General features: G+C 38.3%; 4 protein-coding genes and 1 pseudogene across 6 annotated transcripts; 2 read left to right on the forward strand and 3 right to left on the reverse strand.

The window, feature by feature from the left end:
• Window positions 1–9,651: 9,651 nt before the first annotated feature.
• LOC103718869 (GDSL esterase/lipase At4g26790) lies at window positions 9,652–15,203 on the forward strand. Of its 2 annotated transcripts, none has more exons than XM_039130087.1 (3): window positions 9,652–10,069; window positions 13,662–14,154; window positions 14,228–14,339. In XM_039130087.1, exons 1-3 carry the CDS (start codon window positions 9,692–9,694, stop codon window positions 14,233–14,235), a joined length of 879 nt encoding a protein of 292 aa, XP_038986015.1. In that variant the 5' UTR covers window positions 9,652–9,691; the 3' UTR covers window positions 14,236–14,339. The 2 variants fall into 2 exon arrangements, with proteins under 2 accessions (XP_038986015.1, XP_008806091.2); XM_008807869.3 differs by lacking the exon at window positions 14,228–14,339 and adding an exon at window positions 14,847–15,203 and having other exon boundaries at window positions 9,656–10,069.
• Window positions 15,204–18,447: 3,244 nt separating this feature from the next.
• Window positions 18,448–19,125, forward strand: LOC120111004. The gene has a single exon (XM_039127265.1). It carries the CDS (start codon window positions 18,448–18,450, stop codon window positions 19,123–19,125), a length of 678 nt encoding a protein of 225 aa, XP_038983193.1.
• Window positions 19,126–26,740: 7,615 nt separating this feature from the next.
• Window positions 26,741–32,438, reverse strand: LOC103718859 (serine/threonine/tyrosine-protein kinase HT1). Its single transcript, XM_008807857.4, has 3 exons — window positions 31,074–32,438; window positions 28,783–29,238; window positions 26,741–27,231 (listed from the first exon to the last, which is right to left on the reverse strand). Exons 1-3 carry the CDS (start codon window positions 31,533–31,535, stop codon window positions 26,983–26,985), a joined length of 1,167 nt encoding a protein of 388 aa, XP_008806079.2. The 5' UTR covers window positions 31,536–32,438; the 3' UTR covers window positions 26,741–26,982.
• Window positions 32,439–38,661: 6,223 nt separating this feature from the next.
• LOC103718860 (upstream activation factor subunit UAF30) lies at window positions 38,662–47,261 on the reverse strand. 2 transcript variants are annotated; one of them, XM_039130102.1, is made up of 3 exons: window positions 46,983–47,261; window positions 43,692–43,822; window positions 38,662–41,816 (listed from the first exon to the last, which is right to left on the reverse strand). In XM_039130102.1, the coding sequence occupies exons 1-2, from the start codon at window positions 47,148–47,150 to the stop codon at window positions 43,694–43,696; spliced, it is 297 nt and encodes a 98-aa protein (XP_038986030.1). In that variant the 5' UTR covers window positions 47,151–47,261; the 3' UTR covers window positions 38,662–41,816; window positions 43,692–43,693. The 2 variants fall into 2 exon arrangements, with proteins under 2 accessions (XP_038986030.1, XP_008806080.1); XM_008807858.3 differs by having other exon boundaries at window positions 38,662–41,972; window positions 46,983–47,258.
• A 4,298-nt stretch (window positions 47,262–51,559) lies between these two features.
• LOC103718861 lies at window positions 51,560–59,032 on the reverse strand (annotated as a pseudogene).
• Between the last annotated feature and the right edge of the window lie 1,916 nt (window positions 59,033–60,948).

Here is a 60,948-nt window from a genome sequence, read left to right on the forward strand (position 1 = left end):
TAACCACCCCCTCCCAACTTAAAAAGAAAGACTAGCTGGATGCTCATTAATTAGAACATTTCATAGTTTGCTACAACATGAGCTACAAGATGCAAGAGATTGATGCTCAACATGATATCAAACTCCAAGCCTCTAAAATATACACATGTCTACACATCTTGCACCTCAATGCATATTTTATAGCCAATATTGTATTAGACCCTTTGAGCACCGGTCCTTACATGCTTGCAGATTTGATTAGGGCTTCTAAGTAAGAAAAAGACAGGCCACTTTCATCTAGCGGTAATACTAAACTTCTCCAAGTGGGTGATACTGCACTTCTCCGAGTGGGTGCTAAGATCTTTATTCTTTTATCCTCTTTTTGAGAATTAGAATAAGAGGAGACCTAGCCAGAGTTCGATTAGAATATGATCTAATTCTGGATCCCTAGTATCAACATGCAATGGTTATAGCAAATGAGCCAATAATTCTATTCCTAGGCTATCTTTGTTTCTTATTCCAATACTAGTTGGAATAGTTTATCTTTTAGTGTTAATCCATTTTGATTAGATTAAGTCTTAGGCTTAATATATTTGAGTTTGTTTTTTAGTTGGAGTGGGATGATGATAGTTTTGTCTTTATGATGGAAGAGACTGTGGTTTTATAAATTAGAGGAGAGAGTTATGTGAAGAGTTGAGGGAGAGTTTGGTGGAGAGAATTTTTTTTTTGGTATGGAGCCCTTTAATGATGTATGTTTATTAAAGGTGCCAAATTCGGCTTTTTATTTTTTAAAATATTTTTTCTCTTCCAAATTTTTTTTTATTTTTCTCTTGCAATTTTTTGCTCTAGGTCTTAGATCGGTACGATCAATTTACTTCAAATAGCATAACGAAGCCCAGCAAAATTAAGTTATAAAAGCTACTTGGACCCAAGTAATTAAAATCGGCGCTCAATGACTTTGTCGATTAAGTCAATTAGCATCCTTAATTCTTTTTCATATTTAAAAATATGTCTCATCTTACAATCAAAAATTTTGAAATGCACTAAGCAAAACCATGGACGCGATCCTCCTCTACCCCTACAAAGCAAATTATTCTTTCAATTTTTAAAATATACTATCTCTCAAAAAAAAAAACAAAAATGCTATCCCTCCTAAATACACCCTCTCACATAGTTAACTAAATCAGATCCCTTAACATACGATCTTCGATCCTTCTTTAATCTTATGAACTTCCGTCAACTTGACCCTTCCACATAGTTGACTAAATCCGATCCTTCTTAAATCTTCGATCCTTTCCCAAGCAGAAGTCCAATAGGAAAAAGTCACGACTCGCAATCCCTCTGATCCCACGCGGGTGTTGCCCAACCACTCTAAAATTCAACAACAACAGCCCATATTTTACTTTGGTATTCAAGGAGGCGTATTGTGTATTATCAGAATTACGGCAATAAGCATTAATTGCATATCTCATGTGTTGTTGCTGCTTTTATTGCTCTTTGTTGTTGATCATTGTGAGCATGGTGTTGCTGTCCTTTTTTATCAATTTGAGAGGAGCCAAGGGTCATGTTCTTATCCCTTTTTTTTTTTTTCTTTCATAAAAGTTATAATGACTCATTTGATTTATGGAGAAAAATTTTTTCTCGCCAAAATACTTGATTGATAATAAAAAAATGGCACATTCTAAAATAACTTATATTTAGTTAAGCATCTACTTTTCTAAAAAAATTATGTAAAATACTTATTAATTCTTAATAAAGTAAAAGAATTTATCCTATAATATCTAAAAGCTTAAGAATATTTTTTGAAAAAAAACTATTTTAATTTCTAGCCAATAAAAATTAAATTTTTTCATATTCCACATGCACTTTTCTTTCTCATGAGATGTGGAATTTTATTCTTATGGAGAAACTCTAATCAAATATAAAGTATTTTTTTTAATTTTTTCATTAATCATACTTTTTTTTTCTCAACTTTTGGTGAACCAAATGAGTCCTAAAAGTTAAATTCAATATCGATCGTGCCACTTAAGTTGTCCGAGGACGGCCAGGAGTTAGAGATGAATCAATCAGGAGTAATAAATAAAACCAAATGCGGATCTCCCCTCATATTTTATTGTAGCCACAAGGCAGCTATGAAGGTCCCATCCTTAACTCGTTTTTTTTTCTTTTTCTGGGTCACACATGTTCAATGCATAATGTGATCTTTGCTTAACGAGCTTAATTCTAGAGGTTCGGCTACACATGCGGTTAGGATTTTAATCTTGGTAAGAGCTTGGTTTGCATTGATGTTGGACACACAATGACACAAATATGATGTAGAGGAAATATGGACTCTTTATCATCTCAACATATTTTTGGAGCATGAGCTCCTAATCAACTAATATAGAATATTGATATAACATCAACAATATTATAAATCACTTTATGGTTACACCTCTACTAATATTTCAATTTTTGCTATGTTATATGGTTAAAATATAAACCCAATATGTGATAGATTTGGTGGTGCGGACATCAGTACCGGACTGATTGTTTTGCGGAGTCACGGTCGTCGCAGGAGGACGGTCCAACTACTTTCGTTGTGGCTGGATTGATTTATGTTATTTTATTTTAGGTTGGTTGGATTTATTTGCATATCGTCATTTGAGGACGCTTTTCGGATTGTTTTCTTTATAGGGACCTATTTGTTATTTTGTGACCCTATATATATATATATGGGGCATGCATTTATTTAGGGTTAATGAACAATGAATGAAAATTAGCCTCCTTTCTTCTTCCTCCTCCTTCCTTCTCTTCTCCTTTCTCCTCTTCCTCTCCGTCGCTCCTTCCCTACCTCCGTCCTGCATCATTTGGAAGAGCAAAACTACTGCTTATATTCATAACAATAATTTTGATGTAAAATATGGTCTAGTTTGCTATCTTTTATAAACATGTGAACACCAATCAGTTAAATGATTAGACTACAAATGAGAAGCAAAGTTCACTTGTCCCACCCATTTGATACAACAATTCTGATGCTTTTTTAAGAGTTACCTAAGATTTTCAACCCTGATACCACTTGTTAGTGGGAAACGGGGAGTTCGAGTCCAATCAGAAATATACTTCGGAAGTCAATTTCAAGTTAAAAGCTTAAGACGTTAAATTTTGAGTCAAATCATCCATAACATCCCAACTACCTCCTACTAATTATTTTATATTAGATTAAACTTTGGACGTGATTTTCAATATTATTAACATTTGTAATACATATCTGCATGTTAATCAAGATGTGGCGTTCATAAGTTTGCATTGCCATGCAAGTCAAAACACATTGTTAGAAGGAAACTATCTTTTTAACATAAATTCTCTGAAACCACTCTTTGTCATCTCTCTTAACAATGGAAATAAGATCCCCAAGAAAACTCTCATTTCAACAACAGTCTGGCTTCCTGAAGTCTAGCAAAAATTATCCAACCAGCCAACAGTTGGAGATATATCGATTTTTATTGAAACCATGGATGAGAATGTGCTCGAGGCACAACGATGAGTCAAGTTCTATAATATGACGCGATTATGTCCATATCCAAACCCAAATTATATGTGCCAAATCCAAATCCAAATCAAAATATAATCTATGATCCTCCACCCATATTAATAAACTCAAGATAGGTGATCAGCAATTGGTATTGCTGCCGGATATATGTTGGGCTACTTTGGGCGCCATCTTGATCTTTGGTCAAATATGGTAGGATAAGACTCGGAGTAGTTAATGGGTGAGAGGGAAAGGAAAGGAAAGCAACTTCTTTTCATTTTCTACGCCAACAATAACTAATATATTATTTTTTACATCCATGGTAGATTGGTAGGGGAAAGAAAAAAAAATATTGAAAGAGAAAGGGCTGCAGACTTAGTTGCACCTTATATGGCTGAGCACTCTAAAGAAATACTATAGACTCACGAGTACTCCATGCTGCCATTCAATTCAATTTCTTATTTTGCTCCACCCCAAGAGGTGTACTGCCTGCGCTGAAGCCTAATATTATTTAAGTTTAAATATGGTCGAGTATTTACTTAAATCTATTATTATTAACTTTTCAAACCTGATCAAGAGGCAGTTCTCTAGAGGAACATCATCAAAAGCCGTATCCTTCTCACAGTTATAAGCCTATGTGATGTTCAAATTAAACTAGCGAGACTTTTCATATATTTCCGGAAACGGCGTCTGTGACGTGATGTTGTGCTAATATTGTTCAGAGGACAATAATTTACTCTTTTTCCCCATCCCACACCTAACCCGGCCCAATAAAAATAGAATGTGTTTTACCCAATCCACTGTAGATCAGGAGTGGGTACGGTAAAAACGATTCCAAACCCAATCTGAAGAAAAATAGAATGTGTTCAACCTACCTCATTTAACTTTACTCCGGTTTTTTTTTTTTTTTTTTTTTTTTTTTTTTTATTACGAGAGTGGGTGGATCATACCTGATGAGTATGGATACACCCAATAAAATCAAAAAACAAAATACCACGAAGTGCCATGGATAACTTCTGATCACCAGCTCACAAGATACTACCAGAATGACTGGCTACATAAGCAGCCACCCAGTCTGTAGCCTCATGAGCTTCACGGAACACATGCTTGGCCTGAAAGGCCCCTCCATCCTCCACCATTGCCCAGATATCTCGGAGCAAAGGGTGGACGCAACCATTACCCCTTGGGCCCCCTGGATCCAACTGATGACAGTGGCCGAATCTCCCTTCAGGATGATGAACCTAGCCTATAAAACATACTGGACGTGACGAAAGCCCGCCCAAGCGGCCCGCAGTTCCGTCCCTGAAACCGATGTGTTGAAGAGTTGACTGCCTCTGCAGCCACAACTCTGGCAAATTCGCCTTAGGTCGGCCTATTGCAGGAAAGGCTTCAAAGACAAAATGGAAGGAAAAAAGTCCCTCTTAGTAAATTCGTCTTAGACCCCAAATACATTGAACCGCTTCTGATCTATTCGACTCATATATGTTCCATTACCATCCTTAATTATTCAAGAGTCAAAACATGGCAGCCAACCGGGCCCTAATTGTCTCATGTGACATGCTTTTAGTTTCTTATGGCTGAGATTAAAAGCTCACAAACTCAACGGATAACATTGGTCCATCTAAAAAGAAAAATGTGCTGATTCGTTGCACCATAGTGTTCCGATGGTCCCCCAATGCACATGGAACATTGCAAGGTGTGGTTCCCTTCCCTTTTATTTCTGATGTACAACTTTGAGCCGCGCGATGTGGTCTTCTGAGGATGAGATTAGTTGCCATTAATAACTTGTTCATTACAGCGTGAAGGCAGTTGGTGCTTTAATGTGGAGGGTTGGCCATCCCCGTCACCGGTGCAGCGCCAACCTGTGCCTCCTGCATTGGAAAGTCGTAGTGAGGATGCCAAACCTTTCTCACTTAGAGCTCTTTAAAAGATGTCAGAGATTCTTATTTCTCTTTTGAAAAATAATAATAACAATAATAGCAGGAGCACAATTGATCAAAAATATTGAAACAGTGTCCAAAAACATTCGAGCAATTGCCATCTATCATTGAATGTGTGGATATGCGGGTAATTAATATGAGAAAAATTGGGTGTGTGGGTTGTGGTTGTCTAAATGTGTCATCCATCAACCAGAAGAATAATTAGTTGAATATGAAACAGCTCTTTCAAATTGTTACCATATAATACTATCAGTAGAATGAGATAGTTGAGCATGAAAATTTAAATATTGTGTTACTAGCACTCTCTTCGAATTGCGTGAGCAAAGCAATTGTTGTATATGATACGCAATATGTTACCAATGCCTCAAATTCCAGATATTATTTTTGAAAAAATGGGCTATTGACTCGACATATATGATGTGTTGCATTTATCGAATGCATAAGTTGTAACTGCACCTGATTGTTTAGTAATGTCAGTTCATCCTCTTCCTAAATTAATTACTCCTGTAGCGACTAATGATGATAAATACAAAATGATATAAGAGTTTTGTTTTATTAATTATATGATATTGTATTGTGTTACTTTGTATTGCACATTAGACAAATATATCTAGTTCACTTATCCATAAGAAAAAGTCCTAAGTAAAAGGCTTTATGCTTGGACTCCAATGCCTATGGCATTGTATATAAAAATAATTAGCTCAACTACTTTATTTGCAAAGGTGACAATGGAAAACAAGGCCTTTTTTTCTCAATTATGATTTCCAACAACAAGATTAGTGTGTCAATAAACCTTTGACCGAGCGATGAGCACCCTAGAGAAATTCTATGTTCAAACCTTGTTTGGTGTCTCTCTATGCAAGTAATTATAGACAATATGGAGTTGGACATGCAGGTTCAACACTGAAGTGCTCAAAATGTTTGATTCAGTAAATGGTAATTAGACCCCGATAAGAAGCAAATGTTTAAGCAAGAAGTGATAAAGATATGGCATACCTGGTTTTATATTGAGTTCCATGGGCAACTCCTTTTGACTTTATGGTCTTGTTATTTCTTTCGCCATAATAGCAGAAAATAAATAAAGTCATCAATAAAATTTACTTTCTCTATTTTTATTGAGTAAAATATTATTGTAGAAGGTATATGGTAACATCTATATAATGTGAGAGATCCACAGTAGCACCCAATTTACCTATTAATATCAAAGGTCTATAGTTGTACTCATTAGTGTCAAAGGTTTGGAGAAGGACCTAATTTAATTATCTACTAATATGGAAAACACAGTGATACCCAACTTAGAAGACAATATAATAGAGATTTTTGGGAGCAAATCCATCCCCTAAGCAACTCCTTTGACCTATCCACACTTCTAGCCACACCAGTTTTCTCTAGCTAGTTGCTGAACTTAGCCCATCCAAGGGAAGGGCTCAAGATTTTTGTTAATAAAAGAAAAAAAGGGAAAAAGAAGGCAATCATTGCCTCTCCCCATATTGAGATAAGAATTGGATCTTCTAAATTTGTGTCAATCTTAAACATTTTATATCTTTCTTTTGCATATACCTACCAAAAAGATAAAATCATGCCCTTTCTTCATGCCTAAACACTTAGAGAGAGGGAGAGAAAACCAACTTTCTCTTATTTGCACATACCAAAAAGATAAAACCATGCCCTTTCTCCCCGCCTAATCGCCTAAAGAGGGAGAGAGAGAGAGGAAACCAACTTTTTCTTATTTGCTTAGCTCCTGCTAGAGAATAAAAGTGAATGTCTCACTTTCTCTTTTTTGAATAGGCAAAATTTTTGATAAACTAGAAAAGGCAATAGGTTTCCTCTTCCAAAATCTCCTCTTCTCTCCATTCCTCTCGTTATTTCATTGAATTGGGTTGTATCGTTCATGTGAAAGAAGGATTATTCAGCTTCCTTCATGCAAATTAACTATTGGATCATCCACAGCTCTACTCTTAAAGCACTCCAAACTCCATCTTTCATCTGGCAACATAGATCTCAAAGCTTCCGGTGGGTGATCCAATTGTGGATTCATGCAAAGGAGGGTAAATTTTTTGTTCGTGCAAAAGGTATAACCCCGACCTATTCTCTTACAAGAATTTAGAATCTGTTGACGAACTTTTAATGGCCAAACACAAGATTGGTCATAAAAAACTCCATATTTAGTGGCAAAAATAAGAAGTGGCCACAACAAACTATTTTGGCTTATATCTTTAATGATGACATCGAATGCCATTACAAAATATATAACTTTTGTGACTATTTTTATTTAGTCGTAAAAAAATTGTCATCAAATAGAGCTTTTTTTAGGTGAAAAATTAATTTTGGTGCCAAAATTAATTTTGGTCAACTCACAAATGATGATTTTATAGTTCATCACTAAAACATATATTTTTAGTGATGATGTTTGAAAATAGTCACTATAGATATATACCTTTTAATGACAAGATGATAAAGTGGTCATTAAAATTCTTTGTCTTTAATGACGATATAGTATGTTGTCATAATTTTTGGTACTAAAATCAATATTGGTCAATATACTAATAATAATTTTATAATTCATCATTGAAGCATATATCTTTATAGACGATATTTTAAAACAGTCACTATATGTATATACTATTATGATTAGTTTACAGAGTGGTCATCAAAAATATATATATTTAGTGTCGATATATTATGTTGTCACTAAAATCTTATATATATCAATGACGAAATGGCAATATCACCAGCAAAAATATCAAATTTAAATATATTTTAATAGTACATATGTTAATCACTAAAATAAAATATGGATTTTGATTTTCTATCAGTATGTTGTTAAAGCCAAGCCAACCATCATAAGAATTCAAGTAGAGATTTGAAGGATGGTGAGATGTACCTAATACCACATATACCCTATCGAAATTCAATTTAATAAAATTGATTATATATTATATTTTTATTTATTTATTTTTGAAAAGTTAAATATTTATTTTTAACTTGATTTGACCTGATCTATTTAATGAATAACTTACATGAGTCAAGACAATTTAACAATTAGAGAAAAAGAATTTCGATACGAATTCTACTGTTAATATTGCAAGTGATGCACTATAACCTGATAATGGTCATAGATGTAATTATAAAAGGCTTATACGGGGACCGATTTAACTAAGAATTTAGATTATTGATCCAACCTAATTTGTATTAAAAATACATATATAATTAAAATTACTTAAATAAAATATATAATATAAAGTATTAAAAAGCATTCTGTATTACCAACAATTACTTACTAATCACAACATGAATATAAGAATCATGAATTATCTGCTTTTAAAGGACTTTAGAAAAATATTTACAATTATAGAAATATAAATTAATGATATTTTAAATATTCAAGCAAAAGGTTTTCATAATATTATAAATAATAAAATAAATTTTTATATCTTTTTATTTTTTGACAAAAAGAAAAAATATTTTTTATAAAAATAATTAATTATTAAAATATAAAATATTATAATACATTTGAAATGAGTACATTGTATAAAATCTAGTATGGTCATGGCAGCTAGGTAATAGGCAAATATCCAAAAGATCTTAGGTTCTATTTCTTGAATCCTTATTAAATCCTCATTAAAACTCTTGCAAAAGAAGGTTATTAGTGACTCATTAATTCCTTACCTCAATTCAATTCTAATTAAAACTATCTCACTAATACTTACATTTAACAATCATTTGCGCAAAATATTTCTGGCTACTAATATTTTTTAATAATAAAAATAAAAAAAATGTCACAAAAGAAGGTTATTAGTGACTCATTAAAATTGTCTTACTAATATTTACCTTTAACAATCATTCGGTTTTGCCTCATTAAAATTGTCCTATATTAAATTCTCATTAAAACTCTCTAGCTCTCTCCCCCTAACGCCTGGTAATAAGAAAGGGAGACGCAATAAAAAAGAACAACAGCACATTTAACAAGAGAAATAAAGGACCACGTCCGTCCATCTCATGCGTCAATGGCTACAGCTATGCATCGTATGTCTCTTCCCACTATATCACGCTGAATGGTATCTTTCTGGTAATAACAAATATGTAACGCCTGTCCACAATTAAGCCGCTCAACCAACGGCAGACCCACAGTTGGAACAGCGCCTTGAGTACGTGCTGCCTCCGTATTGAACCATCGCCTTCAGCTTTTCCCCTTCCAAGTCCCATCTCTGCTCATTAAAGGGCCCCTCTCCAAGCACCACCCTCTTCCTTCCACTGCCCCATGGCCAACGCAATGTCTCCGCACCTCCTCCTCCTCCTCCTCCTCCTCCTCCTCTCCATCTCTTCCCTCGTCCCTGCCTCTCGTATTCCGGCCGTCATTGTCTTCGGGGACTCCACCGTCGACTCAGGGAACAACAACCAAATCCTCACCGTCCTCAAGAGCAACTTCCAGCCCTACGGCCGGGACTTCATCGGCGGCCGGCCCACCGGTCGCTTCTGCAACGGCCGCCTCCCCACTGACTTAATCTCCGAGGCGCTTGGCCTTCCACCTTCCGTCCCCGCCTACCTCGACCCGGCCTACTCCATCCGCGACTTCGCCCACGGCGTCTGCTTCGCCTCCGCCGGCACCGGCCTCGACAACGCAACCTCCGACGTGCTGGTAAATAGTACATTTCCTTTTCTTCTTCTTCTTCTTCTTCTTCTTCTTCTTTTCGGGTGATCACAGTGCATATCCTTTCTATTACACTACATTAATAGTCGAACCTGGAGCTAAAATGAAATGAAACCATGAGGAATAAGACAAAAGCGGAATGGTATGAAAGAAGTGGGGCAGTCTAGCATCAAAGCAGGCTTGTGAGGGAGTTGGGCAGTTACTTCCTGGGGAAATAAAAGAGAGGTGAGTAGGTGGAGTGTGCACCGATGGAAGAGGAGAGGAGTGAGGACAAGGAATTGGCGAAGCGATGCGCTCGGTTGCTTTGTTGGGATTCTGTGCTTAGAGATGGGTGGGTGCAATACGGCTTTCGTCTGCTCAGAACCAGTCCAGTTTTAGGGTGGCAAGTGCTCTGTTCAGGCCCCCCTGGGCACTGGAAACTCTCGTTTTGAACTGTCCAATTCGAGTGCAATACAAACGGGACTTTATGTTCGTGCAGGGCTATGATCACGCGCGCTTGGTGCGCCTCTGGGCAGTCTTGCGTACGTGCATCGAGATACTGGCGCGAGACTCTCCAAATCCGAGTACTCCTTGGCCTATATAACTTCTGTCCCCGGCCTGAGTTTGTATTGCCACTGCTCTTGCCCATGAATGAGTCGGCTTGGCGCTCATGACCTGAGCTTTTTAGCCTAGTAGTAGTTATACCCCTTCTTTTTATGATAAGAAGGCCAGGGATTCAAGTCCGGTGATGTTATTGCTCAAGATTTCACCCTTAATATGGACAGAAATTCCATCCAACTGAAAACCTTGCGTTTTAAGTCTTAGACTAGCTAGCTCAGGTATTTATTTATATATATTGCGAGACTCCCATGGTGAGATTCTCTCCTAGTCTCAGAAAATAAAAAGGAAAGCCAGGCACTCTCCCTGAAGTGTTACTACTTGTCCAGACACTTTCAAGGAAATAGATTTCATGCGACCTATATAGCATGATTCGACAAAACAATTCTAAGAGTAAAATATCCATTAGTATTCATTTCACCTTTATAAGGACACATGGATGGATCAGTCTATACCTTTTTGTATGCTGTAAAAAGCAATGCTGTAGGTGATGTTAGTAAGTGTTGAGCATAGATTAGTGCACCATAAATGAGACAAGGATGTTATTAAGTTTGCCAACCTAGCATTTGTAACTCCAGACAACTCTTCGTACGCACATAACCGATACCTCAAAAGTATTTTCTGAAAAAATGTCTCCTGTTTGTTATTCTCCTAGGATGTATTTTTTTGCACTTAACATGTGCTTTACTAGAAGCCCTTCTTGTATATATATATATATATACTTTCGACCACCAACATCTAATAGCTTAAGTGGTCACCCATCTCTTCAATTGAGTGGTTTTTCTAGAATCAAATTTAAGTGATGGTGAATTAACCACCATATTCTCTATCTCTCTCTATCTCTCTCTCTCTCTCTCTCTCTCTCTATATATATATATATATATATATATATATATATAACGATAAAGAAACCTAATCAATGCAAGAGATAACTGCAGGGTGAAAAAAGATGGTAGGACTTAAACTTGTTGTATCTACTTTGTCAACTCCAAAGCATATTCACTACCTTCCAAGCGGGTCGTAATAAGTGTGGACTGACTAGTTAGGTGTCTGGCCGAGTTTTGTATCTTTTGACTGTTTTACCGCTTCAGATGGTAGATGGGTCTATCATTGGCTTTGATTGCATTTACAAATAAATCCTGTAGCAATTTATTTTAGGAGAAAAAAAATCCTGCAGCAATTAAGTTGGAATCAGAGTGAGGAGCAAGACAAAAGAAGCTGGAAAGATTCTTGCTCCATGTCATCACCTTAGAAGTCGGATGAAGCTACTGTCATGAACACAGCCATTAGTACCACTTGGACCATAAACATGAACTTTTCTGCAAAAGTAGTCATTTTGATTGAATTTTAGATCCTTTTGCATCCTAAAGCTCAAACAAAACAATAATACTTTCTTGAGCAGCTCGCTAATTGCTTGTAAGGAATTCAGATTTTTTTTTCCTTTTTACCAACCTTCTCTGATATGCGAGAAAAGACAATCACATCTTTCAAAAATAGGGGGAAAAAAGATTATCTAAATAATTCTTGGAAGACGAGATGAGTTTTTTCTTTGTATATCTTTTAATAATTAATACGGCGATATCATGCATACTTGCAAGATAATGAGAGAAAACAAAAAGTGAGCGAAAGTAGGTACGATCTAATAATTGTCACGAGATAATTGCCTATCAGAAAACGATCGGCACGTTGCCTTCTGGGGCGGCCATTAATTCGACAGGAAATGACTTCCTTCCGTGTGGCTGGGCACCATTTTCTCGCAGTTAGGTTGCTTTCTTCGGGTTGCAGGGCTTCAAACGGGTTAGGTTGGCTCAAACCTGATCTCAGACACCAAAAAAGGTTTAGGGTTGTATCTTTGTCGCGAAAGAGGGATCCCACCTACCTTCTCGTGAATCCACCATTGGATCACCAACCGCATAAATCTCAAGTTCTCCAAACTCCATCATTCATCTTCGTGCACAAATCTCAAAGCAGCTAGTGGATGATGTGATGGTGGATTCATACAAAGAAAGATGAGTTCTTCTTTCGCTCGAAAGATACAACCCATGCCCGGGCAACCCATCCCTGAAACATGAAGTCGGTGGATCAAAATTTGTTCAATTTAGACCAACTAATTTTGCAGCTTGGGTTGGATCATTATTTTATGGACCAAACATGAAGTAAACCTGAATAGTTCTTTAAATGGACCTCCATATATTTTGATTGTTTTAGGCCTTACCCGACCCGGGATCCAAGATTTAGATCCAAGTTCTCGTGTACCAATTATGTGCATATCTTCCTAGAAATATGACATATGGTCTAGTTTATGAAAACTCTGTGCCAAGATTTTTGCACCAAAACTCAGCGAATCCTATTCCTTTCCATATCATCTTCCCATCCTTCTCATCACCCTCGCTGGCTTCTCATTTAACCAACTATTTGTCACGCCTTAATTGAAATCCAATATACATATATATATATGAGCATGGCTAAAAAAAGCTGGTTTCAGCCACAAGCAAGTAGTCCAATAACCAAAAAACTAGTAGTAGCAAGGGCAGTGAGCAAGCAACAGGTGGTACAATGGCGGGGACAAAAGGATTGCACACCGACAAGGATAAGCTAACTTCAAAAACCCGTCCTCAGTTCGTATTGCAAGCTATAACTCGTCTGCATCAAACTAAAATCGCTAGTAACCGCCTGTCAGCCATAAGGTGGTGAATTTATTTCCAGGCCTTGTAAAGTTTCAACGTATAAGCCTATCCTAAGTAAACAACGTGCTGGCCCGTTTCCGATCAAAGAACTGGTGAATTATGTCAGGTCAAGGTCGATCCAAAAAGAATTCTGCATGTAAATCTTGAAGACCTAAGGGATCAAATTTAAATAGGAGATGGTGGGATTTAGTCGCTCAACATTCCCTGAACATTAGTCACGTAAATTATGAGACAAGCATTTCAATATTTATCCAAGATGCATGATACCATAATGAACTAACTTGTCATGGATCCAGAATGTGATACCCCTATGGAAAGAGGTGGAGTACTTCAAAGACTACAAGAAGAAGCTGAGAAGGTACGTGGGAAGGGCGAAGGCTAAGTATATCCTGAAGGAGGCAGTGTACATTATTAGCATAGGGACCAATGACTTCCTCGAGAACTACTACTTGCTTGTGACTGGGCGGTTCCTGCAATTCTCCATTGGAGAGTTCGAGGACTTCCTCATCGATCGCGCTGCCGATTTCCTCACCAGAATCTACCGGGTGGGCGCTCGTAAGATATCCTTCGCTAGTCTGAGTGCTATCGGGTGCTTGCCATTGGAGCGGACCACAAATATCCAGCAAGGTGGTGCTTGTGTCGAGAAATACAGCAAGGTGGCCAGGGATTTCAATGCAAAGCTGCAGGCCATGATCGGGAGGCTGGATGCTTCGCTGCCGGGGCTTAAGCTGAGATACTTGGATGCATATGATCCCTTGCTTAATATCATCCAGAACCCATCCTCGTATGGTAAGTTTGGTCTACGGATTCGAAGTTTATTTCCACTTTTTTCACTAAGACGGGGCTTTCTTAACTGCAACAGGCGCATAGTTAGGGCAAGGTCAAGCGTGAACTGGGAGAAAAAAGATAGGTCAATCATGATCGATGACCTGGTTGGGCCCAATCCAATTCAAGTTTGATGGATTGTGGTGAGTCCTTTTCTTTTCTGATCACAGAGAGAGAATGATGGGGAGACCTATTCGGGTGGCACCTATATATATATATGGACCTTTTAGACTATGTCTCGAGTTGGCCATTGTTCTTTGGTGTGCATCTGAATGTGAATCTGAGTCAGGTCAGACCTCCAGGTGGATTCGCGTAAAGGAAGGTGTATCCTTCTTTGGTGCGAAAGATATAACCTTATCCCTCATTTGATTCCATTGCTCCCCTTGTTTTTTTACCAATATAATTAGCTAGGTTGCCATATATCTTTCCAGTTTGATTTGGGTTTGGTATAATTTTTGCATGACCGCTGAGGTGGTAAATGGCTAGTGTTTAAAAAAACACTTAGGTTAATTACGTTTGCATGCATGGGTCGGGCTGGTCTGGAGCTAAAAATACGCGCACTTCATGAAGACTAAAATATTGGATCATCTTTAATCCTCGCCCATTTTTTTTCTGATCATGGAGACGGGACCATGTTAATTGTGTCATGATGCCAGGAATCGAGAATGTGGAAGATGGATGCTGTGCAACCGGGAAGTTCGAAATGGGATATCTATGCAATGAGTGGGAACCGCATACTTGCGAAGATGCAGAGAAGTACGTGTTTTGGGATGCCTTCCACCCCACCGAGAAGGTGAACCGTATTATGGCTAATCTCACACTACGAACTAGTTTGTCCGAGTTTCTGTAAGGGCTATCTCGGTACAAATATATATCATCATACATATGGCCCATAGCAATTCATACATTTGTTCAACGTTGACACTTATTCTTTCCATTATTAGTTGTTTCCAAAACTCCCAAGTATCTGCAATAGATTGTTTTGATCTCTTATTATTATTATTATTATTTTATAGAGAGTGAAAACACTAGAGTCTTATGAAAGAAACACAACTTGCTTCTTCTTTTTCTTCTTCTGAACGTTTTATACTTGCATGCATGATTGCCCAGAAGATTTGCTTCCTGATTGGCTTCCCACGTAATATGAAAAATCTGAAAGAGTGGCACATAGAGTTCTAATGTTTCAAAGTATCCGGATGCTGAGAGGATTCATTGCCATTGATCGAAGCCACCAGTACAGCCTTGAGAGTCTCCCACTGACTTAATTCTGTCATTCAGAAAATTTTTACTGCCGTTCTCAAACCATATATACCAAGCCGCCATTGACTCCGCTGTTGAAACCGACTTCGTCGAGATGGGAATTGCTGCTCTGCTGCGGCTATGAGAGCTCTGATCACAAAGCCGGCACCCCGCCACGGCATCTCTGGGTTATGAGATTATTCTAGGCTAGCTACTTCATATAGACTTGCGACTCCCTAGTGGGCTTGCATAAGCAGGCCTCGGCCCATTAGCTATTTCATCATCTCCACGGCAAATAAATAACAGACCAAGAAGGCCGGTGATACAAGAAATTAAACACCGCCAGAGCCGAGCAATGTATATATATTACCGTATGAGAGAGTTTATTGGAAACAGGGTACATACTTAGTCTCTCGACCCTGCTACAGGAGTGCGGCAGGCCCCCATTGGCCCACATAGCAGGAGTAATTTCGGCCCACATAACGAGTTGGCTTAGCTCGTGGACGGTCAACATGCTTTGTCATGTTAGCCGACAAGAGTAGACCGCATTGCACGCCCAAGATATCTTGCATCACACAAACAATCGCCAGCTATAAATTTGTTGGCGCCCCTCTCCTGAGGACTTATGCTTCGACTAGGTCCACATTCCAATTCTAGATATATATATATTTTTTTGTTAAAAAAAAGGGGGGAAAAACAACATCTTATAACAAATATATCATTCAAAATAGCACAACTTGTGATTTTTTTTATGAATAATTATTCAAATCTTAGAACAAGTCATTCAAATGAAGCACCTCTCTTGGTAGAAGGATGGTTGGATAGGAATGGCAACAGATACGTATGGGTTGGGTAGAGTTAGAGAAGGTAGGTTGTGGTATGTTAAGCCGAGTAAAAATGCAAAAATATTTTTTTATTATACAAATCAAATAAATAAAAAAGAGTATAAAAATAAATCTTTATACTTCGCATAACATTAAACAAAATAAGAATAAAAAATATAAAATATAGCAAACCAAAAGGAGGGGATGATGGACGACCGAGCGAGCAACTCGAGTGAAGGGCGGGTGGGTAGGGGAATTTAGTGAAGATCTATGATAATATGGAAATAGATCAAGTTAGGGATAAGCATTACCATTATCCACTCCTGCTCCAGATTCGGTGTTAGTTTTAAAGTCAAAACCTATCTCTGCTGTTGAGTATAAACAAATCAGATAAAACTCACCCTAGTAGAATCGGTTCAAGATGAGTAATTCCAATCAGGTGGCTTACATTCCCATCCCTGTTGTTGGATGTTTATAGCCTTTAGAATTGTTTTTGGCTTCCCATCAAACAATGATGTTTAATAATATTCTAATAGAAACATAAACTATGGCACCATCAAATATGCTAACACGGAATGATGTTAGGTTTTGTGAAATTGTCACCATTAGTTAGAGACGGAATTTTTGCCTAAAAGTTTGTTCCATCGTTTATGTCAAATAGTCTCTCTCCTCAATCCACGGACGTTAAATAGCCATAGAATAAGATATCAACAAGTAATACATTTATGAAGTACATAACAGTGTTAGTTGTTAAAGATGTTCATCAAAGAGAAAACAAATGCAAGAACAAAGACACAAGGAAAATAATTATTCAATGAGCAACTTATTGTTATTAGAGGTTATTGCTAGCAAAAAAATAAGTAAATAAAATTAGTGTAATATCATTGGATATAACCTAAAAAAAAAAGAAATAAAGAAATCGGATCTGCAATAGAACATACTGATGTGATGGCATATCCATTCAAAACTCAGCTTGTATCTTTTTGCCTTTCATCGCATGCCAATGGCAGATGCTATATTCCATATATCGCAATACATCAACCTCAAACTTCAAATCATGGTCGCTTAACAAGACAAAATTGGCTAAAACCTCGAAATTTCCTTAGCAGATAACAGCTTATCGTCAAGCCAATGGACGAGTTGATGGTAAGAACATGTCAAAGACCAAATCAAAGTCTTCCCCTCACCACTGAGAAGGTCAGGATGGAGCTAAGAAAAGGGCTTCTGGCAAACCATAGCCAAGAGTGAAAACTAAATCCTCGATTCGGTCTACCAAAATGTCACTCTCGCAACAAAAATTCCATATTCTATGGCCTCATGCCCTAAGAATATATGTCAGCCTCTTTAAAATTGTTATAGGGCTCGTTTGGTTCGCAGAAAAAGAAGAAGAGAAAGTGTTGTCAACGGAAAAATAATAAAATGCCTCTTGTTTGGTTGGAGTTTTTAAAGAAGAGAAATGTAAAAGTTGTATTCCCATGATAATATGATTTCCATAATTCATGGGAAAGTCTTTTCCAAAAGAAATATTCTATAAGGCGGTCCATCTTTATTTTTTTCTAAAAAAGCCCTTCAGCATTCAAGAGGCATTAAATACCTAATTTTTATTAAGGGTATAATAAGAATTACACAACTTTTCCAAGAAAGTGGATGGTCAACCAAACATAAGCACTCTGAAAATATGTCACTTTTCCATGTTTAACCAAACATGTCAAAAGTACATTTTCAGGCATCTCTTTCTAGAAATCTTTTTTTAAAAATTATATTTTTAGAAGAAAAAATGCTTTTCGCGAACCAAACGAGCCCCTAAAGTTTATACGTATTACGCACTATATGCATGCGAGACTCCATTGTACGGCCCAACCTTGTAAGGCCACAACCACAGGACCACGGCAGGGGTGGGCCGAAAGGTGTCCGCCATTAGCCCACCGAGCCCATTGGACCTTGGGGACCGCAAGGTATTGGGATCTCCTTGGCTTTCCCCTTTATAAATCTCCTCTTGGAATCATCCCCCACCTTCCCTTCTACCCATCTGAACTGAAGAAAAAGAAGCGAAGGGAGCGTTCCAGCGGCAGCACAGAGCTGACAGTCCAAAATTGGTACCCACCTACCAACCTCTTCCATCTCTTCGCCGTTTCTCCAAACGGCTGGTCGGCGATAGCGAGATAGAGAGAGAAAGGGATAAGATTCTGAGGGGATGAAGAAACTAGGGAGGAGGGTCCACCCGACCCCTGCGGCCGCAGCGGCGGCGGCGCCGTGGGAGCAGCTGGCGGCTCTCCCGGCGGCCATGATGGCTCTGGCGACGGCGCTGACGGCGGAGGAGCAAGAGGTGCTGGCCTATCTCCTATCCGGCGGCGTCGGAGGAGGTGGTGGTAGTGGTGGTGGTGGTGGTGGGAGGGGGAAGTGGAAGGAGGAGCGGCGGGGGCGGCAGCAGCACCCGCCGGAGCTGGGTTGCCGGTGCTTCGGGTGCTACAAGAGCTTCTGGGCGCGGTGGGACGCGTCGCCCAACCGCCACCTCATCCACCGCATCATAGACTCCGTCGAGGAGACACTCGAGTCCAGGGAGCGCACCCGGGGGAAGGGCCGCCGCCGGCGGAGCGGCCGGGGCGGCGGACGGAAGGGTGGGGAAACGACGGAGGAGACGGCGGTGAAGGCGGAGGAGGAAGAGCTTTTCGGGGTGGAGGGGAAGGGTTTCACGGTAGTTGACGGAGGACACGCTGCGGATGATGATGATGATGATGATGATGATGATGGGGAGGAGGAAGACGAGAAGGGAGATGAGGTTAATGGAGCTGGTGGTGGTGGGGAGACTAAGAGCTCGGTGAGGAGGTTTGTGAGTTTTATTGGAGAGAGGGTTTGGGGAGTGTGGAATTAAAGACCCAAACAAAGAAAGAAATAAGTATAGCTGGGACTTGGGAGGAGGGGGCAAAAAAAAATCTAAATGTTCTTGGAGGTCAGTTTTGATCCAATCTCTCCTTCCTTTCTTCTTTTATTTCTTTATGTTTGTTTTTCCTCCTTTTTTTTCAAGGCAAGATAAGCTATCCTTCTGTTCTGTATTATAATTTTCCTTTCTCGCTTGCAATGAGAAATATGAACTTTCTGGCCAAGCAAGGCCTTGTAAAAAGGAGTTAAAAAATGGAAAACTAGTTTATATTCATCTCTGCTCTTCTTCTTCCTCTAATTTTGATTTTATTTATGGAATTTCTTGTCTCACGCAGAGTACAAACAAAAAGATTCAGTATTTTCTAGTATATTCTTAGATGAACAAGAAATGATAACACTTAGAATGTGAACTCTTCCTATATAACTTATTCACAGTGCTCCTCTTTTTATTATTTGGGTTTGAACTTTTTAGGTTGATGGGAAATTGAACATATACTTGTGACTGATGAACCAAAGTAGGGAAACTGTCACAAGTGATATGGACAACAACCATAGCCTCTTCGTTTGCTCATTTTTAATTTGAGAATTAGAAGATGATGGGGGGGGGGGGGGGGGGGGGGGGACTAGTTTGGGAGCCCACAAGCCGTTTGTAGGGCTAAAACCCATCCTTACTCTGTCAGTAGTTGATATCATGTCATGAAATATGTACCCCGTTTTTCCATTATTGAGCTATTGATGCAGGCTTCATTAATTCATTGCTGCCAACTATTTACTCCCCTGTCCCCTTTTAATATTCTTCATGTGGCAAGTGGGATGTGTGTGATATTATTTATTCGTTTTCCATGACATTATCCTTACGGACTATTGTTTTCCCTTGTCCCAAATCCAATGAAGCTAAGCCAATACTTCTTCTATTACTAGATACCACCCTTGCTCTTATTGGCACAAGTTTTGTATGGATTGAAATGCTGCGGTATAGATTGGTCGGCAGAAAGCAGGGTCGACTAAAGCTCTGGTATGGAAGAAGAGCACAACCACTAAAGCCAGAATTTGTTTGCCTTTAGCATCTCCAATTTTTTTTTTTTTAGAGCCTCTTTTTTTATTGGGACTGCTTGTCTATGGCATCTATTCCCCTCTTTTCTTTTCTTTATTTTTTTTACTTCTAGGCAGCGTAGCATTCTCTCCTTTTTTTCTTGACCACTTTGAGTGAAAAAAATCCCCCTCACAGCCTCCGCACTGGTGGAAGAAAAAGGCCAAAAGGGGGTCGTACGAAGGCGTGAACACGGCAGCGCGAAGCACTAGGTCTGGGAGGCATTGGTGGCTTTGGTACTCCCAAAAAGAGAGAGAGAGAGAGAGAGAGAAAGGGGCTCGTCTTGTTCGCCTTTTCCTAATTTCCAGGCTGTTTTGGCATCTTCGAGGCTTGGTTCGAGTTTTTAAATCATTTGGGTCATAATTAGAGTACTAAAATATGCACTTACCCCTCGCCTTATGGATATGGCTACACTCCCTCAAACAAGTTTCCTGCACCGGTTTCCTCAAAAGAAAAAAAATCTAGGTTAATCTTAGTTGCTCATATGATATTGTTCAATTTCAAGTCTCTATTTAATCATAAGCAAAAAACTATCCTTTTGATATTAGATACACTTCTTGGTACTTGGGGGGGAAGTGTATCTATCGGCAGTGATGGCATCTTTGGACTTGAGGCACTGCTTTTCTTGCCAGTTCTCCAAATACTGCAAAGAAAGAGTCATGGACACCTACCTAAACCTGGCTAATTTCAATGTAACCTCATTGTCATGACTGCGAACTTTGAAAGAAAGGTATCTTTAAAAAAAGAAAAGCAGTTCTCTTATAGATTTGGTAGGAAGGTAACATACCAATGGTGCTTTCCTATTAAAAAGCTCTTTACTTATTGCACTTATTTTGATTGGCGAAGTGGCAAACTTCTTTGACAAATCATTCATGCATAACTCAATTGTTCATAGAGCAGCCATAATTCACTTGTTTTATGAATTAGTAGTGAATTATCAATGAAGTTATGCATGAATTATCCAAAGAGCCATGTTAATCACTTCTTTGATGCAATGTCCATCATGTGCTCTTCTTTTATTCTTCTTGGTGTTCATTTGTGTAAAAGCATGTCGATAATTTATATTTATCACTATGTGTGAAGTACCCCTTTTTGTCTTTATCTCTATGCATTCTTTTGTATTTTTTTTCCTCCAAATTTCTCCCTTCTCCCTCAAATTTCAACATGAAAAATAATTTTTTTTACTTCAAAAAAAATAATAAGTGAAGACAGCAGCAGCTCGTGATATAAGCAGAGAAGCAACTACTTTAGGCAGCTCCAACTTCAACTATCCTGGCTAACCCATACTGAATTGTCCAAACCCAGTCTATTAATAACCAGATTGGCTCTTTGTTGAATCAACTTGAATGCATTCCTAGATCTCATCCAATATTTATTGACCCAATCAGAACGGACCCAATAATATATAGACCAAAATGGATAACTACAGGTCGGCTTGGATTAGATTTAGGTCATGCCTCATGCTTCAACCTGACCCAACTCAAAACATTGCACCATTGATGGCATCTTGATACAACTTTCAGAGCCATTGGAGTCTACTTCACACCAGCATTGGAGGTGGGGAGAAGGCAGGAGATTCCTAGGTTGAATGAGTCAGCAGTCAAAAAAAAAAAACAAACACAGGTTGATGAGAACAATATAAACAAAATACATAAGCAAGATAAGACCAGCTAGGCTTAAACGTTTTGAGTTTTGACCGAGTGCTTTTAGACTGTTGGGGGGGAAGGAAAGACAAATTAGAACTCGCCGTTCTTTTCTTTGGTCTGCAATTGACCGTAGAAGTGGGAAGAGAAAGCGAGAACGACCTCGTCTTGACTGGGCTAATTCAAAGAACCCGGAAGTTTCTCATTGGCTTCGAGACCGTGACTCTGTGAGAGAAAAAAAATTTAACCGTACCGTGCTCGGAAGTTGCATTTATTAGTTACTTTGGACTTGAAGAGAGCTAAATATTTTGTGACTGAGGGTTTGAAGACTTCAACTCTTTAAGATGGACCTTTATGATATCAACTACTTGTCTTTATCAACAATTGTACCGTTTTAACGGGCTATTAGCCTATTATGCAGTTAGACGAAAAATTCAAATTGTTTATTTATTGCAAACAGCTCTTTTTTATTTGGAGAAAGAATTTTTTTAAATCAAATATTTTTTTGAATATACATGATATTTGAAAAAATAATTTTTATATTTAGTTGATAGGAAAAAATGATATATTCTGAGCCTCTATTTTTTTAAAAAAATATATAAAATATTTATTTTTAGGAAAGATATTCTTACCTCATTCTATTTAAAAATTTTAAAAACTTTTAAAAAAAATATTCTAACTTCGATAAAAATTAAATTTTTTCATATTCTAATATTTTTTTTTAAAACATATAAAAATATATTTTTATTAAAATATTCTTATTTTTACTAAAAAATATTTTTATGTTTAAAAATTTTAATTAAACATAAGATTTTTTTTCTTTTTTCGTATGAGCATGGCCAGAAAGAAGATATCTCAACGATGGAGGAGTAGTAAAATGTTGGGTCGAGAAAAAAATTTTAGTGTTTTTTTTTATTGGCTTCACTATTTATTTTATTTTTTACGAACCAAAACAGCCCTCCATGTGTCAAACGGCAATAGTTGGAGTACAAGGGCAGCATGGGACAACCAAATAATGGCATCACGTACGATGGTACTCGAGCAGGAAGCAACCCATAAATACCAACTTCAATGGGTGCCTGCAAGGTTTAAATGGCTTGACCAGTTGCCCCAATTGCAAAGAGTTTATTGTTTTCCAATTCTATTCTGTTTTTCTTTCCTTGATCCTAATTCTTAGGTAAGCCTATTTTCTCACCCTTAGATATATTACTCTCTTGTATTTCTTCTTTTATTTAGGTTTGTGAACAGGTTAAATTTGGATCGAATCTATCAGAATCTACATCCATCTCTAATCTAGTTTGGATTTTGGGTTCAGATCATACTTATTGGATTCTTAACAAGATAATTCAACAACTTCAGTGTGTATTGCAAAAGTTTTTTCTTTTATTGGCATTTTTCTCCAATATCTTGCCTTTCATCAACAACTTATATTGGAGCAATCAATTAATGACTAATATATATATATATATATATATATATATATATATATATATATATATATATATATATATATATATATATATATATATATATATATATATATATATAGGAAGTTTCATTCATCAAAAATTAATGAGATAGATTTTTTGCACAAAACTGCGTACTAAATTTAAGGTTATATATCTAAATACGATAAATGATTATAATGTGAATTTTTAAGTCAATATAGATGTGTAAGTTGACATGTATGAGTGAACAATGGATGTGAATCAAAATGATTATCAACATATTTATTTGCAAGTTTAAATATGATGGGATCTAAACCTTATCATATAAGCTTATGGATCTAGTTTTATGGTCCAAACTAGATTATTTTCTAGTGAATTTATTAATTTCTTCCATTAATTGATAATCCTACTCTTAGTCATTCATGTTACTATCAAGAAAACGTGTTTACTATTCTACCAAAGAAAATGTGTTGATCATCTAATCACAACTTTTGTTGGAGTCTTGATTTGAACTTTAGAATGTTTTGTACATGCAACCCAGTGGCTTATAGAGAGGTCAAAGACACACTTAAGATACAATTATTTTAATCACTCTAAATTTAAACATCAAGGATAATTAGGCATAGTTAAAAGGATGTTTCATATCTAAATCCCTGATTTGCTAATACTAATAATGAATTATTTTTTTTAGTAATATTGGTATGCGTTTCAAGCAGCATCGGTTTCTTTTTTCTAATAGATTTAAGCAACAAATTTTGGAGGACTAATATTAACTCCTATACTTTTATATAACAACCAAAAAACATCACTGAGCCAAGGGGAGGTATAATGAGAGTTATGAAGACAACAATAAAGTAAATTGGAGAGTGTTGTTAACCTGTAATTGCAGTTTCAATATTTTCTAGATTAGTGAGACATTAAGACCGAAAATTAATACATTCTGGGTCTCAGGATCTTCATATTTAGATTTATTTTAGTAGATACCAATTCTGATTCAGATATTAATCAAATACAAATCCATATTCACTTAGTTTTATTTTGATATATATATATATATATATATATATATATATATATATATATATATATATATATATATATATATATATATTATAAATATAATAAATATGAATATAATTCAGATAGTTAAATTTTATGACCCCAAATTAAACATGTCACTATATAAACAGATTACACATTAATATAGTTTCTCTTAAAAGATCACGAGAGCTATATAATATTCGAATAAAGATTAAGCAGATGATTATTTATATCCATATTAATTTTTTAATATATATATATATATATATATTACTTAAATATTTATATTTATATTTATATTCAGATAAATTTGAATATTAAAATGGATCCGGTCATCTGGTCCTCTTCCATACTCCTTATTTTTTTTTTTATTATTGCTGGGGATGGTTCAGCTTTAGCTTTGTGAAGACAAAAGAAAGGCTCGTCTTCTTGCAGGGAACCGCGGGCAACCCAAAGAAGAAGCGGAAGAAGAAGAAAGGCTTGCACTCTCAAATTGTTAATTAATCTTTTTGAATAAAAATTTAATTTACGTACTGGATCGAGCCTCACGCAGTCGAGGGGAGCCCACGGTGGGTGCCATCCCCGTCAATTGAGAAAGGTGGGGTTAGATGCTGTGAAAAGTGGATACATCTCTCTTTTTCAGAAGAAAATCTGTAAAGAATTGATACTATATAGATGAGTTTGGATTCTCTTCAGTAACTCCATATCCATGTATATATATATATATATATATATATATATATATATATATATATATATATATATAAGCCTAAAGCGACGATTGAACAGGGTAAAAGCAAGTACTTAGTTGCCTCCATCCATTACACGTCGCTGCTAACTTGAAAAGAAAACCTCATAAAAAAAACACAGTGATTGCCCCGTCCGAACTAGTTTTGTCACCATCCCAAGCAACCAAGGGTGGTTGAGTAGGTGGACCAACCCATGCCAATAGCTCGTCTTTACACTTCCCATCAATGAAACAAGAACGAGGGCTGATGACAATCTCAACTCAAAAAGTCTTTTTGAGGCACCAAACTTCTCCTATTGAGGGTCATCATCCTTCATTCTCAGGTGGCAGGCTATCAAAGAGATGACAAGCTAAAAATTCTATCAGAGATGTAAAAGCTACATTTAAGCAAGATTGTTTAAACAAATAATAGTTAACTGCTTATAATATGCAATGAACTTGTGCAGATCTCATATTCTGACAGCTAGAACATTCATACATGTTGGGGCTTGGCCCAAACAATGAGTTCGCCATTTGTTGGAGTGTTCCATGATATCGAAATGCTTCCAAGCTCATGGTGGCTATGACAAAGTGAGCGATGGAAAGGAAGATAAAAGATCTTCTAAAAGGAGAAAAAGATAAAGAAGAAGAATGCTTTGTGCACCCTGGCTCGTCGTACCTCAGCCGGGTTGGATATCAAAATCCTTAAACCTAGTATGGGCACTAAACCTAGTTTTTTCAGAAGCTGGTTACGCCTAATAATGCTCGAGAAAGAATGATAAGGCGCGATCTGTAGGAAGACAGCCATCTAATTAACATGCTAACTTCAAGACTAAACTCGCAACTTGAATCTATACTATTATGAATCTTTTGAGCTCATGACCAGTTCGACAAACAAGTTAATAAAGATTTTTACCCATATCTGTTAGTTATTAAACCCTTGCACCACCACTTCTTGTTACTCAAACTAGTATCGACATTAAGTAGAGAATTTCTCTGGGAAAAAAACAAACAAACATTAAGGAGAGAATTCAATAGTTGCAGTTTGGAGCATGTTCATAAAGCTGCCAATCAGGTTGGGTATTGGTTGGTGGCAAAGCAAGGAGATGTTGAGTGAGGGTGAACTCATGTCACTGATAGCAATCATCATATACTCTGTGTCTGATAATTCTCGATGAATACCTTCGGGATGGAAGATGTACATTTTGTACAACAAATATAGCTGGGGAAAGGATCTGAGAACTTGTGAGTAAAAGGTAAATGCAGCATGGATTTGAAAGAGGTGGATGTGATATAAAGCTAATATAGCGTATGTGTTAGAAGTGATAATAGGACCTGGCCAGAATTCAGATTATCAGAAAATGTCAAGGAGTAGTACCCAATTAGCCAGAGAAAAAAAAACTTAAGATGGTTTGATATGTTCAGAACAAGCCAGTGGCTAAATATAAATGATTGTACAACTATCAAAAAAAAAAAAAGAATGATTATATGGGATCTTGAATAAAGGTTACCAAGATGAAAAGAGTGGAGGGCAAAAAACACTTGATATATAGGTAGAAGCAGAAAATGTGGTCAAGCTTTTTCTATCTCAAAAACCAGGTTATGGATGGGGAACAAAGATAAACTAGCATTTATAATGACATCAAAAACCTCAATCATATAGTAAGGTCTTTTTTACATCCGCATAAATTAATTTGCCTTTATGAACTAATACAATGTATGTAATTGTCTCGTTCGCAAAAATTAAACGCTATTACTATGTGCCTGGTTATGTCATTATTACAACACTCCACATTCAGTTAGGCCAGGAAAACCAAAAAATATATATATACAAGACATTACCTTTATAAATTACTGATGTCATGTGAGAAAGATGACCATTTTATATGCTACTCCAGGTTCAAGCAGGCACAGGTGTTGATGATCTTGTTGTGATGCAGCCCTTGAAGAGCCCAACAAGAGAATTCCCTATTCTCAGCTCTTGATGCACAAGGATAGGAAGGCCTTCCCTAATGCATTCATCATATTTCTCCAACACTGAAACAATATAACTGAAATCTGGTCGCTTCGCTGGATTCGCAGACCAGCATCTCTTTATGAGATTGTTGAGGACAGGTGAACAAGTAGTCGATAAAGGTGGCCGCATGTTCTGAACAAGAAGATAGAACCGACATGAATATTAGAAGTCCCAAATCTTGCAAAAAAGGGATATAGCACATTGGTTGCAGCCCTGGGATGAGGTTCTTGAGAGAGATTTTCTGAGGTGTTTGATGTAGTAATTGAGAAATCAAATCTATGGAAACAGAAAAGAAAAGGAAAAGAGAGTTGATATAACAATTAAAACTGGAGATAGCTAATCAATTTTTGCTCTGACCTGAAGCTCATGATATAAGCCATTTGAACACAGTACCATCTACTGCAAAAGTTGGTCTATATTTAAAATGATGAAACAACTTGGCAGAAGATAAATTATATGGTGTATTTGTAAAGAACAAAGATTGGATGTTCATGCAATCATGTATTTTTTCTTTTCTATAACAGATAGCATCAATAGACTTGCCCACAAACAACCCGGTTTAAGTGCTGAAATTGCAGTCAGCTATGATTTTGATGCAGCAACATTTTCAGATACCAAATATTCAGACTCCGTCTAAAATCAATAAGCTTTTCCTGTTGATAACAACAAAACACAATAGCAGCAGTATACCTGGTAATTTGCCTTAGTGAAGTAGACAGAACTTTTTCTCAGAAAAAAGTATTAAATAGATGTTCTCATCTTTTATCTAAGAAAATTAAAATAGTTCTTCTAGGCCTTTATTTGTCGAGCCCTGGCCTCAAAATTTTGAAAATCCTCCTAGAGTTACCTTAATCTATACTATGGGCTTGGAAACTTGGGGAAAATACATATACTATAGTTTTACTGATATTGAAATCTAAAAATGGCAGTTGCTCCTTTAGAGAGATTAGTGTGCTGTGGATCCTACCATTGATCTGCCTTGTGGTGTCAAGACGTATTTTTGACCCATATTGCTCATCAGAATTGTTAAAAGGCTATGTAAAGGTCAAAACTAAATGGAGAGAGATTTCTGAATTGAAAGCAGCTGAAGAAAAAAGGAGTTTATATCTTTCACAACCAAACCATTTGAACTAATGGCTAAAACTTGAGTGACAGGTTGTTCTAATTTCCTTATATATAACAAGGAACAAAGAAATCAAGCCAAGCATAAAAACAATGGAAGGTACCAACTTGAACATATTTTAGTAAATATTTTCCATAAGCATAACAATTTTCTCAATAAAAGAAGTACATAAAACTTACATACAGTGGTCAGAACATATTGTACACAAATTCTCTAATTTGTTTTAAAGAGCAGAAGCATGGGTATCGGTCCTAAAATTAGGTTTAAAACTAGCAATCAATAAAGGAACTAATATGACATTTGCATAGAGATAAAGGGAACCATGACATAGACTATGAATGGAAGATAGCATGTGGACAGAAGATGTTGGACTGATTCATTTCTTGTTGTTTTCCTCTCAAGCAATTTTCTATTAATAATTAGTGTATTTGGGGACCAAGCATAAACCTATCAGAACTTATTTTGATGAAAAAGCATTGCATGATATACCTATTTGATGCATAAAACAAGACAAATCCTAACTGCAAGATGCCTTGGCAAATAAAATTAAAAGAACCAACCTTCTCTGAAGCAGCATATGCAGCCTGCACAGGTGTCATTCCTTGAAATGGAACAATAGCGGTCGTCAATTCCCACAAGACGATTCCAAAACTGTACACATCAACCTTTCTAGTGTATGGTTTTTCCTTGACCATTTCTGGAGCCATCCAACGGTAAGTTCCCATATTACCTTTGGATGCTCGGCACTGAGTTTCCAAGCATGAGGTTCCAAAGTCAGCAACCTTAACTCGCATTTCATCATTAAGTAGCAAATTATGAGATTTCAGGTCTCTGTGAATCACACCTTGTGAATGAAGGTATTGCATTCCTCGAGAAATATCAAGGGCTAACCTTAAAATTGTCTCAGTTGACAGAGAATATGGCTGTTTCTTGTGAAGATACATCCTCAGAGTTCCTTGAGACATATATTCTGTAATTATACAGTATACAGGAGGCTTTTTGGAGGCTGCTATAAACTGCAACATTCGAAAAGGGAACAAATTAAATAAGTTAGTATGCAAGTTCAAGTTTGTATTGGAGAGGGGAAAAGAGAAACAGCAAGTACAGGTTTCCACCTATGCAATTTAGTAGCGAAGCATTAATTAAAGGGGAAAAAATGTGATGAAAAGGCTTGAAGACTGGAACATATATTGAATTTTGTAGTCATTGGTATTCTAACAAGCTAAGTTCACACTAGAGGTCATTTTCTGGAAGCACTTGGGTAACTTAACAAACAAAATTGGTGTTGAAAATTTTTCGATGAGCAAAGAAATGCTAGCAAAAGACATGGGCATCTTTTGCTCAAAAGGAGATGTGTCTTTTATAGGGCAACTGAGTTCAGAAGGTAATATTTTATAATATATCTGATGTTTTATAACAGAACACAAACCATCGATAAATCTTAATATTGGGTTTGTCTTGGAAGGAAACTCAAAAGGGTTGGATAAGGAACTCCATATAGGGGATTAACAATCGAGTAGGAGGGAAGAGAAGAAAATGTTGGTTCATGAAGGGACAATAATTGTTGAGTTAATTTTTGAGATTTTATTTCTTGGAAATGTTGCCATGGTTAGTGGATATAGAAAGCCAAGCTTTTGCATGTGTGAAAATGTACTTCATAGAATTAAAAAGGTGAATGAAGTGCAGAGGTAATTTTCTGGTACTACGTGACAATTGCTATTCTTTGGCAACTTAAATGATAAAATCCCAATAATGCCTGCAATTTATATGAATTAAATGATGCAAGGAATTTATGTAAGCCGCATGTGGTAAAATTATGTTGTCTCATCTAAAATGTTGGCTCACCTTCTTTCTGATGATTGTTTTCTTGCCAAACTAGATGTTCTCTGAATCATTGTCTCATCTTAGCCAAGGAATGTGCCCATAAAAATTCTTGTTTGATGAGACAACAAACTTCTACATGTACTTTTTGAAAGTGTATCAGCAATATTGGCTTGCTTCTGAACTGCAACCTTTTCTGTAGGTTAGCTAACCTTGATCCCTTGTGAAGAGGTGCCCCCTATTTCCTCCTTGTACCCATTAGTTTTTTTTTCTCTCATAAAAGTGAGGAAACAGAGAAGTGTTTTGACCATTTGGTGCATCAAAGCAAATTTACCCAATTTGATAGCAGAAATGTGGTTTTAAAGGGTGTAAAATTATGATGCCATGACTTCAATTTATCCTTGTCATGAGGTCTAGGCAGCCTCGAGAAGCTTGGCCATCGTAAGCGTTGGTACAGATTTTAAAAATTTAACAGACTCTGTAAATGGCTGAAGAGTTGAAATTTTGTTTTCCGCTTCTTATAATGTTTCTCTTCTTACTTTTTGTCTTTGCTTTTATTTTTTAATAAGTAAAAAGATTTTCCATTTTTCCTTCTCCAAACTATTAAGATATCCCTATTGTAAGTCAAATTTCTTATTATGGGGTGCTAATCTTAATTAGTCCTTAGTTGTATATGCATTTGTAATATCACACAAATTTCTAACTGGATGAACATTCAACTGTTTAATACTTAATGTTAGGAATGTGCAGGCAAGTCTAAATAAAGCTCATAAACATCTAAATAGCCAATCTTGTTCTTATGAAATAAGAGCAGTACAGTGGAAGCTTAATCTACGTTCTTTATCATTAACGAAAGAGAAGAACAGCTGAATGGATAGTGTGTTTCATTATATTTAACATTCAACATACAGCCCGACCGGAAAAAGGATGCTGAACCATTCAGCTGGAATCAGTATAATGTAAAGAATGAAGCTCTATTGTCAATATTTAATTCAGAAAAAGAAGGAAAGAAGTCACTTGCTAAACTAACCTGCACTATGTTGGGATGATAAAGGCGGGAAAGGAAGGCAACTTCAGAATTGAACTGTTTCTCAAGCATTGCCCTTCTCTCCCCGTCCTGCTCTGGGATCCTCACCATCTTCACCGCGACTGCCCGCTGCTTATAAATTCCTCGGTATATCCGACTATGCGACCCTGAAGCAAACTTATTTCCAATGAAGAGCTGAGAAAGATCTGCCATCCACTCCTCTTGTTCTCCTCCACCACTTCCCTCTGCACTCTCGGTGCCGGGATCCAATAGCATCGACCACGACTCCAAGCTGTCCCATCTTTTCTTCTCCATGACCTCCATCTCGGTAGCCATGTGGTTCATCTTGTGCAGCTGAGAGGAAGAAGGAAAAGAAGAACCAGGCAGGGAAGGAGGATGAGGTAATGAGACTGAATTGTCTCTGTTCTTCTTTCCCAGACTCAAGGCCCGGAAACAAGAAGCCATTTATGAAACAGAAGAATCCAGCGAGGAGAACCGGGTTATCAAGAACTAGCTGAAAAAGAAGCTGAGGCTGAGGCAATTGAAGGATTGCAACTGCATCCTTCTAGGAACATGACGGAGGAGATAAACAAAGTTGATTGAAGGAGGCTTGAAAGACATGGCGTTTTGCTGAACGGGAGAGAAGGGAAATCGAAGTATCTGGAGAAAACTTGCCACAGAGGGGAGGAAGATATAAGGTTCAGTATTCTAAGATTCTGAGACCGTTGTCATAGAAGGAGGATGGAGATGGACCATAGTTCAGAGAAGAATCTAAAGAAAACTCGTGGTGGAGGGGAATCTTTGATGCCCAGAAGCATATAAAGCAATATCCTTTGGGATATCACATACTAAAACGTTGAGAACTCGTTGCTGAGTCTAAATTTCTGGGATCCTATAAAGTTTCAGCCATTCGAGGTTAGTAACGACATGGATGGTGTTGAAGAAGAAGGATATAAGCTTTTAAAGAAGTGGCCGAATAAGATGACCACCCAAAGGCACAAAGTATTAGCAGCAAGGTTTCTGAAAATAATTAGGTGAGGTAGTAAATTAAGAGAAGGATCTAACGAGACCTGCTATGTAGGGAAAGGGACACACCATGTCTCCAAGTAGCTGCTTCTTCTACCTCTATTTAGAATATTTGGTCTTTAGAAGAAGAACCAAAACAGTGAGTGGATTCCATATATTATCCATTCATGTGAAGGTACAGAAGAGTCATAGAGAAAGAGTACAAATTGCATCTGTGCTTCTCTTTATCCTTTCATTTATCTTTTCCTCCTAGTAATGGCTGCTGCATCCTGCTGGGGTGGAGAAATGAAGAATACAAAGGGTGTCAAGGATGTCCCGTGATTGGGTAGTTCAAAAGAGCACCACCTTTTTGCACCACAAAAGAAAAGGACCCACCTTTCCTGGCTCTTTGCTCTTTTCCTCTCTCATATGTCTTCCCTTTTCTTCTCTGCCTTTCTAAAACGAATAGTTCATGGGAAAGAAGGGAGAGGGAATGCCTTGGCTAGAACGCAGCGTAGCAGCAGTCAGCTACGTACTGCCCTTTTCTCTCTTTTATTTGGGACTGCTGCTTTTGCAACCACTTGGTCGCAACTTACAGCTTGACAAAATCAAGCGGCCGCGGCTCATCCATCACAATCTATCAGCTATTAATTAATGATCGAGAGTGCAGCTGAAGAAAGAAATGCAGGTTAAGAAGCGCCCTAATTTGCAAACTGCACGCAGTCAATAAGACAAGTGATGCAAGATCTTTTCTCAGACTACATCAAAGTAATCGGAGGACAGCTGACGATGACCTGAGCGGCCGATACCCCTCGTTTTGGATCCGGCTGTGTACTATCAAGGTTATCAAGGTCGTAGCTACAGGAGGCAGTCAAATCTTTGACATATCGGTTCCGGATGCGGAACTGAGGGCCGCTTGGGCAGACCTTCGTCACGTCCGATGCGTTTTACGAGCTAGTTCCATCGTCCTGGGAGGAGACTCGGTTACGGTTATCAGTTGGATCCAGAAGGATCCAAGGGGTAATAGTTGCATCCACCCTTTGCTCCGAGATATCTAGGCAATGGTGAGAGATGGAGGGACTTTTTAGGCTAAGCATGTTTTCCGTGAAGCTAATGGGGCTGCGGACTGAGTAGCTGCTTATATAGCTAATCGCTCGAATAGCACCCTGTGGACTGGAGATGGAGAATTGCCCCGATATTCCGAGGTATTTTGTTTTTTTTGACTTTACTGTATGTATCCATACTCGTCTGGTATAATCCACCCGCCTTAGCAAAAATAAAAAAATAAAAAAATAAAAAAATAAAAAATAGAAAAAGAAGGACAAGAGGCCTAAATTTTCTCAGTGCAAGCTTTTAGACCTGCTCAAGCATAACTTTTAGAACCTACAGGTAAATGAAGGTTTAATTAATTAAGAACGTGATGTTTTTTTCAATTTGTGACTTTTATGGTGAACCTTTAGATCCATACAAGTTTACTCGTGACTTGCAGTCTTGTAAGTAATTTAGTATTTCATCCAGGGACTCATTTATAATCGTTTCTCACAGTATACTTGGCTTCCATATAAATTAAGATTGGCAACCTTTGCCCACTCGGTGCAAAACTAGCAAACCAGAGACTCAACGTAATTTAGGGTTCGACAAGGGATGTCTACCTTACCGTGATCCCAGCCCCTCTCCTTCCCATCTGGTATTCTCCTTCTCGAATCCAAATCGACCACCAGACACCCCGAATCCCTAAATTTAAGGTTTCTACCACCTCAGCCTGTGTCATGGAACTCCTGGGCATCGCTGGCCTCGGGGTCTCTCCATTATTTTGCAGTCAACCACCATGACTCTGTTAACTTCTACCACCTCAGCCTCCTTGTCCAGACCGCTCGAGGGTTCTCCAGACACCAACCACATTGTCCGCCACCTGCTGCTGCTGGATTGGAGGCCCAATTTGGACCCTGCAGCCTACTTTACCCAGTGCAGCAATTGGAATTATGAGACTAAAAGATGTCCCAAGTTCTACGTTAGTTCATCTCTTCTCACCATAACAACTGTAGAAGAATCAGAACAAGGAAAACAAAAGGACCTGGGAGAAATATCACATACTGTAATCACAGGACAGCGCTCAAAATATCAGATAGACGAAAACCAGGGTGCGAATACGAACCAGTTTGATGCAGCAATTAACCAAACAAAATAAACACAACTTAGCAAAACTTTCATCTCAAGAGGCATTCATATCCAACAACATAAAAATCAGAGGCAAGAATATATGAACAAAATCCGCAAGGAACAAGCCGTAACTCTTGAAAAAAAAACTACAGGAAATTCTAAAATGATGCCAAAGTACACCTAAGAAAGCTTTGAAACAATGATAGTACAACGTCCGGAAACATGATCAACAGATTTTTAAGAATCATAATCACCAGCAGAAACTAATTTGGAAAACCAAAGCATTTGACACCAGTCCTTATAGAAAGAGCACATTTTTGAAGATCAAAAATAAAAAAAGTCTCTGCACACCCTCTTTCTTTTAGATGAACTGTATAATAAGAGAAGAAAATTTATAGTTTTGCCGGCAAAAACGAATCAAAGCTAAAACATCCAAAGCCATTGCAGCATCAGCAGAGAAGAAGGTCTATCCATATGGCAATCAAGGACTAAAGTTTCAATAAAACATAAGTAACGTAAAGTTACAGTAAAAACTACAGAAAAAGATAGAAGATAGAAAGCGATAAAATACTTTAAGGAAAGAATTCCGAGGATACTACCTGTATTTAATTGTTTTTTGTAAGTGGGTTTTAGGTGTTCTGTTGGTTTTAGGTGTATGAGCATAACAATCATCCTCAACAGGACAAATTTATGCTGTTGGAGAAAAACAACGAGGAAGAAACTTCTGGTGCTCATAAAAAATTCTCAACCAGCTTTCAAGGCCGGGAAGTGGCTGAAATTTCTCATCGAGGCTGCAAATCGGCCAAAGTGACAACAATTAGAGGCCACAGCAGATGTACATATAGTGAGATTTCATTTCATGAAATTGACCAACTATGGCTACACTTTAAGAAAAGGATTTGGTAGCTCAAGTAGGCTACCTGGTGCTAATTTCAAGTACCTTTTTGATCTTAAAGTCAGAGGGCATCATTACAATTGGCTTAGAAAAGCCAATCAATTGGTCATTCAAAGGATATGATCAATCCATTTAAAGATCGACCATACATGTAGGTCAGCAGGTGATTAATACATGTGCTCTTTCAATTTTGAAAAACCTAGGCATTTGGCATTTTGAAAAACCTGTCCTTTATTGATAAAACACATGAAGTTCCTGAAATTTGAAAGAGAAGTATATCATTGCATGCCAAAAAGAATTACAACCATAAACTTTAAAAGCCATTGAAGCACCCTATGATGGAGAAGAATATCAGGGTCCAAAAAAGGGGGAAAAAAGAAAGTAAAAACACGAAAGAAGATAGAAAGATGGAAAGATCAGGATAATATATACATGTAAAGATGTGGATGGACTTGTTACCAAAAGGAAAAAAAGGATGTTCCCGAAAGAAAATAAAAAAAAAATGAGGGTGTACCAATATAAGATCATATATTGTAAAACAAGTTGTAGGTTCAACAAAACAGATAGAAGAAAATACAAAGATAAATCCTGGTTGATCAATTGTGCTCTTAGATAGGTATGTAACCTAGGTGGAATCAGTAAATTAAAAGTGCACCTGAACAGATGCAAAGCATGTATTTGCTGGACCAAAAAGAATAGCATGCCCAAATTCCATCATGGAAATACTATTTAAGCATACTGAGTGTACTTGACTGTGGCAATAGGCTATAAATTTCTAACATCAAAGCATATGAAAAATAAAGAGACGACATAAATATCTCATGAACACAAAGTAACAACAAATATCATTACAAAATAAAGCTATGAAGATATCAATCATAAAGAGAGGGAGGATGATGAATTTCCATGTACAATTTTCATAAAAATCTATAAGGTTTATGGAAACTAACATCATAAATGCAATCCTTTCTGCATATCAGAGGAGGAAAATAAGAATTAAGATAAATGGAGGATAACATAAAAATTCAGTAAATGTGATGCAACATGATTCATTATTTCATGACAACCAGAAACGACCCAATATTAATGACTGATAACTACAAAATAAGTACAAACCGTATGATGGAAAATCCTAACAACCCAGTGCACATAAAAGTAAATCCAAAATGAAAATTAGCATAAAAGCATGAGAAAAGTAAAGTTCTTGAATTTATATTCCATCCACATGAAAACCATATCAGATGATGAAAAATGAATATATAGTTCACATTCCGCATGCACAAATATTATTAAGATTTACAATTACATAGGCATTACGTTCATAAGTTTAATGAAAGAATACCTGAGAGTACCCCCCCTGATTTCAACAAATTATAGTTCAGCTCACGGAACCTCACCAAACATGACCACAATGACAAGCACACAGAGATTTCAACTAGTGAACTATGAAAGTAACTAAACAATCAAGGGTCTTATCACACATAGAAAAAGGTAGCAAGATGAAAACCTAAGATCTAACAGTAAATCCATCCATTCTCAAACCTGTTCTTCATAGATCTAGTATGAAGGAAACCTCCCTGAACACCCCCCTCCCCCCCTCCTCCTCCCCTCCCCCAAAAAGCAAGATTACAGAACAATCTATAACCGATGTGATGACCATACAGAACATAGTAAGATCTAAATCCACGGAGAGCGGAGAAAAAAAAATGAAAAGATCAGAAACCATTTTTGTAGATTTGCAAACTCTGGATCGGGAAGCAGGTCATGCAATGGACCACTCCCATAAATGTCTCAAATAAACAAATTACACCGGCCCGCCCACAATGCCAGTTCATCATTTTAGTTAGATACTTTAAAGGTGTACAACCTATGTGTATATATGTATGCATGTATGTGTGGTATTGTGAGTGCCAGAAAACCAAAATAGGATCAAAACATGAGGGATCAAAGCATAAATGCATTTAACCGCACTCAAAAAAAAAAAAGAGAGAGAGAAATGCATTACCTCCGGAATCTCTCTGCTGCTTTACCTCACTTTCTCTCTCTCCCTATTCCAGGGTAAAGGGAGATAGCCAGGATGAGTTCACGTTTCAATTTCCTAAGAGAGTAAACAACAAAGAAGCGGGCAAGGATGACATGGCATGTTTTCATGGTTTCGCCTCTAATTCTACTGCCCTCTGCTGTTCGAATGCCACTGCCATCGCCCATCTGCAAAAGAAGGGCTTTCCGAGTCTGGTGCTGAGAAAGAAGCTGGTGTATGTCGATCACTTGAACAGAATCATAACAGTGGCTTTGCAAAAGTAAAATCCCAATTCTTACTGCCTGCTGCATTTTCTTATTTTAGCTTCATAACGCAGTTAGAGTAATAATACATGGAATGCTCTTAGTTAATCAGAATGATTAGTTTCTTGATCAGTCACCCAAAACTTCTTAGCATAAAAAATAAATTAAAAAAAAATCCAAATCCACCTTAATGCTTCCTTGAGTTTGACCTCAGCCATTTGTGTGATATATATATATATATATATATATATATATATATATATATATATATATATATATATATAAAGAAAGAAAGAAAAGAAAAGGAAAATAGTGAATAGAGAAGCACTGACCGGAGATTCAGATGGAAACCTGGAATAGTTAATGGAAGAAATTATAGAAGAAGCACGTGATCTTTAAAGGAAAAAAAAATCAGCTCACAAGCTTTGGATGCTCAATAAAGAGATAACACATCAATATTCAAGCATGGGGGGCAATCAGGTCAGCAGATAACACTTTGATTTGACTATTAAACAAGAAAATTCTATTTCAATACAAAATAAATATGAAATAAACCCCTTGATCCTCCACCCGTGATTCATGGCACAAGAGAGACCTGTAGGTCCTTCAGCTATCAATGCCACTTGAGTTGTTACCGCTAATAGAGCATCCAATGCACAAGAGAGAGGCCCCAAACACAGCATCTGAAAGGCATGTAGCTACCTTGCTGTCCCATTTTACTTAGCAGACATATGCCTCATTGCAACTCCTCAAATATTGCCTTCCAATGAGGAAACCAATTCTCTACTTGCCCCTCTGAGACCCCCTAACAAATGATATAGAAACAAGAGAAGCTCGGAATCATGTTACACTGAGACCCTAGTGCACCGATTGCTGAAGAGGTTGCTGACCTGCTGGTGTGGATCTTAAAGGTAGCTCTGCACTTCCGACATGACTCCACAAGAAGCCAGCCTCTGATGCTCGCCGTCATTATCATTCATTATCATGGAGCCAACCACCTTGACTCTAATAACTTCTACCTCCTAAGTCTCCATATTCAGACTGCCATGGATTGGCCATACACCAACCTCATCCTCGCACATGTCCTACTGATGCTGGATTGGAACCCTTCAAGTACAGCCCTGCAGCCAACCTCACCCAGTGCAACCACTGGAATTCTGGGACTAAGAGCACTCCTTGGTGCTAGGAAATTTGATTTGCTCTTTTCCTCACCATAGCACAAACTACAAAAGAATTTTAAAAAAGAAAAAAATTGTTAGAAAAATTTGTCATTTGCTATGTAAATTCAAAACAAGACAAAAGAACCTAAGGTCATATATCATAAGCCCTTTCTTGATCCCGAGACACCATTCAAGGAATCAAATAGAATCCTCACAAGTTTGCTCCCACAATCTGAACAAGTAAATGCATGAAGCAGTAAAAGTGTAACAAAGAACAAGAAAACTCTATTCAAATAGAACATGATAAGGAATGAGAACTTTATAAACTAAAACTGAAATGTCAAGCAAAAGATTATGTACTTTGAACTGAAGAGGCATTAATATCCAACAACATATAATTTGAGTTAAGAATACATAAATGGTACATGATAAATGAGGCCTGAAGCATTACGATCTAAGATATATTTTTTTAAATAATATGAAAAAACCAAACATTTGAAAATCTGTCCTTAACATGATAATAAAACACAAAAAAAGGTCTACGCAACCCCTAACTTCTAGATTAACTAAAACAAAAGAAGAAAACCTATCTCTTTGCATGCTAAAGGAACTATAGATATAATCATCCAGAGCCACCAAAGCACCACAAATTGGAGAAGAGTATCAGTCTGCAGGTAATTCAAGGACTAAGGTTCCAAACTTCCAATAAAATAGAAAGTACATGATATTATAGTACAGACTAAGGAAGAAGATAGCAAGATGGAAGATACTAAAATAGGTGAACAAAATAATTAAGATAACATAACATATAAAGATGAAGATGGACCAAAGTAAGATCATATATATGAAAAAGAACCATAGCTCCTAATCCTGAGATACAATTCATTATATCACATAGAACATAGCAGAAGATGTAAATTCTAGTTGCTCACATTAATCGCTAAATTACTCAATTGCTCAATCAGTAAAAGTAAATGTATCTATGAAGGTCAAAAGCATATATGCTGTATCAAACAAAATAAATAGCATGCTCAAATTCTATCATGTAAATACTATGTGAACATAACCCAGGCCCTTTGACCATAGAAATAAGCAATAATTTTCTAATATGAAAACAAATAAAAAATAGAGAGATATGCCATAAATATCTTATGATGACAAAATCACGACAAATATCATAACAAACAAAGCTCTAATGACATCATTAGAAAAAATGGTAGTGATTTCCATCTAAATTTCCCATAACAATCCCCCAGCTTCATGGAAACCAAATATGGCACAAATAAAATCCTTTCTTTGCATCAGAGAACAAATTTTAATGAAGGAAAAAAAGGATGACACAAAAGCTAGTCTCCACGTCATGCAACATGATTGTACTTCACGACAACCACCAATGATCAAATATTATAGTCCATTGACTACAAAACAAGTAACACCACCCAAAAACCTTATGAATCCACATACACATGAAAATAAATAGTGAACGAGAAGAAATTAAACATTAAAGCATGAGGGAAGAAAGTGCTTGAATTCAATATTCCATTAACATAAAAACCAGATCAGGTGACAAAAACTGTACACGTAGTCCACATGCACAAATATTAGCAAATCTTTTAATCAGATAAAAACTAGGTTCATTGATTCCTTAACCCACCCACCCCACTAGAAAAAGAGAAAAAAGGACATTAGATTCATAAACTTAGGGTAAAAATACATTAAATACCTCATAGTTGGAACTATTGTTGGTGCAGATCTTCAATATAGCGCCACTCTTCTGACATGCCACCAAACAGAACAAATAGCATGCTCAAAATCAAGGTTTGCCAGACTAGTACCGAGCCTCATACTGGCCAGCAACCAGTCTAGTCCTATAGGTCCATACCATACCATGTTGAAGTACACCAAGAGGGAGAGGGGGGAGAGGAAGAAGGAGACGGAGGCGGAGAGAGGGAGGGAGAGAGAGAGAGAGAGAGGCCGAGGACCCCTTGATGGGGAACTTCAAGAAGATAGGGAGGAAGAGCGAGAGGGGGTGACGAAGGAGAGGGAAGGAAGGAGAGAGAGAGAGGCCGAGGCTGTCGCGAGGAGCTTCGAGAACTCCAAATCCGACGACGAGGATAGAAAGAGAGGAAGAGAGGGAGAAAGAATGAGAAGAAGACTCATCTGGATTGTCATCGTTGATGAGGACGAGGGCTCCTAGTGGGACAAGGGCTGTGAACAGAGACGAGAGACTCACCGTTTATAACCATTCTAAAGAAGCTGAATCATGCCGGTAACCGATTGGTCCAGTTCGGCTTTGCTCTGAACCGGCTGGTTCGGCACAATTCGGCATACCTTGCTCAAAATACTATCATGTAAAACTAGCCCACTTGATTGAACAAAGCTTCTTGCTAATAAGCAATTGCTTTAGATAGCGATTGATTTAATCATAAGACAGGTGATTGCAAGTCATAGAATGAATTACTCAATGAAGGGTGACATATTTCGCCTTCTCTCCAGAATAATCTAATACAGGTGAGTAAGAAAGTGTCGTAAAGCTCCTTCCTCGAGAACGGCAACATAACCAGGGCATGTTGACTATAGAAATAAGCAATAAGTTTCTAATATGAAAGCATATGAAAAATAGAGATACGACATAAATATCTTATGATGACAACGTCACGACAAATATCATAACAAATAAAGATCCAACGACAACAATCATAAAAAAAGTAGTGAATTCCATCTAACCTTCCCATAACAATCCCCCAACTTCATGGAAACTAGATATGGACTAAATAAGATCCTTTCTTTGTATAAGAGAACAAAGTTTAATAAGAAAAAAAGGATGACATAGAAGGTTGCCTCCACATACTGCAACATGACTGTACTTCATGACTGCAAAACATGATCAAATATTAAAATATTATAGTCTATTGACTATAAAACAAGTGAAAAACACCATCCCAAGTATGGAATAAATAAAATCCTTTCTTCATATAAGAGAACAAAGTTTAATAAGAAAAAAGAGGATGACATAAAAGCTAGCCTCCATGTAATGCAACATGAGCTACTTCGCGACTCCAAACATGATCAAATATTATAGTCCATTGACTACAAAACAAGTGAAAAAACAGCATCTGAAACCCTTGGAATCTATTAATCATGTCCTTCACCACCAACTATTAATCTATCAGAGCCATCACTTGAAGATTAACTTGGTCGATCGTCTTCTGAGAATATCTTGAAACCTTGAAGTGGAAGGACCTGAGAAGCATGACAAGTGTGGGAAGACAGCTTTGAGAGTTGAGAGGCAGAAGCCAGCAACAGAAACACCATCAAATAGTACAAATTCGCATTAGCAACACCATGAGCATTCATCATTATGCTGCCAATAAGTCCATTGTCTGCTTCCATGATATCCTGCAAAAAAAAAGGTTAAACTAGACCACTAAAACATGAACTTGTATAACGAAGGACCTCGACAGGTTATGTTCAGAAAGAAGATGACAGAGGAAAAGAAAAGGCTTATTTAAACTCTTTATTCTATAATGATAAAGTATGATTTTGTTGGTTTCTAATAAATGGCTATTACTCTTAAAATATCAGCTCATGCATAAGTAGATGTAATGGATGTAAATGAGGTCCATGCATAGCAGAAACAGCATGGCTAAAACCAATAAGAAAAGACTCCATAATAACTTGGACCAATAGGGAAGGGTTTTGGCTGCATTATTGTCGATAGGATAACACATTTCATTTAATGAGTTGTCAATGACAAGATGTAAAGAACACCCAGAACACTCTAGGTGGAAGATTTTTGGCTGAGAAAAATTTCCTAACAGGGGAAGTAAGCCGGTCATCTATATATTCCAATGTGGAAAAATACCATTAACTATAGAATAAAGTAATCTTATATACACCATGCACTTTAATAACTGATCCCCCACCCTTCTTAAACACACTCCCACTTTTACTTTTTTTCTCAAATTGCTGGCGGATCATACAGTGATGTTAATGAGAAATACAAACAGCTAGGCAGTGAGTACGCTCAAGTCTCTCTCCAATGATATTTGTTTCCAATCCCATCTTTTGTGGCTTAACCACACACCTAATGCACCATTCTCATGTCAATAATGCTCATCTCATGCAATTAGGCCATCTGTCCAACATATTTTAATATATGAACTTATAAAAGCTTACCTTGTCTCAAAATGTGATTGCGGGAGCAGTCCAGGGACAAAAATCTGCTTCATGCAACAAACTAATTTCTATAAACTAATTCCAAATAGCAAATCTAAAAAATAGAAAAGATGATACTGTAGTATCTCTTGGCCATCGTGTTCTGATTGGAGACATAGACTTGGAATCCATATAATTTGTTCTACCTCTTCATTTTTGAAAGTTCCATCCTCAAAATCTTTTCTATAATTTAAATCATCTAAAAACTATTATCTACTTGAATTGAAGTATTGAATAATATATCATCTGCAATCTCTACAAAGATAGCATGAACATGCATATGTACATCCGTATAAATACACATGCATGCATGTCAGAATGTACCTTTGTTGAGCTTTGGTTTTTGTTTAGCAGATCTAAGATGAGCAAATTCTGTTTTTCATTAGAAAATAATATTAATATTTTGTTTGAATAGACAGCTATTCTGTGTCCGTTAGACAGAGGGGGATAGCATTGCATTGTATAGCTAGGAAAAAAGCAACTGTTAGATTCAATATAACCTTTTCACACCCTTTCCAAAAGACCTTGCTTAGTTGCTTTCTGACTGGTAAGCATTCAACTCAGTTTCTCCAAAAGTATTTTCACATACTATATGTGACAATAAAAGCAGCCAAGCTCAGCTGTATCAAGCTGAGGTAGATAATGGGATAAAATTATAAACAGTAAAACCCCAAAAAAGTATACAGGATTTTCAACCAATGGTTTTTCATCAAACAGCGTAACTTACATATGTAAATCTAAAATTTGTTTCATATTAGCTGCGTGGAACCAATAAAATAGCTTGTATAATTTAAATATTATATGCATATATGCCTTGAAATTAATCACTATAACATCAAAGGAGCAGTCAGCTTAAGCTTCTCAGTGTGATGATTGATCCTTGCAGATCAACATACTCACAGTTATTTTGGTGCTTTGGGAAAATGGAGTTTGATAAGCATCGGAAGTTCAGCAAGCTCGACTTGAGACTTTCCCAGCAATATATTTTTCAACTTGTCGTCACAATTAACTATGTTCTTATTGTTTGGATCCTGCAACAATCCATGACCATTATCGATCAAAATTTGTCCAAACTTTTCAAAAGCAGAGTAAGCACTTTACCACGGAACAGCAGGATGTCTTGAAATTTAGTACAAAGACAGCACTAATGTTTTGAAACTGGCACATGCTATATAAAATTTAGAATAGCATAATAAACAAGCTTTATACCATTGGGAAACATTGAAATTTGAAGGAGAAGAAATTTACAGAAATATGCTGTAGATAAATAAAGTCTGTAAATTTCAAGAAAAAACAGTGCAAATGCAGAATTTTGAGAAGATATTAACACACTGCCAGGGTTTATTGCCCATTTTTAAGGCAGCTTGCCATTAACATTACTACTGATGTATGCACATTCTTGTCGTATGAAGAAGCTTAAATATTTTATGTATTTTTATCTTCTGGTGTTCTTATTACCAAGACAACCCCACTGATAGTGTGCATGAACATATATCTAGCTCCTGCTGTATATGCTATATTCCCTTAAAGCATTTTAAAGAAAATCGCTATACAAATAGATTGGATTCGTGAAGTTGGAGATAAGTATAGACTCTCAAAACCAAACTTATTCGTCAACACAATCTGCTTGCAAGCTGCTGCAGGAATTGGGTGAAGAAAATCAGTCAAGTAGACTTGAATATGGAATTTATCAGCATGAAGATAGAATTTTCTGCAACTAACGCCAGGCTCCGAATGAATAAGTGACATGAGCTGTTACACATGTATTAGGAACAAGGAAACAAATAATCACCTATTCATCCATTTCTCATTGCAAGTATTAGTTGATGCTGCTTAGTTACCATGTGGAACACTCCTTAGGATGATCCCGGAGTTGTGATTATAAAGGAATTCAGGCATCCAATCATAAGCTTCACACTGAGGGAGACACAGGAAGGTGAGAACAGAAAGTTACAGGACAGTAAATAGCCAAAACGAGGTCCTATTGTGAATGTCATTGAAAGATTCAAGCTGGAGTATTTTTCCATTGTCATGGTCCATCGCAGGATTAGCTTACTGCAAGCCATTCCCATGCCAATCATTGGCTGGCACAGTAAATAACATGCAGAGCTATGTCCTGCGCATGCCCAACCACATCCCATAACTCATGGCAGATAAAACGGGTACAGGATGACATGGCTTGGCTCACATAATACAGGAGCATGGATCCTTGTATTATGTCCATATGTTTTGGTACTATATAGACCATATGGTATGATCTGGTACAGTATGGTATATAAATCAATGGTTCACAGTAAAGTTGCTGTAATAAATTGGGAGCGGTCAATAAGCTACCTATCGCAATAATTGTAGGCTATAGCCCTAGCAGGTTGAATTTTCAATTGAAGCAACCAAGAAATGTGCTGTAGAGTTCAACATGGGTGGGCCATTCAATAATGAAGAATGACATCAAAGAGATGGGGATATCGCATCCAACGTTTATGTTGACCTTGAGGAAGCAATGGTGGATGCAAAATTTTTGGGGTTTCTGCCGTGAAAGTAAACACTATTATAGCCTGCTTAGTCCACTGCTAGCCTCCAAGTAGAGCTGATCACGGGCCTTCTAGCCCGCACGGGCCTTCTGGCCCGCCCGGCCCGGAATTTTTCGGGCTTGGGCATTAAAAAAAGGCCCATGGGTCGGGCCTGGGCAACAAAAGCGGTCCGACCAAAAAAATCGGGTCGGGCCTGGTCGGGCCATTCTGGCCTATTTCCAGATTCCAAACAAAGAAAAAATCGGGCATGTCGGGTCGGATCTATCGGGTCGGGCCAGGCTAAACGGGCCTAGAACCAGATTTATAAAGTCGGATCGGGCCTAGACAAAAATTTAAGCCCGACAGTCGAGCCGGGCCGGGCCTGGGCACAGCCATCGGACCTAATTTCTGCTGTAGAGCCCGGCCCGAGCCCGGCCCGGCCCGGGTTTTGATCAGATCTACCTCCAAGACATGGACAAAAACCACATGAAGGTTTACCGACGAAACAACTCTGCAAGCTGAGTTTTTCTTTAAAGACCGATAGTACATGCCTTTGGCCAGAGCAAGCACTGGTCAAGGATACATGGTATCACAAAGGAGTTTTGAGCTTCCACTTGCCACGTGCATCTAAAGTGTGATCAATCAACTTTCCAGTGGATCAACTAAATGAGGAGAGGTTGGAGCCAGAAGAGTCTGCGAGAAGGTGCATAACCAACCAAAACTAATTAAAAAAAAGGTCAAATCCGCAAGTGCACTGGCAGACTGATTTCATCTGAGTCAGGCTAACCACAATTGCCCAAATCTATGTTTCCCATGTCTATTTTCTCTCAAAGATGCAAACACTATATATCAAACGAAAATATATGCTTCTGAAACATGCATTTCTTGTTCAAATACAAACAAGGTAGTGTTGAGATGCCTCCATGGTATCGAACTTCTCTGAAAATAAGGGGCAAAATGCATGCTTGATCTCGATCATTAAGAAGCATGGTATGGAAACAGCAAGTGGACAGACCCTATTAGTCTGCAAGCCACCATGTGGAGCAAAAATATTATCAGTCACTAAATCCTTTTCAGCAATTACACCAATAACAAGTCCACTTCCTATGAAGTGACGTCCAGAAATTTTGCGCCACCAATTGCTCGATAAAGCATGGAGTAAAAATATTAAAACATAGAATCGCCCATGAAACCCCTTTGAGCAACTACACCAATAAGGATTCCGCTCATAATTAAGAGGAGCACCGAGCATCTCAGACCACCCAATCCTAGATAACATGGCGCTCAAACTATGTAATTACGAAGAATGGAAATCAAATGATTAAGAGCATTGACAATTCTCATTGTCTCCTAGTAAAAGTAAGTACTTCTAAAAGACAACCTTCCGAGGCACATGACAACATACACCAATAAGTATCCATTTATCCGGTAGATCCATAGTTTTTCACTAAACGTGAACAAACAAACTTGATTTAGCCCTCTTTTTTTTGTCTAACCAACAGGGCCCCTGATTTCCAGAGATAAATCTGTACTTCATTAAATCATCCTCCAACAATGCGTTTCAAGCGAAGGTTGGAAAAGCTATTGCATATGAGTTCGCAAGCACGGTCATCTAATCATCAAAGTATGCTACTATGAATCAATCTGGAAGGCAGAAAGGGGAGGGAAGGGATGATGGGACCTGGAGATTGTTGGACTTGATGTGGGACCAGACGCGGATGAAGAAGGAGAGGTGGGACATCTGGGACTGGCCAGCGAATTCCCTGAGCGTTGAGGGGAGGTTGGCGAGGTCGATCAGGCTCGCCACCTTCTTCGGGCATTCCCGCATGGCCTTCCTCGCAACCACCATCTCGCCCTTCCGCCGATGCTTCAACACGTCCCGAACAAACCGGAGCAATACCCTAAAACCGTGTCGGCCTCGAGTTTGAAGCTTTCAGCGACCTAACCCGGATGACAACCCCAACCCGGCCTAGGCTCTCGACCTATTATGATACAGCTTTTTCAGCGGTTGGGTTCAGAGACCAACTTGGTTGTGGGAAAATAGAGGACTCTAGTTGACTTGTAAATAATCACTACATCACAAATGCATTTAGTTTATGATCTAAATCGGAATTAGAACGGTCATCCTCCCTGATATATTTGATTCGTGACTGAAATCAAAATTAAAATTAGAATCAAAATCAGAATGTGATTTGAATATCAGAGGAGAGCCAAAATTGGGTTTTGGGGTTTTGGGGTATTCCCATCTCCTCTTGAATGAGAATTAGAATGAAAATAGAACTCCCTCCAACTAAATGGTCAGAATGGAAGTTACTCATTTTTATTTTCATTTTAAAGCCCAAATCTCCCTAACCAAATATGCCCTAAGATTACTTAAAATTGACACGAAGTTTTTTTTTTTTTTATAGGTACTAATGTGACACAACCATATAGATATCAAATAAAATAAGAAATATTTTTGTAAACTAGATAAATTATATTGGCATGCACTATAATTGGTACAATATTATATATGGTAAACAATAAGTGGCCATTGAACTGTCTCGATCAAATACCAAGCGTAAAAATAACTTCAGATCTTGGACGGCCTAATAGTCTTGACTTGTGGTTTTTTTATTGGTATCCAAAATGAGAGTCTTATTTATCACTCTAAGATCACCAGGGGATAAATTCTAGATTTTCTCGATGACTAAAGGTGGTTAACTTAGCATGCACAGCTCCGTATCTATACAATTTTTTAAAAAAAAAATTTGGCCATCTCTTCCCCTATAATATAAATTCCATCCATAGCAAGGCCTAGACTATAATATGGTAAGATGACATATTAAACACTTGACTCTAGTCATCTTCATGACTAATCTTATTTGGCCAATATACAATGTCTATAGCGAAGTTTCACACCCCATGTACATTGTCCTTCATTGCTAATATAACATGCATTACTTTATATTGAATCTGTCGAAGATTTTGATGCAGTGACTAAGCGAACAAAGCCAGAATAGTAAGCAAAGATGCGAAAATCCCCGCTTTGGACCAGAAATAGTGGTAACCCTATCGGCGGTAAAAGTAGGGCAGACCCATTTTCGTGGGTCAACAAGACAAAAATAGGCTCTCATTGACTAGCAAAAGATTCAGAAAGCACAGTGGTCAAATTATCATCCATTTATGCACGGTCCTTCATTACTAATGTAGCACTTATATATGTGACTATAAGATAAATAAATTTTTTTAATACATTATTTCATTTCATAATTTTAGCTAGAATGACAGCAATGTGAAACATGTAAAAACTGAGAGTAAAGCAAGTAGAGACAGGTGGGGAACCTTGATGGAGAAACAAAATTAGGTAAAAAAGCAAAAGGAGGAGCCTGTTTTAAAGCAGTAGGTCCATAGTGAGCTGAACTAGGGGTTGAAAAGGGACCCCAGTGTTTCTATTATCCAGCAGTAATGTCGACTTAGAGAGAGAAACAAGACAAATGTATCAACAAAAGTTCAGCAGCATATATTATTTTAATGCAAATAAAAATGTAATACATTATCTTGCTTTCCATAATTCCAATTAGAGTGCGAGTAGTAGGAAATATATAAGGGAGAGAGCGAAGTAATTAGAGCCATGTGGGGGAGGACTTTACTCCATCGAATGAGAAAAAGAGGGGAAAATGTGAAGCGCTTCTTAAACTGGGTCCCATAATGGAGCGAAGCCTCGCGATAGAAATGCACTCCTAAAGTTTATAACATATAATAATAAAATAAATTTTAAATAGATAAATAAGTGCACCGACCAGCAAGTACTGCATGTATCATTTAAATATAGAGGAACAAAAACATCATCTCACTTTTATAGTTTCAATTACAATGCCAACCATGGAACACATAAGAGAGTAAAGTAAGTGGAAAAAGACGAGAAAGCCTTGTAGTTTGTTGAAAATAAAATTAGAGATAAAAACAAAAAAAAAGTCACTCTTAAAATAAAGAACCTATGTTGAAGTTGTTGGAAAAATTAAATGTGCATGCGGCCGCATTTGCCACTGAAAATTATGTGAGCCAGCGCCCGCAAAAAAAACTAATACCTCTGTAGTCACCCTTATATATACCCTTCAATGTCATCCTATTCGGTGTACGAATAATTAGAAAAAAAACCAAAAAAATTCTGAAGAAAAGTTTTTTCTTTTAATCACTACTGATTTTTATTTTTGCAATTCTATTCAGTTTATTTTATTCTTTTTATTTCGTTCTTCGCTGGATCTACAAATTCGATCGAGTTCAATTTGACTTCTTCCGAGACGTTCCGAAGAAGAATTTTAGGGTCGTCGTATCTCTGAAGAGAATTGTCGGGAGACCCGTACGTAGGGGCAAACACTTATTTGAGACAGCATCTACGCGCTTCGACCTACCTTCAATCAGGCTATTTCCTCTTACTTTTGTTTTAAATTTAATATTAGTGGATATGTAGGATTTGCAATTTTATGATTTGAATTTATTAAATGAGTAGATTTATTTTGTGCTAGAATAGATTTCTTTCGTGATAAAAAAGATTTATTTTGATACCGAATAAAAAAAATATTATTTCTTTTAAGAATTTTTATTAATTGTAATTATTAGATTTATTTGCTTAGTTCGGCTTTGATCCTCACTCCTTAGACATTCATGTGAACATCCCTTACTACCTCCTCACATCGAAGCTTTTCTCTACTTGCTACCTTGACTTCAAAGGGTTCCACTGCCGCTCCCTTCAAGCCGACTTTTCTCACAATGTCGGAGTTGATGAAATTGTGAGAAGAGCCGCTATCCACAAAAAAGAGAAACCTCATGCTTGCCCACCCATGCCATCAAACGCATGGTGGACGGTCTTTGCACCTCCGACAAAGCATGCAAAGAAAGCTCGGCCTCCTCCTCTTCCGGGCTATAGTGCCCTTCATCTTCATGCTCATCATCATCCTCCGAAGCTTCCGAAGTGGCCTCCTCCCCATCGGAGTCAACATCAAGGAGGAAGGCTTAGCCGGACTTGCATTGATGGCCCCAGCTACATTTGTCTCCACATTTGAAGCAAAGGCCCTTCTTGACATAATCTTGGAGGTCTTCTCTCGATAACTTCTTGACTTATTGGGGCCGATCTTTGTGGCTTCTTCCGGCTTCTTCTTTCCCCTTCGAAGGCGCTTTTGGTGGCAAGGGCATGGTGGCCTTGGAATAGGAACCTTCCTTCATCATTCTTCTTTCGGGACCATAGCTTTGGTCCAAGATTTCCGCCATCCTCATTGCATCTTGAAGCCGCGTGGGTTGTTTGAGTTTCAATTCTTTGGATAGCCACGGCTTCAAACCATCAAGGAAAGTGCCTAGGAGGGCTTCTTCGGACCACCCGCTCACCATAGTTTGGAGTAGCCGAAACTCGTCGATGTAGACTTGCACTTTCCCTTCTTGCTTCAACTTGGCTAGTTGGCCATGATGGTTCACAACGGGAGAGGGACCCCATTGTGACATGAACTCTTTCACGAAGGCCGTCCACCCAAGTCTCTTATCATCCTTCTCGTAGAGGTCCCGGATCCACCTCCACCACCTACTAGCTCTTCCTTCAAGATGGAAGCTAGCAAGCGTGACCTTATCTCCTCTCGGTACCTCATACACATCGAAGTATTGCTCCGCCTTGTCCATCCATTCATAGGGATCTCCGCCACTAAACTTGGAAAAGTTTATCTTTGGTTTTCTCATCCCCCTCTCTTGTGGCACAAACCCCCTAGCTTCTTCCACAAAGCCTTCTTCCCTAAACCTCCTCCTTCCATCTAGGACATTTCTCCGGCCAATAGGCCTTCGGACATGGTATGACTCCTCTTCGGGCTCGCTTCCCCTATCACCATGGTTAAGCTCCTCATCCTCTAGCCATCTTTCAATTCGATACCTCTAGCTTCGATTCTTCCCCCTCTTCTCCGGGGCCTTTGGTAGTCTATCTCCTCTAGATGGTTTACCCGTAAGCCTCCTACTTCACTACCCCTTTCTTCCCGTCCTTGGTCCCGCCATGATGCGTGCGACCAAGGGTCTCCCTCATTGGATCTTGTAATCTCCCTCTCTTTCATTTTCACTTACCCTCCTATCCAACCTTTCTAAGTGGGCACTCACACCGGCTAGGGTAGTGGATATATTTTCAAGAGCTCAGCTTATGTGTTGTGAACTTCCTTCTAAAGCCTCTAGCCTAGCTTGATGGGTGTTAGAATTTTTTCCGGACTCCATTCTTTTTTCTTTTCTCCAAAATCACACCCAACCTCCTTTGGCTGTCACCCAAGGGATGAACCGACCCTCCTTATAATAGTTGTAAAAGTTACACCACTCAATCAACTCCGATTACAGCAAGGCGTTTACAATAGAACAAGCCTCACAATCCGAGAGAGATCTGTTGTTGCTCTACTTGCTCTCTAACCGGTATAGTTAGGAGGCACGAGGTACTACCAGTAGAATTTGCGTTGCCAACTGAAGACAAGTTGTTATTCACCTGCAAACAGCATCAAGCAGATCATAGATAAAGCCGTATCTACAGGGACTGCTTAGAATCAGTGTTAATATATTTCCTGTTTCTGGACAAAATAATAACCCAGTATCTCATATTTTTCCAGACAGTAAACATTTTTAAAAAATGTGAAATATTTTTTTGAAGTGGCATGAATTATGTTAACCATGAGCAAAGAAGAGATAGAAGGATTACGAGTCAACAAAATTTGGAGTTAAAGAGCCATACCAAGATCATCCACAAACCCATTGCAACCAAGAAATCCATAAATGAAAATAACTACATGTTTCATGGTCATTAAATGGTCTCAGTAGCAAAAGCCCATAAATATGTGGCATCTTTAGTCCAAAGTGTTTCTGCAGTCTTTTCAACTACCATGGTTTGGACTTAAGGCAAGAAAAAGAGAGAGAGCAAAAGATCGTTACTTTTGCTTGACACAACCTTTCTCCATTGCATAGTTGCAGATTTGAAACATCCAAAGAGAAATTTCATCTGACTTTAGAAGATCAAAGAAAGGATCAGTTTAATAAGTTAAAAATACTTCTAAAATTCTCTATTTTGGTTGATACTATCAGACGCTTCTATCCACCTGTGCAAATTAGTCACTGCAGATTTCTTGATGGAAGGATAAACTTCATTTGCTAGATATACAGGCTTGCTTATGTTATTCTCAGCTGTCAAATCTATGGTACTGCTTCCCTGTTTGCAGAGACTGGCACTTGAAGGAACAAGAAACTCCAAAATCCAGTCCTAGAAGAAGCAGCATTGCCCCTGCCAAAATTTATATTGTAGTTTGGCGCATTGTTTGCCAAACTGAGAATGAGAAAACATTGAGGTTGAGAAGATTAGAACATTATGCAAGAAGCTGAAGGCTTTTCCAATGGGCAAATACATGAAGAAGCCTCTAAAAGAGGAGGTTCTGGCTCATGCACCTTGGGCATGATAGACTACTCTTAATAATGACACTGACAAGCTCCAATTATTCACACAACAACTAAGGAAGGATAACCTTCTGTTGGTTGGCCTCTAGCTAATTGATAGGCAGACTGTTGAACTTCCTAGTAAATGGCAGCAACTATTTTCAAAAAAAGCATTCTTTTGTCATGCCTAATCATAAATGGAAGATGGTATCCCAAAACTTCACCATGGAAAAGTCTAAACTTGCATTACATAATAAGAGATTATCATGTAGTCATACAATTAAATCCTTCAGCATCAGATGCTAAAGGTATAATCACCTTTATGTAGGAATGCAAGTATGCAATTCTAAAGAAGTATCAAGAGGTTACTTAGTACAACGCCTTCAATACCATTGCAATTTTCCAAGGCAAACCTGTGTGAAGATTTTGGGTGAAGTTAAGCTAGGAGCTCCAGCAAAGAGCAATGATTACAAAAGTTATGCAATTCAGTATTAAAACCTGCGTGGAGATTTCAGGTGAGATTAATGATGTGAATTTGTGCAGTGTTTTTCAAATTTTTCATGATTTTTCAAATTCTTGGTATTAAGAATTATTAATCAAAGTGCTAGTCAGTATGCATGATAGAACATGCCATGTACTCCACCAGGCATGGTAACAATAGCGTGCCAATGCTTGGCCAATAGTAATGCTAGACTATATGAATCATTAGCAAGCAAGGTTTGCCATATCGATGCATACCATCCTGTACTAGACGTGCCATACCGATGCATGCCATCCTATACTAAACATGCCGTACCATACCAGTACTGAACCAACACTCAGATTGAGTGGTGTACTGAGTCTTGGTACACCAATCCAACCCCATAACAGATGTAATGACACTGTATCAACATGTTGCCTATATGGGATCTAGCATCGAGATTATGAACCTTGCTAGCAAGGCACCGCAGATACCATGCCAGTCTTAGCTATCAGGCCTGCAATGCCACCACCACGAGATGCCTTGATCCATACTAGCCACACCCAAGTTAATCCCTAAAATCAAGTATCTTAGTAATATGCCAAAGCCAGCACATACCTAATGTTAGACTGAAGCATGATGCAGCCAATTAGCGCATGTAAAGATAAAGCAACATATACTTTAAAAGAAAAACTCTCATACATGCATGATTTTCAACTTGATAGTAAAGAATGTAAGCCTTGGGGGGCATTCCTAAATTCTCTGACTTATAGTACTCTATCTCAGCTTATTCTTGAGAAATTTAACATTATCTTGGGGCTGACAGTGATGCCATTGCAGCTTCGACAAAACAAAACTAGAATGGATGAACATAACAGTCAGAACTCTTGATCTGATAGGACAATCCGGTACTCTTCTGATAGTTGCACAGGTCAAGATCAAATGTACAAAGCTTATTCAATGCATTAGATTCTTTAAGCTGGTTGAAGTGCCAGTTTGATCTGTATCAGGGACAATACAGGTATTGACACCTGTAAGATTCTTATTATTCCCCTTAGTGTAGAATATTAATTTAATAGAGAAGAGCCTAATAATTTGACAAAAAAGATCTCAAAGGAACACATAACAGCCTACTGAATTACTAAAAGGCAATGCATTTAATATAACTAAAAAAGTATTTATAATTTATAAGATGGAGATGACCTTGAAAAATATAAATAATATAGTTATGCTATGAATCGCAACTTCTAGTTTCAATATCTAACAACCAACATTAGACTAAGTAGTAATATGAAGCAAATGTTCTTCTGAAACTAAAATCACTAAATTGAGCTGGCAAATTAGGTGGCATTAATTTCTAGTAAGTGTTTTGTGGTTCTAGACTAAAGTAGATTCAAAATGTGGTGTTTCACAAGTTACTGGATAGAGAAAACAATCAATCAAGTAACAGTCATAAGAGTGCATGATCAATCAAGTAATTTGCAATGTTGATTACATATAAATTGCAGAATCCTTGTAACACATGCACACAGAGCATGTAAGCATGTGAGCACACCATGGGTGAAACAACAAACCAGTTTTCATAAATATCTTGATACTTTATATAGGAAAAATAAGAAAGAGTGACATGAATCTTTATGCACCAGGTGAAAGCGAATGGATAATTGGGAAGAAACTCCATATATTACTCAAATGCAATGACCTTTAGATATTTCCCAGACTCGCACAGTCTTATCCATTGAGGACGAAGCAATGTACTGACTATTAGATGAAAAATCAAAATCTGTAATCTAGTTAGCAATTTGGGAATAGAGGAAAGAAGTATTGGTGCAAAAAGATGTGAAATCACCATAAAATTTCATGTGACCAATGTCACAAATTTAGTTGAACATTTCCATACTCACCCTAAAGTAATAGTTATGCACAATAAAGAGATGCTTTTACATGAAGGGATGCATAGAGGAATCAAGAACAAAATTATTTGATGATGCACAGAAGCATTAAGTGGGGTAGGTTCACTTCATATGATAGGTTCAAGAAAATCAAGTTCTACTAGGTTCTAGATTTATTAGACACCAGTTCTAAGAAAACAAATTTCTAAGTTTCCTCATTAACCAATGCACATACTAGCTATATTGTAATGCATTGAAAATACGAAGTACTAAGAACGTAATATTGATGCATCCCTTCTTTTCACTTTCAAGAACTTTTCTGCTTCTTCCTCTATCTTCTATTCGATGTGTGACATGCCCATTTTTTAACATTAGTTCTAGCACCGTTTCAGCCATAATTTCCTATCTATTATATATTGAAACACATGTGACAATGCAATATGCAATAAGCCGAGATATGAAAATTATATGATAGCTCTTCTTCAGGAATAAAAAATTTGAGCAATAATAAATATAGAGCTCTAGATAATTGACACGTGGTCTAACCTGTGATGGCTTTTGAATGTCCTCTTATTTGCTGAAGGATGGAAGGTGGTTCAGAGACATGACAAATTGTCAGGTTTCCATCTGATACACCATATGCAAGGAAATCCGAACTCATATGCCCAAATTTTAAAATTGTTACTGACAAAACAACATTTCAATGAGTTTCTATTGGAAAATTATATTAGATATCGTTCCTTTGAACAGTAGAAAAGAAAATAGTAACAAAACACTGTTTTATGCATTGAAAATCACCTGAAGCTTTGCAGTTGTCAAAGATGCAGTGCATTCCAACAAATGAGTATGCAGGTTCAACAAATCGAACTTGATAGTCAGCATCACTTATACTTGAGCTAAAACTTGCACGATGGCTAAAAGCTTGGCTGGAACCTCTTAAGTCCTTTAGGAAAGAAATGATACTGTCAAAATGTTTACATAATAAATTAGGAAGCAAAATTTAAATCATATCACAAGAAAAGATAGTGCAGATTAGTTATTTAAATGCGAAGCAAAGTACAAGCTATATAACTCTAGAGAGAAAACTTCCTTTTAGAAATAAACTACCACAAGTTAATACAAGAAAGCATGCAAGAATGCAGCACATACCCTGCTAGAACTCCAGCTGTCTGCCTCAAACAGAATAGATTGCAGGCCTGGAGATGAAGCCCAATGCCCACTAATACATCAACAATACCTTAATATCAGATTTGAGTGAAAGCACAATTAATTTTTTTTTTTAAAAAAAAGTGCATGAGTTAGGATAGTAAAAACCATGATGGAGACAATAACATAAACCTCACCAACACAGAGAACAAAACTGACCTGAAGAAGTGCGAGAACATTAGCAAGACAATTAATCGATCTCACATTGAGAGTTTTGTTTACCATCTTCATGTAAAACCCCACAATCTCCTGTTCCAACAAATCCAAAACGTTCATATCAAACTAAACAAGCCATTTGCAAAGCATCAGATAGAATCTTAAAACCAAGAAACAAACGACACCTGCAACAATCCAGACATTGTAGCATAGGAATTGAACACCAAAAAACCAGCCCGGTGGTAATTATCTGGATCTTCCTCCCTTTTTCTGCAGCCAAGAATGTAAAAATTGATGATACTCTGATAATCATTAATCACCGCTAATCAATTTCTTGGATCTTGGTTTGTTCAACCAAATTTCATATGACCTGGAATCCTTTAAAAGCGATTTTTATAAATAGAACAAGAAGAGCATGTAAATCACGAATTGAGAGAAAAGTCTAATTCAAAACAGATGTACCCAAAATCAACAAAGAAACCCAAGAAAATTCAAAAAAGAAATGGAGACCTCGACGAGGCAGTTGCTTAGGTATTTGATGGCGTTCTCCCTAAGATCTTAGTCGACGAACTCGACGATGACCTGGGGCAACATCATTGGCCTCTTCACCCACTTCACCTTGTGCTTCTTGCCCAACTTTTTCCCCTCCTTCGCCCCGGAGAGATCTGCAAACCCACCAAAAGGAAAGAGAGAGCGTCATCAAAGAATCAAGATGGAAGAAAGAAAGAAAGGGAGCGGAAACATGGGGAAAGGTGGGACCTTGATCGATCTTGGAGCCTTGGAGAGGCAATAACATAAACCTCACCAACACAGAGAGCAAAACTGACCTGAAAAAGTGCGAGAACATTAGCAAGACATTTAATCGATCTCACATTGAGAGTTTCGTTTACCATCTTCATGTAAAACCCCACAATCTCCTGTTCCAACAAATCAAAAACAATCATATCAAACTAAACAAGCCATTTGCAAAGCATCAGATAGAATATTAAAACCAAGAAACAAACGACCACCTGCAACAATCCAGACATTGTAGCATAGGAATTGAACACCAAAAAACCAGCCCGGTGGTAATTATCTGGATCTTCCTCCCTTTTTCTGCAGCCAAGAATGTATAAATTGATGATACTCTGATAATCATTAATCACCGCTAATCAATTTCTTGGATCTTGGTTTGTTCAACCAAATTTCATATGACCTGGAATCCTTTAAAAGCGATTTTTCAAAATAGTACAAGAAGGGCATGTAAATCACGAATTGAGAGAAAAGTCTAATTCAAAACAGATGTACCCAAAATCAGCAAAGAAACCCAAGAAAATTCAAAAAAGAAATGGAGACCTCGACGAGGCAGTTGCTTAGGTATCTGATGGCGTTCTCCCTAAGATCTTAGTCGACGAACTCGATGATGACCTGGGGCATCGTCATTGGCCTCTTCACCCACTTCACCTTGTGCTTCTTGCCCAACTTTTTCCCTCCTTCGCCCCGGAGAGATCTGCAAACCCACCAAAAGGAAAGAGAGAGCATAATCAAAGAATCAAGATGGAAGAAAGAAAGAAAGGGAGCGGAAACATGGGGAAAGGTGTGACCTTGATCGATCTTGGAGCCTTGGAGGAGGCAATAACATAAACCTCACCAACACAGAGAACAAAACTGACCTGAAAAAGTGCGAGAACATTAGCAAGACATTTAATAGATCTCACATTGAGAGTTTCGTTTACCATCTTCATGTAAAACCCCACAATCTCCTGTTCCAACAAATCAAAAACGTTCATATCAAACTAAACAAGCCATTTGCAAAGCATCAGATAGAATCTTAAAACCAAGAAACAAACGACCACCTGCAACAATCCAGACATTGTAGCATAGGAATTGAACACCAAAAAACCAGCCCGGTGGTAATTATCTGGATCTTCCTCCCTTTTTCTGCAGCCAAGAATGTATAAATTGATGATACTCTGATAATCATTAATCACCGCTAATCAATTTCTTGGATCTTGGTTTGTTCAACCAAATTTCATATGACCTGGAATCCTTTAAAAGCGATTTTTCAAAATAGAACAAGAAGGGCATGTAAATCACGAATTGAGAGAAAAGTCTAATTCAAAACAGATGTACCCAAAATCAACAAAGAAACCCAAGAAAATTCCAAAAAGAAATGGAGACCTCGACGAGGCAGTTGCTTAGGTATCTGATGGCGTTCTCCCTAAGATCTTAGTCGACGAACTCGACGATGACCTGGGGCATCGTCGTTGGCCTCTTCACCCACTTCACCTTGTGCTTCTTGCCCAACTTTTTCCCCTCCTTCGCCCCGGAGAGATCTGCAAACCCACCAAAAGGAAAGAGAGAGCGTCATCAAAGAATCAAGATGGAAGAAAGAAAGAAAGGAAGCGGAAACATGGGGAAAGGTGGGACCTTGATCGATCTTGGAGCCTTGGAGGAGGCTTAGAGTTCTTTCCTCCCATCACTGCTCCTCTTCTTTCTTCTCCGGGTCGCCGGGTCGCGGAGGCTTTCTTCCCCCATCTCCGCCATTGTTTCCGGCCTTCAAGTTTCTTGGGCTCAGAGAGAGACGTTGGGGGGGGCGGGCGGGCAGTGGGAACGGAGGAGAGAGAGTGGCGTCGGTGGCAATTTGGGCAGTGGCGAAGGGTTTAAATAGGGAAGACGAGGTCCCATATACAACGGTTTTTTGGGTGGCTCTATATACACCCCCCCTATTGGGGTAGTTCTATACACCCCCCCTATTGCTCAGGACACCCCCCAAAAATTAAAAAAAAATTAAATACTCTCTACACCCCCCCATTTGCTAAGGACACCCCTAACAAATTAAAAATTCCTAAATTACCCCCACCCTCCCCACCCCCCACCTCCCCACCCCCCGCCTCTGCCTCCTCCTCCTCCCCCCTCCTCATCCTCCTCCTCCCCCTCCCCCTCTTCCCGCCCACCTCTGCCTCCCCCTCATCCCTCTCCCCTCCTCCTCCGCCCCGCCTCTGCCTCCTCCTCCTCCCTCCTCATCCTCCTCCTCCCCCTCCCCCTCTTCCCGCCCACCTCTGCCTCCCCCTCATCCCTCTCCCCTCCTCCTCCGCCTATTCACCCTCCTCCTCCTCCTCCCTCCTCCCTCCTCCTACTCCTCCACCCCTCTACCTCCGCCCCCCATCCCCATCCCCTCTTACTCTGCATCCCCCTCCGCCTTCTCCCCCTTCTTTGCCTCCTCCTCCACCCTCTATTCCTCCCTGCTCCCATTCCTCCTCCTCCTCCTACCCCTCCTCCCCCTTCTCCTCCACCTCCCCCTCCTCCTCCTCCTCCACCTCCCCCTCCTCCAACTACCCCTCCTACCCCTCCCCCCTCCGCCGCCTCCTCCCCACCCTCCTACCCCTCCTCCCCTCCCCTCCGCCGAACAGAAGGATTCTGTTCGGTTGAGGGTTGCCGAACAGAAGCCTTCTGTTCGGCACTGGATCGCCGAACAGAAGCCTTCTGTTCGGCACCGTTCAGCCGAACAGAAGCATTTTGTTCGGCGATCCAGTGCCGAACGGAGCACGAAACGGAGGAGGAGGAAGGGGGGTGTACTGAGAAAATTTCAAGGGCAATATGGTAATTACACTAAAGGTTAGTTTGGGTATTTTTTTTTTAATTTTTGGGGGGTGTCCTGAGCAATAGGGGGGTGTATTTAGAACTACCCCCCCTATTGCTAAGGACACCCCCAAAAACCAAAAAAAAAATACCCAAACTAACCTTTAGTGTAATTACCATATTGCCCTTGAAATTTTCTCATACACCCCCTTCCTCCTCCTCCGTTTCGTTTTGAAAAGAAAAAAAAAAAACACCCCTCAAACCCCCCTTAAACCCCTCGATCCATTTACATCGTTTAGGCGATCTTTGAAGGAGATTTAAGCCCCATTCGAAGCATGGACAAGCAACTAGTGATTTGGGACGAAGAATCGGCCGCAAAGGTACGTGTTCCACCTTGTTTCGAAATTTTTTTTTTTCACGGTTCGTGCTCCGTTCGGCACTGGATCGCCGAACAAAAGGCTTCTGTTCGGCTGAACAGTGCCGAACAGAAGCCTTCTGTTCGGCCACCCTCAACCGAACAGATCTGTTCGGCTGCACCGTGCCGAACAGAAGGCTTCTGTCCGGCACTGTTCAGCCGAACAGAAGCCTTTTGTTCGGCGATCTAGTGCCGAACGGAGCACGAACCGTGAAAAAAAAAAATTTCGGGAGAAGCCGGCGAGGTGGTTCCGGGAGAAGCCGGCGAGGTGGTCGGAGATCGGGAGAATGCCGGGGACGAGAGGGAGAAGGGGGAACGGGGGGGTTTTGGGCGTTGGCGAGGTGTTTTGGAGGGGAAGAGCGGGGTGGGGGGGGGGGGGTTTGGGGGGTGTAGAGAGCAATTTAGGTGAGGGGGTGGGGAGGGTGGGGGGTAATTTAGAAATTTTAAATTTTTTAGGGGTGTCCTTAGCAAATGGGGGGGTGTAGAGAGTATTTAATTTTTTTTTTAATTTTTGGGGGGTGTCCTGAGCAATAGGGGGGGT

This window comes from Phoenix dactylifera, chromosome 1, assembly GCF_009389715.1.
Source record: "Phoenix dactylifera cultivar Barhee BC4 chromosome 1, palm_55x_up_171113_PBpolish2nd_filt_p, whole genome shotgun sequence".
Taxonomy (NCBI): Eukaryota; Viridiplantae; Streptophyta; class Magnoliopsida; order Arecales; family Arecaceae; genus Phoenix; species Phoenix dactylifera.

What these genes read in the sequence shown, in the direction of transcription:
- LOC120111004 (XM_039127265.1), top strand. Translation starts at nt 18,448, where the DNA reads ATGAAGAAACTAGGGAGGAGGGTCCACCCGACCCCTGCGGCCGCAGCG.
- LOC103718860 (XM_039130102.1), bottom strand. Translation starts at nt 47,150, where the DNA reads ATGGTGGTTGCGAGGAAGGCCATGCGGGAATGCCCGAAGAAGGTGGCG. An exon ending in TCAAGTCCAACAATCTCCAG is followed by an intron (nt 43,823 to 46,982) that starts GTCCCATCATCC and finishes GGATTGTTGCAG; the next exon opens with GATCCAAACAATAAGAACAT.
- LOC103718859 (XM_008807857.4), bottom strand. Translation starts at nt 31,535, where the DNA reads ATGGCTTCTTGTTTCCGGGCCTTGAGTCTGGGAAAGAAGAACAGAGAC. An exon ending in ATCATCCCAACATAGTGCAG is followed by an intron (nt 29,239 to 31,073) that starts GTTAGTTTAGCA and finishes CGAATGTTGCAG; the next exon opens with TTTATAGCAGCCTCCAAAAA. An exon ending in CATATGCTGCTTCAGAGAAG is followed by an intron (nt 27,232 to 28,782) that starts GTTGGTTCTTTT and finishes CTTCTTGTTCAG; the next exon opens with AACATGCGGCCACCTTTATC.
- LOC103718869 (XM_008807869.3), top strand. Translation starts at nt 9,692, where the DNA reads ATGGCCAACGCAATGTCTCCGCACCTCCTCCTCCTCCTCCTCCTCCTC. An exon ending in ACGCAACCTCCGACGTGCTG is followed by an intron (nt 10,070 to 13,661) that starts GTAAATAGTACA and finishes TCATGGATCCAG; the next exon opens with AATGTGATACCCCTATGGAA. An exon ending in CCAGAACCCATCCTCGTATG is followed by an intron (nt 14,155 to 14,846) that starts GTAAGTTTGGTC and finishes TCATGATGCCAG; the next exon opens with GAATCGAGAATGTGGAAGAT.